The following is a 72,089-nucleotide window of genomic DNA, read 5'->3' on the forward strand; positions in this document are numbered from 1 at the left end:
TCCAATCTTCCAAGGAGCTCTGCTGTGCATCTTCAGCTGACAAAACATCAGACAGATAGAGGGCTTGTCTTGTAACTGATCATGTTAAAGGTCTAATGCAGCCATTTTTATCTCAATATCAAATCATTTTTTGGGTAACAATTAAGTACCTTACTGGGATTGCTCTCAATTAAATGGTCAAAAATAAACAAAAATTGCTTCTTGGCAAAGGGTAATTTCTCAAGCAAGAGTTTTGCTAGGACTGTCTGGGAGTGGTCTGAATAGGGAGGGGAAAACTGAAAAATAGCTGTTATTGGCAGAGAGGTTTGGAACCCTTTTTTTATTGGTCTATAAAGTAATTTACCACATGGTGATGTCACCATGGAAGGCCAAATCTCCACCCACCAAAACAGGCTGAAATGTATTTTCAAACAGCTCTTACACTAAAAGGGCATTATCATAATTTGTATAATTTCATAGTATTATTCCAACCTCATAGTGTGGAAATACATATAACACACAGGAAATCCGTTTTTGACTGCACTGGGCCTTTAACTGGATCAATAGACTTTTTGACGGCAGAATGGGAGAGTCCCGAATCCAGAGAGGGCATCAATTTATTTTGCACAGTCCAATAGTACAATAGAGTATATTACATTTTTAACAGTGATTTAGGTAAATTACAGTAATCTTACAATTGCATGCAAACTGAACTAATTGTGAATAATCTAGCCAGAGGATATAGTTGATGATATAACTGTAACTTTACATTTTGTACCAGATCTTTTTTTCAGTTTTGAAAATAATGAATTGCTTCAAGCAAATGTAGAAAGATTTTTTTTACAGGGTAGTTAGTAACATTATGTTGTCATGCATGGCCCTCTTCCCTCTTCATTAGAGTGTAAATAAGGTTAATCTAGAGTTGTATATAAATGATCTCAATAGGGCTGAGTACAGTGCTGGCCCAGTCACCAGGGACAAACAGGGTTATGTGGAAAACAAGCACTGCACTGCATTAACATCACCTCAATACCAGTGAGTGCCTCTTCCTGTCCATTTGGAAAATATAAGGACATTTTCAAGAGGCCGCACACTCACAAGCAGAGTGCATTTGGCAGGCTTTGAAGTTCTCGGAAATAATGCTCCTTAAAAGCATCCTCTGCATTACAGAGAACACGAACGTGTATTTCAATCAAAGGCTCGGGCACTTGTAGGCAGCTATGTAAACCGTAAACACACAATGGAAGATGCACTGATACATGTTTCATCTTTTTCCTCGACAGTGTGTTGCATATAAAGTACAACTGTATACTGTATGACAGGATTATTCAGTATGAAAAATGTAATTGTGCTCATATAAAACGGTTTAAATTGGGATTATATCCAGTGTTAAGATTCACTGAATTTAGACAGAGATAATGTGAATTGTGTGTGTGAGAATTAACACCTGTGGATACTGTAACTTGAAAAATACAGCTTTTTGCAAATCAATACTTTAAGTGAAATACAACCCTAAAGAGAAACAGAAGGAGGAATAGCATGCTAAAACACTTTTTTTATTTTATCTTCTCTGCATAGTTTAGTGAATCAATTACAGCCTATGGGCAGTAAAAGCTGTCATCTAATATAGTGTCCTCATGCAGTCTTAAATAGCACGCACGCCCCACCAGCTTGAAAAATAGGTCTTTCTTTCGAGAAAAACGGATATGGTGTAATTTAATAAAATGCATGATTGCATGAGGCACTCTCACTAAAAGTCTGAGTGATGTGTGTGGAGGAGAGATAGGAGGGGGAGAGAGACAACTATATAAACATGGGGACATGGCAGTAGGATTGTGGGTAGCCCTGTCAATCAACAAAACATCAGAAAACATTCTCAATGAAGTTGGGAAAAGTCTGTGGTTGCCTCTGAATAACAGAGAGAAGATTATACATTTTGTGCCTGAGTAACTTCCGGCAACAACTGTCATAAACAAGTTCTTTGAATAACAATAACGGTATTATGGAAAAATCCCACTGAAGGAGAGAATTGATATGTTCTGAAGTAGATCAAATCAATGATCAGTGTGACAGAAAATATAAACGTATTCTTCTTACACCTGTGAAACCAGTTATATCAGTTAAACCTGCTTTATATCCACAGTTAACTGGCTTTATTGTTACATTTGTGACACTGAATGGGCCTGAGGGTAATAAAACAGGCACATGTGTTATGTGTGGATCAAGCTTTTAAGTTGTGGACAGTGGAGTAAGACTTGAACCTGTAAGGGTTGACTGTGATAGAAGGGGACAGCCAGTGTGGAGTCTGACATGTCTCTATCCAGCAACACATACATGACACAGTAGTAGATGGGCTCTGCATGCAATGTGTTCAACATAGCACTGCAGAGCAGAGCACAGAAAATAGCACCTCTAACACCTAGACAACAGTGAGGCAAATTCGTGCCTAGGAGGCTGGAATTAGCTCTGAATTAAGCATTACTTTGATGGGAAACTGATTGAGCGAAGCTTGGCAAAACATGAAAGAATGACCTTGAGTATCCCTCTCTCTCCCTCTCTCTCTTTCTTTCTCCCTCTCTCTCTCAGCCAGAGTTGAGAGAGCCACTTCAAAGTAAGGCAGATGCAGGGACAGCACCCTCTGAATACATTTTCTGGCCCCTAGTCGATCTGCCCTCAGGCTAAGATTGTGGTGGTTCGCATCTCTCATGACCCCTCATCAGCTCCCAGTTAAAACGAATCCCTATCAATAAGGGAGACATGGAGAAAATTATAGAATGATATGATATGAGTGGATATTTAGAAGAGATAGAGATCCTGTAATCAACTGTAGATGTGCTATAATGGGTAAAACAGACTGCAATTGTCTTCAAGAAAAATACGTATTGACGAAACACTACTGTATTAGTAATTAATTTGCTGTATACTCCCTTGAGTTTTCACTTCATCATATAAGTGCCATGTTGCAGTGTGCTGCTGTTGGTTCTTAGGTGTACAACAGCAGTAGTACTCCATAGCTCAGTGTCATTGATGCATGCATGAGAAGTGTTAGAGTGTTGGAGATTTTTGGTTCAGGAAGAGCTAAGACCTAAAATATATGTAATTGTAATACATTTTCTAAGGTTGTCATCTAGTATTTGATTGAGTAAATTATTTTTAAGTGTGTGGTGTGTGAATGAAGTTAATTATGTATATTGGGACACGCACAAACACACACCACTGGAAGGACTAATATGTAATGTGATGCAAGGTGCCCTTCAATGATTAGAAATCGAAATCCTTTAAAATAATTGTTTGAAACAAAGAACATTTGAATTCGTCCTGTAAGTATCCCCATGATAATGGACTTGTGTAAGGTAATTAACACCTGAAAAGTTGTGTAAACACCAACAATCGTGGGAATAACTATTGCGGCTATGGTTAGGTTATCCATTTGTAAATACAATAGTGCAAGAGTTTTCTACGCATCATGAGGAAACGGTTTTGTATTATGTGCTGGGTATGCAGCAGTAGGGGAAGACACTGAGATGTAAGCATAGGGGCAAAAATGCACCTGTGTGAGGAACTCTAAGCTGGGTCTATTGTTCATGATCCACATACATGCACTTCATAGTGATATGGTATGCACTTGCAAAACACATACACAATCTCACACACTATATCTCTTGCTCGATCACAGACACATGCGCATGGACACACACACACACACACACACACACACACACACACACACACACACACACACACACACACACACACACACACACACACACACACACACACACACACACACACACACACACACACACACACACACACACACACATACATACAGGGTAGTGGGACTCTAATGAGGCCCTTGGAGACCCTGCTGGATTGTCAATCAAACCTCTGCTAGCCGACACATGGTCGACAACTTAAATAAGATTTTTCTCAAACAGAGAAGCCTGTCAGATTGCATCAGAAGAGAAGGGAATCGGAAGTTTCAGTGAGAAAGATGAAGAGGGAAGTTTGAGAGGACATGAGGAAAGAAGAGTAAAAGCAAAAGGAAAGAGGGGTAGAGTAAAAAATATATAGTATTTTCTGTTGTGCCACTCCTCCAGAATAATATTGTCGATCTGTTTACTATGAATCATTCATTATGTGCATCAGATCAGGGCAAATTACTTCTGACTTCAACTAAATGATCATGACAGTTGTTGTAATCGTTGTAACATTTATACCAATCCTCACTGACACTTCACAATTTATGTTTTCAGTACAGATCAATAGATAGATAGATTCCATGCAGGGAAAAAATGGCTTGAATATATAAAGTTTTCCTTGGTAAGATTCAGTTTCACAGTTGTACATTTGTTGTTATTGATATAACATAATTGATCAGCTGTGCATTTTCATGCAGTAGGCCACACCAATATGTCATGCTCAGCCTCGAAAGATGCACAATTTCCAGGGCTGTATTTTTTGTCCCAGAAAAATGTGGGTTAGGTAAAGATTGCCTGTGGCAGGTAGATGCTATAACATTCATGCACAGTGACAGGTATCCCCCTAATAGCAATCATTTGACTATTTTTCTTCTTTGCCACATTCTCTGGACTGATCTGATGTACAAGTGACAGTGACAGCTATTCCTGATTCATAATAGATGATGATCGAAGGGGGGTGCGTTTTTATCTTGAATTACAATTAAAAAACATTATATTTATCTTGGATCTTTGGGAATATAGCACAACTCGTTGGAAATATATAAGATTAGTAGAATAATTTTGGTAAAAATGTATTGGTTTCCCGAGTGGCGCAGCGGTCTAAGACATCTCAGTGCAAGAGGCATCACTGCAGTCCCTGGTTCAAATTCAGGCTGCATCACATCCGACTGTGATTGGGAGTCCCATAGGAAGGTGCACAATTGGCCCAGCGCTGGCCGGGGTACGCCGTAATTGTAAATAATAATTTGTTTTTGACTGACTTGCCTAGTTAAATAAAAATAAAAATATATATATTGCTACTACTTAAATTAGCTGCAGCGGGCAAAATCCCTCTATTTATTTATTTTTATTTAACCAGGCAAGTCAGTTAAGAACAAATTCTTATTTACAATGACGGCCTACCAAAAGGCCTCCTGCGAGGACGGGCGCTGGGATTAAAAGTGTAAAATATAAATATAGGACAAAACACACATCACGACAAGAGAGACAACACAACACCACATAAAGAGAGACCTAAGACAACAACCTAACAAGGCAGCAACACATGACAACACAGCATGGTAGCAACACAACATGGTAGCAACACAACATGGTACAAACATTATTGGGCACAGACAACAGCACAAAGGGCAAGAAGGTAGAGACAACATTACATCACGCAAAGCAGACACAACTGTCAGTAAGAGTGTCCATGATTGAGTCTTTGAATGAAGAGATTGAGATAAAACTGTCCAGTTTGAGTGTTTGTTACAGCTCATTCCAGTCGTTAGCTGCGTCTTCATTAGTCAACATCACAAAACACATGTAGATTCCTCTCAATGGTACATCCAAAAGCTCTAACTCAATGCAGAGGGCATCAAGCAGGCAATGTTAGTGATATGGCCAGGACAGTCCTGTCTGGGTGGGAGGGCTGGGGATCCAACCTCATATAGTGAGAGGATTTTATTACCAAGCCAAACCTAAAGCCCTGCAAACAGACCCTGCTTATCCCCGTGATGCTGGGCCTTGCCTTTCCAAGTGCATTGTTCCAAGAACACACACCAACACACATTTAGCATGGCAGCGTGTAATTAAGACTATTTTACTGAGCCTGTCATTATCACATGGCTGTAGGCAGCATGGCTGCTGCTGGGTTCACAGCTTGGACGGGAGATAGAGCTGCATGGGAACACACAAGGATGAAAGACAGTGTTGCTGCTTCTGGACACAGCAGCACAAAGAAAATAAATGTACTGTTGTTGGAGGATTAAGTATTTCTAAAGATTACTGTATAGGCTATTATAATAGGAGTTATTATACCCTCCTAGAGAAATTCCATAATATTTGGTTTTCTTGATAGAAAGTCCAACTTCACTCTCTCTGCCAAATTCTATCAGTAAGTGCACCCTAGAACAAACGTTTATGAATATTACTTTATTTATTTCATAGAATAATTAGCCTAATAAATAAGATACAACTAAATGGATTGTAGGCATGTAGCTAGGCCTACTAAACTGTCATTTTAAAAGTCTAAATTAAAGTGAAATACCTATAACATTAGATCTTGGAAGATGGTTATGGGAAGATGGTTAGTTACATAACCATCGATATCTTACTGATGTTGAAACAACAGGATACTATTTCAATATGAATGGTAACTTTGTAATGTATAATGTGGTCAAACTGTTCCTTTAAGCATACCCCGTTTACATGGTAAATGAAGTGTCGTTTTTCTCTGCTAACTCCTCCTCTGCATTCTGAACAGGCTGCGCTTTTACTTCCACTTGAACAACCAAGTAGTTTTTGAGCGCATTCCCCGTCGGCTAATGTGGAGGGAAAGACCTCGGTCGACCTACCCGAAAATATCGATTTTGCACCGGATATAATTTCAGTTCATGTTTTGAACATACGAAGGTTAGTTATAAAAAGGTAAACTTCCTCGAACTAAATATAGTTTTGGTCGAAACTATATTTACTAACGAGAGAGTGCACTGAGAAAGAAAGCAATAGATGTGGTTCGATTTCCATGCTTATAATAAGACATATTTTGTCTGTCGAATTGTAAATCACGTATGGATGGATTTTAGAAGGTGAAATTGGACGTCAGTCTTCAATTTCAATTAGTTCGTACCCAGTTTGTTTGCCTGTGTGCGTCTCAGGAACAATATCGAAGTTGCATTCTTCAGCACCCATACAGAGGGAGAGTGGGCTACAGGTAACCGACTGGGAAGAGTGAAGAAGATACTTTGCGAAATTGCTTTATCCGGATATTGACGCCGAAATTAAAACAGTTGTATTTGGTGGATTATTGGAGCTCATCATCATGGAAAAGTGGGAGATTCATATCAAAATGGAGATGTGAAAACGTGGCATTTGTTTTCACACTGTCAGTGTTTATACTACTGCGCTAACTGGACTTTTTTTCTTTGCAAATAGACTATTTATTTCGGATTGTTGGAGCGATTGCGCCTTCTTGCCAACTTTATCAGGGATAAACTTTTTTATCAACAAAATGCCACAACTTAACGGAGGCGGCGGCGATGATTTAGGGGCGAATGATGAAATGATATCATTCAAAGATGAAGGGGAGCAAGAGGAAAAAATATCCGAAAATGTATCAGCCGAGAGGGATTTGGATGATCTGAAGTCTTCTTTAGTAAACGAATCGGAAAACAACAGTAGCTCATCAGACTCCGAGGTAAGGACGTTGCACTGAAGGGTGATCTACTGAAAAGCTTGTCCTAAATAGGCCCTATACATCCCATTTCAAACACTATTTTTCTGGTATGAACCTATTGCTGAAATAGACTAGCCTACAATAACATGTTTTCCCTTCTTGTTCTGTGTGTGCCTCTGTCCTTGTCAGCAAGCAGAGAGGCGCCCTCAACCAAGACCAGACTTAGACAGTTACGAGAAAACCAGGGATTACTTTAGTGAAGGTAAAAACTACCTCTGTTGCTTAATATATTTTTAATGCATTTCATATTACAGTGATGTCCCTTTTCTATACTGACTTCCATGCTCTGTCCCTACAGCATTCAGAAGACAGCAAGATGGTGGCTTTTTCAAGAGTCCCCATTATCCTGGGTACCCGTTTTTCATGATCCCAGATCTTACCAACCCCTACATATCCAATGGGGCCCTGTCCCCTAGCGCAAGAACGGTGAGTGGCCATAACAAAGTTCAGCAAAAGTTACTCTTCAGTGTTGCCACTAATCTGCATCTGCTGTCCACTGAAGGCATGCGTAAAAGTTCATTCTGCATAACCAGATCGCCATATTCCCTTAGTGTGGCCTCTCAAGGAGTAACTAGTTCTTTTGCTCTTTGGGGATTTCCCCCGTCTGTAGGATATTAACTGCCAATTTAGACTCAATCTCCAATTCTCATGAAGTCCATGATTAATCAAGACGTTGATCTATTTATTTTGAGGCAGAAGTGTATATGGTCTGATAAATATGAGCAGTATCATCATTTTGTAAATGTGATTCTTCAACTGAAGCTGTGGCACTGGCCTGGTTAGCAACAACTTGTTACATTTTAGTCATTAAGCAGATGTTCTTATCCAGAGTGACTTACAGTTTGTGCGTTTATCTGAAGATAGGTGGGACAACCACATATCGCAGGCATAGAAATTACGCTTTTCCTCAATAAGGTAGTCATAAGCAAAAACTCATCCGACTCCAGTACTAAGTACATACTACATTGAGATCCATACGTTTTAAGCCCATTCAATGTTCCCTAGAGCCCATATTCAACAATTTGCATAAAGCAAACCTTGGCAATAGTTTCTGGGTGCATGATACCTGCACTCTTAGACACTTGATGCACATGGCATCAGATGTTGCAGTTTAAAGACCTGCTCAAAACAAGATGCAGTAGGTCTCAGTAGTGTCCCATAACCTGTCTTGCTGAATGTCCTTGTTTTCTTGAATTAACTGTCATGTCAGCATTGGTTTTAGACCAGTTATTTACCCAAAGTCATATGCCCATGATTTAGAAAGTGTCACCCCCCCAAAAAAAAATTATCCCTACTGTAATGACATAATTTCCTACAAAATCTATTTTCCATATACCACAATGTATAGCAGGTTGTGTGGCATATTATGGAGGAACAGTGTGCACTAATCTAATACACTATTACGAGGCCTGCTTGTAGAGAAGAAATATGTACACACTTCAGATTTCTGTATGCATTTCATGAGGATATTGTTATCCGTTGTATATAATTAACAGTTAAAGAAAATATCATTTCTGTGCATCAAATCAACTAAAAACAATGTGTCTAGCATAAACTTCTTTGAGAAACCACCTAATGAAATACTGTTGTTGTTAAGAGCATTTCCATCCCACAATCCTTCTCTCAGCCCCAAAAGTGAGTGATTTGGATGGGACCAGTGAAGCATTTCACTGAAAAGCAATAACCCCCTTCCTTTATCTGCTTTTTTTCTGTCTCCTTTTCACTGTTTCAAACCAGCTCTCCCTGCCTCTCTGTACCTTCCATTCAATTAGTGAGGCGTTAGTTGACCATTGTTATTCTGAGCAGGCGCTTGATGGCTTCATTGGAGGTCTCCATTGGGGCTCATTAACTAAATGCCTACTCTCTGCACACAAGGTTCATACCACTGTGGAGATGTTTGTTTGCTCCTCAAGTCATGACATTTTTTTTGTAGGAATAGTCAAAAGAAAATACTAGTTTAAGTAGAAGGCCTGTGTTTTCTGTTTATACTTTTCACTCTCATATGGCCCTTTGACATTTTTCTGGATACATTCAGATGTTTGCCTTAATTTCGGTTCCTTCGATCTAAGATTAGAATTTTTACTATTTTTGTGGATTCATATCCGGAATTTGGCAATCAGATGAAAAATTGTTTAAATTAAGACCATTTCGTGTAGAACATTTTGTATGATCCATCTTTTTGCAAGCAATCCATGCACTTCACTCACATCACAATAATATTAATTGTATGGACAAATATACAATATTTCCCCTCTTGTTGCTTCCTTCTGGATATTTTTCCTTCCTCCCTTTGTCTTTTGTGTGAAAGTTTACCAAAATGTTAAACATATCCAAGGTCAGTGAAATAGTTTTTTTCTGGGTGTTTTTTGCAAAATGTGCCAGACCCCATATACTAATAATAATATACTAATGTTATTTACAATGAAAACCAATTCCAGATACAGAAAATTGACTTAGCAGATATATCCTATTTATTATGTTGAGTGAGGGAAATGATAACATTTTGGTAAACCCTGTCTTGACCTCATGTTGTTCCTCCATGACCCCTCACAAAGCATGCTGGGACCCAGAGCTCTACCTCCCACCATGGTTTTGATTTTGTTCAGAAAAAGAAAAAACTCCTAAACAAAAAGTGAGTCTGGAGGGCTGTCGGTTTTCTTTCTCAATTTCAGTTGCTTTAGGGAGGGATCCACATTCCCTCTAAGTGTACCAATGCTGGAGCTACAGGGAGCTCCAAAACGATTTGGACAGTCACACTTGTTGTTGTTTTGGCTCTGTACACCAGTACGTTGGATTTGAAATGAAGCTATGACTATGAGGTGCACTTTTTGCACATAGTCTACCCAATTTAGGGGACCAAAAATATTGGGGAAAAATTCACTAATGTCTATTAAAGTAGTCAAAAGTTTAGTATGTGGTCCCATATTTCTAGCTTGCAATGATTACATCAAGCTTGTGACTCTACAAACTTGTTGGATGCATTTGCTGCTAGTTTTGGTTGTGTTTCAGATTATTTGGTGCCCAGTAGAAATGAATGCTAAATAATGTATTGTGTCGTTTTGGAGTCAATTTTATTGTAAATAAGAATAGACTATGTTTCTGAACACTTCTACATAAATGTGGATGCTACTGTGATTATGGATAGTCTTGAATTAATCATAAATAATGATGAGTGAGAAAGATACAGACAAATATTATATGCTCAAGACATGCTAACCTCTCACCGTTACAATAACGGGTGAGGTTAGCATTTTGATATGTGTACATCTGTAGCATCCACATTAATGTAGAAGTGTTTAAAAACCTATTCAATTCTAATTTACAATGAAAGTGGCTCCAAAAAGACACAGTATAATATTTACCATTCATTTCCATTGGGCACAAAATAATATGAAACCAAAACAAACAGCAAATGTATCCGACAAGTTTTTTAGTCACAAACCTGATGTAATCATTGCTTGGTAGGAGTATGGGACCAGATACTAAACTTTTGAATATTTTAATACACATACTGTATAAGTAAATGAGGTCCCAATACTTTTGATCCCCTAAAATGGGGGGACTATGTACAACAAGTGCTGTAATTTCTCAACGGTTCACACAATTTGGATGAAAATACTTTCAAATTAAAGCTGACAGGCTGCACTGTATCATTTCAAAATCCAAAGTGTTGGAGTACAGGGCCAAAACAACAACAAATGTGTCACATACCAATACTTCTGGAGCTCCCCCAAACTAAAGAATCAGGTTAATGGGCCATGTTGAGCCCGCTCTGTCAAAGAGCACCACCTTGGTAGAGCAGCCACAGTGATACAATGGCTGGCTGGAATACTCTGGATATTTACTGAACAAGTAGTCCTAAACTGTGACTGATTTACTGGTATTTCCATATGGAGCTGAATAAAACTCACTGCCTGGGACTTAGTAGAAAATGCTCTGACTGAATAATCTGTTGTTGAATTTATAATCTTTTTAGCCTACAATGATAGTTTTTTAAATTGGTATGCTGAGTTGGATATAGCTGCATTTAATGAAGAATACTTGGTCATTGGTCTCTGCTCAAACATTGGGTACACAAGTTTGTTAAACTAATGAGTTCCACAGTAACATTTGCACTGTACATTTGCTCTGTGTACATACCTGCAAGGTTTCCTAATTGGTTCGTTAGTTGGAGACTGATTGAGATCTCTATACAGGCTCATACCAGAACTTTGTCTTGTTGACTTTGACATCATTGCTCCAGATTGGTTCTCTCCTATGTATATAAATGAAGGGCATAAAAGTTAAGCCTCTCAAACAGAATACCTAATAGCCCTCAAGCTGCAGATTTCAAGTTTTAATTCCAAAGGGGGAAAGTTGTTTCATACAGTAGACTGGGGTCGAAAATATGTTGTTCTCTAGCTCTGAACAGTTACCACATAAAAAATAAACAACAACAACAATGGATTTGGCCTGCAGTGTGTGTTTTTAAAGATGTACATATCAGGAATAAGAATAAAACAGAGTTCAGAATACCTGTGGATCAGAAAAAGGAATGTAAACACGAACATAGGCACAGTAGAGGTGCTTCAACAACTCTGCCTTGCCAATTTTGCATACGTCTCACTTTTAGGTGAGACTGTTAGGGAAGTCTTACTTTTTCTCCCCAGGGTACATTCTCTCTCTCTCGAACAATACTGTCAACAACTCCCCCTTCTGGCCTCCCAGTAACTGGATGAAATAATTGCAAGCTATGTGATAGAATTAATTTAGAAATAAATATGAGTAATTTATAGACTATGACAATAGATGGGTATTTTCAATCAATTGATATTCCATGTTTTTAGAAGTAACGTAATATCCAGACGAAGAGAACAGTAACAGCTGAATAAGCATTATTCTTAGGCTTTTCTCAAGAGACCAGCATGCTTTCTGTAGAATATGCCTTGTTTTTACACCCGAGTCCAGTGTTTCTGGTTTCATCTAGTATGGTATGTCTATTGTTTTGAGGCACAACTTAAGAATGTGCAAATGACAACCCTATCATGAGCAATGTAAGACACTTTGGCTCAGCACAACACAAATCTCTAGAGGGAGAAGCATAACTGATTTAGTGGCTGTTCTGAGCTGAAATTCCGCTGTAATCCGCTGAGAGTTCAGGAGGAACTTTGCTTTTGGAAAGACGTTTCACCAGACTGTTGTCATGGGTGAGGGCCAAGGAGGCTTTCCCCTGTGAGGTAGACTATCAGATAGTGTTGTTTTTTAGGCCTATTGTAAATGGATGTGATTAGGAACTCTCAGTGAAGAGTGCTGGAGGAATTGTTCAAAACGCTAAGGTTTATTGGCCCTATTATATTTCAGTCAAGATGTTGTTTTTTTTTTTTAAAGGGACTCCCTTTTTACAATGTTGTATCAGTAAACAGTGAATTATCTCTTGTGGGTGCAGTGTGTCAGGTAGGCTAAAGTCACCTGGATACAACTGAATCAAATGCATGTGTGCTAGTCAATTAGGGCGTGAATGTGCTGCTACAATGTCTGAACATGTCAGAGAGGCATGCAATTGTAGTACTGACGTCTTCCTTTTTCCAGTCTTTTTGGTGTTTAAAAATATGTTGACAAAGAAAAGTAAACCATGACATTGTCTTGTTGAAAAAAAGGGCCTCACATTGAATAAGCAAACAGTATTCTGGCGCATTTCCACTGAGGATTTACGTCAGTGTTTTACCCAAAAGGCTCAGACTTTTCTGTTTCCATCTACGGGGGCTGGCACCCGTGTCTCACTGGGCCATGGCTCCGGCGGACCAGTTTTTCACCTGGGGCCAAAGCCAGACAGGCCACTGGTACTTTTCAGCCACCATTTACATAACAATGTCTAACTGAACTTTAACAGCTTCTCACAAAGCAACTGATTTGATTATGCAGAGGATGTTGATTCTGCTCTTCACAAGTCTCACTGTCAGCCCTAGCTATGGAAACACAATTACTCTAGAGTTGACATTAACATAAAACACTGGCAACAAACTGGTGTGGGGGTAAGTCGGAAGTGCGGCATTTGTGTGGAGCTATCTTTTAATCAGGTAGACCACTGTCTTTTCCACTCACCTTGCAGTCCCACTGGTGGAGGTGCAGGGGTGTGGTGAGGAGCGCAGCAGGGGAGGTTCTGTCTGTGCTCTGCTACAGAGGGAACAGTGTCCAGAGCTCTCATTCTGACAAGCCTCGATGCTGTGTGCGACTGCTGAAAGTAATCTTGATGTAAGCTTGCAAATATTTTTTTAACCAAGGACGGTGTAAACGGAGCAACATTTTGGACTAGGTTTATGTTTTGGAAAGGATTTTTTTCTTCAAAGGCAAACAAATCTACATCAATTTAGTGGCAGCATTTCTATTAAAAAAAGATTGCATCAGGAACGTTAAGGCCTGCACACATCTCACCTCTAAAATGGTATACAGTATTTGTCATAAGTGGGCTTATTGCTTGCAATGGGTAAATGAAATGTCCTACAAGTTTATTTGGCTAAACTAAAGGAAAATAAGGTTCTGTATAACCGTGTTCTACTAACACTTTTTAATATCCAGCTGTAACCCAGATTAAAGTTCTGATACAGTGCCTTCAGAAAGTATTCATACCCCTTGACTTATTCCACATTTACAGTCTGATTCAAAATGGATTAAATATATTTATTTTTCACCCATCTACCCCATAATGACTAAGTCAAAACAAGTTTTTGATTTTTTTTCTCTCAAATGTATTGAAAATAAAATACAGAAATATCTCATTCACACCCCTGAGTCAATACTTTGAAACACCTTTGGCAGCGATTACAGCTGTGAGTTTTTCTGGGTAGGTCTCTAACATGCTGACCAGACCGGACACGTCGCGTGTGCGAGCGTTGCAAAATAAATGTAGAAATCCATGTTATTCAATTATTGCACCCACACTGCTCGCGCGCGCCAACGAGCGTCTGTGACGCCAAGGGCTAAAATAGAACTCATTCCTATTTCTGACGCAGATCGCGCTGCAAGCCCTGCCTCTCCCATCTCCTCATTGGTTTATAGAAGCAGGTATCCACGTGCCATCTCCTCATTGGTTTATAGAATCAGGTATCCACGTGCCATCTCCTCATTGGTTTATAGAAGCAGGTACCCACGTGCCATCTCCTCATTGGTTATACCCACGTGGGTGATAGAAAGATGAACTGTTTTGTCGGTAGTCGTGGTAATACAATGAGTTTAGATGCGATCACCATATAATTTAAACGATGAAAAAGCCTGGAAGGAGGAGAGATGACTAGAAATATTTGGTTGGCCATTTTATGTGTGGATTAATTGTCGGAGTAGAGATCCTTGTGCATTTCAGGTAAAACAACAACTCAATGTTTATATCCCAGGACAAATTAGCTAGTAACAGCTAGTAACTAGCTAAATAGGACAAATTAACGTTTGCTAGCAAGTGCAAGCTAACTAGCTAAATTACCATACATGTTTAATGCTTTTCGACCTGTCCCCAAATTAATGTCATTGGTTCAGAGTTTGTTTTGATATTTTAACCTGCGTGTCGTGATCGCGTTTAGTGTGGGGGGGCAAAATAAATGTATGCACGATAGCGCGCAGCCGGTTTGGGCAAGGTGTAAGGGCTTTTCACATCTGAATTGTGTGTAAAGCTCAATTAGGTTAGTATTGCGGAGTAACTTCAATGTTGTTGATCCACTCACAGTTTTCTCCTATCACAGCCATTCAACTCTAACTGTTTTAAAGTCATCGTCACCATTGGCGTCGTGGTGAAATCCCTGAGCGGTTTCCTATAATCAGTTATTTACAATGACAGCCTACCGGGGAACAGTGGATTAACCGTCTTGTTCAGGGACAGAATTACATATTTTTACCTTGTCAGCTCAGGGATTCGATCCAGCAACCTTTCGGTTACTGGCCCAGCACTCTAACCGCTAGGCTACCTGCCGCCCTCTCCTTCCTCTCCGGCAACAGAGTAAGGCCTGTAAGGCCTGACGCCTGTATCTTTGTAGTGACTGGGTGTATTGAAACACCCTCCAAAGTGTTATTAATAACTTCATCGTGCTCAAAGGGATATTGAATGTCTGTTATTTAATTTGTACCTATATACCAATATGTGCCCTTTGCGAGACATTGGATAACCTCCCTTGTCTTTGGTTGAATCTGTGCTTGAATTTCACTTACAGATAACTGTATGTGTGGGTTACAGAGATGAGGTAGTCATTAACAAATCATGTAAAACACTATTGCACACAGTGAGTCCATGCAACTTATTATGTGACTTGTTAAGCAAAGTTTTACGACTGAACTTATTTAGGCTTGCCATAATAAAAGGGTTGAGTACTTATTGACTGAAGACATTTCAGCCTTTCATTTGTAATTAATTAGTAAAAATGTCTAAAAACATAATTCTACTTTGACATGTAGGTCAGTGACACAATCTCAATGTAATCCATTTTAAAATCAGGCTGTAACACCACAAAATGTGTAAAAAGTCCAGGGATGCGAAGACTTTCTGAAGGCATGCATGTCCTAAAGTCTGTATGAAAACCTTTCTTTAGTAGACGTACCCACCCCTTCTATAGTAATTGAATGAAAATAATACAAACCACTTTTAACACTACAGGAACTTGGTTTTACACTTGAGAGATGAGGCATTTGTTTTGGCATTAACATTTCTACTGATTACTTCATGAAGTGGTGAAGATCCTACTTAGGTCATTGCTCTAGAATCTCAGCCTACCTCTTTTCCGGTGTCTCTGGGAGGAGGGATATTTTTCTGTATTTCATCTTTCAGACTCAGGGTTGTTCATGTACAGTTCATAACAGCACTTGTATTGAAGTGTGTGTGAAATGGTGCCAGTCCTGGTTTCTATTCCTCCCTCTTTGGTCTCTGTGGAAAAGCATGAGCTGGCTTCAATTCCACCCGCCACCCCTCTCCTGCTAGCTCACCACCTACCCACCAACCCTCCCGCCTGCCATTAGAAATTCTGTTTATAGCACTCGCTGGCTTCTCAAGAGCAGGGCCCATCAGGAGCATCTCAGCACCCTTTGAGGAAAGGATAACCACCCCCCCCCCCCCCTCAGCCACAGACTCCCTACGTTCTGTGACATCAATGAATCCCTTTGAAGTGCCAAGATGAATATGTGTGCAAATGTGTTTTTATCAATTTATTTATCCCAGATATGTGTTTTTCACATCCATTAGGTCTGGCCAGAACTACTTCAGAGTTTCAGATGTGGTACAGTACTTTTCTTCATGAAGAAATCGGGACTACTTTTTGTTGAACTTGATAGATCATCTGCCAGCCAAAGCATGAATACCTTTCAAATCCACATTGATAGCATCTGTTTTACTTTACAGTATGTAGAAATAACACGTTTATAAAAATGATATATATAACACAAAAAAATCGCTGTGCCTACTTTTACAGGTGTAAGTAAGGAGCTGGTTGACAGGCACCTTAGATCGTAGTGCATCACGTGCATGTCGTTTTTCATCACAAAATAGGCGGTCTCTTGTAGTACGTAGGCCTGCATACGGCGCTTGTTACGCAGATTTTCTCCACTCAAATTTTGAAAAGCATCGCATTATTCCTTCCTTTGGGTAGGGGCAGTGTTGCGAAGATAATGAGGCTGAACCAACTCGCTTGGTTTATTGATCTGATCTATATGCATCAAATTGGCAGTCTATTTTGCATTGATAACCAAATTATAATCTCAGCGACTGTTTTAAACAATAAACCAAGCAACATTATAGCCTTAATAGAATCCCCCCCAAATGCATTTTGTTTAGAAGCAATAACTACATGATTGTAGGCTATTTTGAAAGGGTTAAAACAGCTGTAACCATGTGCTGTATCTTTATCTGATGCATTCAAGCAGCATATCAGGGCCTGCAGGTAGCCTAGTGGTTAGAACGTTGGGCCAGTAATCGAAGGCTGCTAGATTGAATCCCCGAGCTGACAAGGTAAAAATCTGTCGTTATGCCACTGAACAAGGCAGTTAACCCACTGTTCCCAGGTAGGCTGTCATTGTAAATAAGAATTTGTTCTTAACTGACTTGCCTAGTTAAATAAAGGTTAAATAAAAAATATCGAACTGGGATAATGTATGTTATTGTCGTAGGTTACACTGGCAAGTGTAATAATATTTTCCAGGGCATATTATTTATAAATCTGATTATTTCACATGGGGGAGATGTGCTAAGATTAAAGGCTAGCTTGCTTACTGTTTTTAGCTAGCAAGCTGCTAGCGGAGTAGCAAGGTAATGTTTTTAGCTAATGTTTTATCTATTATTTAAATATGCAGTAGGTTTTATTTCAAATAAGTGTACAATGCTGGTAATCTTTCCAACGTGAGAAGACAACAACAAGAATCTCTGCTATCATCCCTTTGTGAATTTTGCTATTTGGGAGTCTAGAAATGCATGTACCGTTGAGGTATCGGGTTAACCAAAAGATGTGCATTTCTCCAAAAAAACAGACCACCCAAGCGCACACATGGTAAATGACGGTGTGGTCTGTGGATCGACTGAATAAGTCTAGCGAGTAAGTGTTTATCACATTTAAATGGTGAGATGAGTCAATGGCTTGAGTCAATGTAATGGTGCGGATCATTAAAGGGATAGTTCGGGATTTTGGCTCTGAATCCCTTTATCTACTGCCCCGGAGTCAGCTGAACTCCTCTGTCCAGTATGAACCAAGTTTGAGGTAGTTTTGCGCTAACGCAAGTTGGGAACTTTCTTCACACTGAATGCAGAGACAAATGGTATCCACAAGTTTATCTGCGTCTGGGGAAGTAGATCAAGTAGATAAAAATCCCGAACTATCAACTTAAACCCCAGCAGCAGGTTTCAGGACACCAGAGTGTAGATCATGTATACCTGTATGCCACTCATTCCACATAATATAACTTCAACACTGTGAAGGCAGTTTCCTGACCTCCCCCATGCCTAAAGGGAAAAGAGCTCTCAGCATACCACAGGCTGTGTGGTGTACATGGACAGCCCTCTGTTAGCAGAGGCTCTTATTTTTCTAGCGTATTCGGGATGGGCCGTCATGGGGCTCAGAGAGCCAGATGAGCTAAGGTAGAAGCAATGCAATTTGAGTCTGAGACAAACTCGTCAACTTCGGCATTGAGGTAAGGGCTAAGCCATGACACCACCATCGTGATATGTGGAATCCTCCCCTAAACAATGGAGCTCCTAGCAAGGCCATACAGCTGTTAATTGTATTGAAAATAAAACGGTTGTCATGACATGAGCAGGAGGTTGTGGAGGCTGGATCATATATCATGTTAATGCCAGCATGTCTCATGCTCACTAATGTCTATGTTCTCCGGTATTAGGAGTAAGCCTCCGTTTAGGAGGGAGTTTGGCTCCCTGGTTTTATCAAGGGGTCTGGGTAATCAATCTGCCTCCCAGGTGATTGGGCCCTGGCTGATGGATGGGACACAGTGACGGCTCCACTACTCAGGGCTTTGGGATTCCTTCTGTATGTGGTCCTCATGTCGTGGAGCCCCGTTTTATAGCACATTAAGTAACGTTAGCTCTCTTAAAGTGTACACTAAAGTCCTCACTCCACGCTATAAAACCTGATTGTACAGCAGGAAGAAAAAAATCTAAATAGGTTTTCATCAGTCTGGTATTCCAAACAGCTGGTTTTAATTTAAGCTCTGCAGGCAGCAGGAGACGGAGGGAGCTGGGAAGAGGAGAGATTGTTGATGAGATGTGGTGGTGGTGGGAGCATAAACTGGGGTAGATATGGGCCTTGCTATTCTTTTGGTTGTTATCCCGAGGTCGGCCAGCTTCCAGACCTTGAGGCTCTCTTATCTGAGGGATTCTCTCCCCCACAGAGCGCTACTCTGCTGTGGACCAGAATGCATTGCCCTTCCCTAGCAGGCCAATCAGACAGCTGCATGATACTATCAGATCATACAGTTCTAGATTCCTTGGTACTCAGATATTAATCTGGTTTCACCTAAGTTCATATGAAGGCCATGGAAATGCTTTCTCTAGGTCTACTCTGCAATCTTTACTTCCAAGAACGCAGGGTACAGTAAGTAAAGTAACTACAGGTAGGTTACCGTAGGTAAAAAATAAATAATAATTCTTAAGTATATACTAGTATGGCCAGAGTAGACTCTCCAACCTGTACTATATTAAAGATATAATGCCCGAAGGGGTGTGGTATATGACCAATATACCACAGCTATGGGCTGCTCTTAGGCACAACCCAATGCGTGCCTTATTGCTATTATAAACTGATTACCAACATAATGAGAGCAGTAAAAATATATGTTTTGCCATACCTGTGGCATATGGTCTGATATCCCACGACTTTCAGCCAATCAGCAGTCAGGACTTGAACCACCCAGTTTTTAAAGACATGAATGGGTATCTTTCCAGGATGACTTTAGTGAGCGGAGCAGCTGCTCTTCTTGTTGAAGTTGTAAATCAGTTCGTCTCCTTCCAGAAAAGCAAATCCCCATAACGGTGCTTTGGCTTTGCACTGCTCGCCCTGGCTCAAGTCTCCTGGTAAGGGATGTCGAGACAGCACATTGCACCTGCATTCATTCTACAGAAAGGTCCTAGATGCCACATTAACACAGGTGGATGAAAATGTGTTTTCTTGGGCATACATAAGTGTTCCTCAGTTATAAGTTGTACATACCCAGGTGATTACATGACACTTCAAAACATTTGTCAGAAATATGAGTGTTCATGGTGTCAATACAATGTGTAACAAGTTCACTAAAGTGTGAACTGGCGTGCTACTCCCATTTCAACTCCTATTACAATTTCATACATATTTCCAGTGTAATAATGCTAGTGTTTATAGTACATGCACTGTAAGCTTGAATACATTTACAAGCAGCAGATTAATGTATCTTGGAAGAGTGTATAAGCTTTATTTACCCAATTTACAAACTTTCACTCAAATTATTAATTTGTTGAGAGGAAGATGTCTGGGGAAGATGCAACACTTTCAAACAAGGTTCTTAGGATAAGGCGAGAGGGGAAAGGTGATAAGGGGTAGGTAACCCTGTTCCTGGAGTGTCGCAGGTACTGCAGGATTTTGGTCCAACTAGGCACCACACCTGACCAACTGTGCTAATTGATCAGTTCAGTGATTGCCTAAATTCAACACACATGGTCTTCCACATGGTCTTCCAACCTTGGTCTTCAAAAACCAAGGTTGCTCTGGGATAAGGCATATAGGTGGAACAGCAGTTTTGGACCGCCAGCTCTGCACATTGTGACAGTCAGTCCTAGGAGCGCAGCTGATGGACGCTGACAGAGCTTTCAGTGTAATGCCATAACTGAAATGGTTATTTAGTTATCATTCAGCTTGTTGATGTGGATGATGTCCAAACATATGCAATTCTCTATTGCCCCTGGGTGCCCTTAGCGACCTCCACATAACCCCTGTAAACCAATTGTACTTGTTAAGGAGTCACAATGTTCTACAGAGCGTCAAATTTGATTAAAGCCAAAGCGAAGACTCGAGTAATCTGAAATGTGTAGCTTCGTTGTCTCCACTTAGACTTGTGGATGCAGTTAGTCAGATGAGATGTGTATATTTTATGTATGTATATATATATTTTTTCTCAACTTTTCATAGTTTGATTTGTAGTTTTATGGCCTGTCATGGCATATTTAAAACCATGATGCAATGTTCAACACACTGACGAATTCCAGCTGAGATCCTAAAGCATCGGTTTCAAGTGATATTGGGATTCTTCCTTCTGCCTTGGACTGTCCTTGTGATTCCCTCATGTGACACTTTTCCATATTTGTCTTCAAATATATGTTTTCAGAATTTTGAAATGGTTGTCCACTAGCATGATTGATCAATGGTATACTAAAGAATAAAAAATGTCCACACAAAATATAGTGTGGGGTCTCTATGTGCAGTTGCAATATGGCGACTCTTTGGGATGCACACTCCTCTACACCTTCCACTGGCAAAACCCCTCATCCATTTACATGGTTTGATACAAAATCCTTACAAATGTGAATGATTTATTTGCTGCATAGTCAGACCAGCTAGCTACATTAAAAAAAGCTCTAATCAAGCCTATATGACATGGAATAGTCCAAGGAGTCCTTTTGTTTGATTTGTACATGGGCTGGAAAGGCCTGCTATTGGAAATCCCTGAAGCAGGCTTTGGGGGCAAGTCTGATTCTCGTGTGAAATGGAAAGGCTCTATAGCTGTGGGCTGAGTTGACTGGGGCTGTATGGGTGTTGGCAGGGGGAGCGCTGTTCATGAATAGGGTCTTTGACTACCTCAGACCTGCCCTGAAAGGCAGGACAAAGACCCTAGGGCAACGGCTTAGAGCCTCACAGCTGAGCTACAGAATGCTGCCTTCACCCAGTCTTCCTCCCTCCTTGCCTGATTTAAATACTACAGTGGCTTTAAGCATTCTGGAGACCAAGGCTCACATTACTTCTATACGCCACATTTTCCATCAACTTTCTCCAGTGTTTTTGTTTACAACATGCTAATGCTAGAAGGCTATTTACATGAGCTATTGTGTTGAAACGTTTTGGAAGAGTGGTGAATAATCTTCAGTGAGCTCCTTATAAACACACTGGGAATTGTTTGTTTCATCTTTATTGTATTTTTCAGTAATGTGTTTTGCCATGTTATTCTGTTCTCCCTCCTCCTCCTCTGCTATAATTCATATTAGTCTGAGCTTAGCAAAGCCCCTCGTTAAACATGTATTAACACTAGCTCCATGGAACCCCCCTCCTGCTTGTTGTTGGTAATCACAGTTAAGCTTGGCGTCAGGCGGGTGAAGTCGTTCATTAGGGAACAGTTTTTGTTTGTTTTCGTATAATATGGAGGCGTTGGCAAATAAATGAGATGAAGACTTTAACCTCAAATTAGTTGCTTGCTTCGTTATTTTGATTGAGCTGTGTGCTACCCCATGGTTTAAGACACGAAACAACAAAAAAGGCACTAAATCTTATCAGCAGAGTTAATGGGTCAGTTCAGCCCTGTCCAGACACTCTCTCCCCATAGGGTCTCCTGTTTCAGATGTCACTCAGAGCTTTGTTTGCCCCCCAGGGTGAAGGGTGAGAGGTCAAGGTTCAGGGCCAGTTGGCTGAGTGGTCACCAAAGCCCCGGGTTCACTGAGCACATCCGTTCCCTTTTTCACACCAGCCCTAAGATACGAAAAGAGAGGGAAAAAGCCACTCTATTCTTGTTTTTTTCCCCTCATCACAATCTAAAATTCATTTTCGGTCTAATTCATTGATTTGATTATAGTGGCTAAATTCTTTCACATGGGTGTAATGACATTGGCTTAGAACTTGTGCCTGAGACATGGATACAGCGTCTTATTGCAAGCTAGGCTAGTGCCATTGTATAAATATGATTTGTTCAAAGACAAGATTAGTATTTTTGCTGGAGGCCTGCTTTGGTGCTCTCCTTCAATTACCTTTCACCGCAATACAAAATGGCATTTTGATTTACTGAGCTTTTTATAAACGTCTGACTTATTATTTGCATGTGAAAAGTCATATTGTGAGGTTTACCCAAGAACACTTTGTCTCGAGCATCTGTCAAGATCAACAATCCTATTTTGCACCTCAGCAAAACTTCCCACCCAACATATAAGACTCCCAGCATTTTTGTCCAAAACACCTCCAGAGTTTGCGAGCCAAAGACCTCACCCTCGTTAGCCCCCACCCACAACTCCAGTCTCTCTCCGCCCCACCACCACCCAACAAATGACCTCCAGTCAGGTTTATTATGCAGTTTCACACAGACCAAAATTGCAGCTGCATGGAGAGCAATCTGGATCACATTAGCTCAGGCGCTGTGATTTATAAATTGTTTCTCAGGCCATAAATCCCTGCTGTAATTGTGCACAAGCTCCCCTCTCCCTTCTCTCCCCCTTCGTTCCTCCATCAGCTCCTTCTCCCCCTCTCTATCTGACACACACAGCTTACAGTGCTCAGGTCATCTCTAATTGTTTGCAGGAGTGAGCACTTTGGATTTGGAAGGAGTTTGTTGCATTGTGAAGTGGGAGAGAATTGTTTTTTAGGAAAGAATATATAAAGATATATTTCTCCAATCTCAACAAAACTACTATGCGTGCTGAACAGTATACGCAGTATTTCTAGTGGTGATTTGTGGAGAGTGGTTGGTGTTCAGGTAGGTCTGTGGCAGCATGATCTTGGCTCTACTTTCCTGAACACTCAGTGTAATTGGTAGGGGCCTCCCCTTAGCTCTACCCCTGCCTGGGAATCTGATATTTGCTGCAGCCCCTGGTCATAATCACCTTTCCCCTCTCATAAGAATGTATTCAGATTGAATGATAGTAATATGCAAAGACTGGAATATTATTTTTTGAAATTGGCAAGGTTAGCCATGGGTTGGTGTAGTTACATCTTATGGATTTCTATCAGGGTTGGGGTCAATTTCATTTAACTTCAGTCAATTCCGGAAGTATACTAAAATTCTAATTCTCTTCAATGCTTTTTAATTTAAAAAAATGTAAATTTCAGTTGGAGTTTGGTTCACTTTCTGAATTGACTGGAATGTAAATGTAATTGACCCCAACCCTGATTCAATATCATTCCATTGACATTTAGTGGGCCACATTCTCCCTGATATCATGAAAATCTCCATGATATCATTGGCATTCATCAGGACTCTTGGCTAGTATTGTGCCTTTGGTACTTCCTATAATCCCTTTCAGATACAGATCATTTGATTTAATTTGACATGGCATTTATTATCCGTAAAGATTTTTTCTTTCTTTAAGCTCACTGAATTTCATCCTTCTCCCTTTTCCTCCAATCACTCCGGAAAGTATTTGTTCCAGAGGTTTTTCCTGAGTGTTGACAGGGACTGAGCGGTTCTTGTGTGCTCAGGAAGGGGAAGGTTCCTTGCATATGCTTACTACTCCGTTGTTTTGCTCTGACGACTTGGTGAACCTTGAAGAGGTAGAGGACCTTATGACCCAGGCTCGTTTTGCTCCGTGTCCCTCCTAAAGATAGATGTTTCTGGAATTAGGGGACTGGCGGGCAGGGGACTGGCAGGCAGAGGGATGGGCTGATCACTTGCTCTGGCTTTCCATTGGCCTAAAATCTTCAGAAACTTTCTTTGGAAAGTGTCATTTTATATATGTTTGTACTAGTGAACATTTTTAATATTTGTACTTTTTTTATTGTTTCCTTTGTTTGGTGCATTTTACATTTTTTTTCTCTAAAAATGTGAATCAGCAATAACTTTGTTTGATTACAAATTATGTAAATACATTTTTTAAAGTCCAAAATGCTGCCATATTAAACTTGAACAACTTAACTCTGATGTATGGGCTGCAAGTTCAGGCATGCATACCCACAGTGTGTGTGTCAGAGAGAGACTAGGTTAGCAGTGGGGTGAGAGGGGTGTCAGGCAGTAAAACTGAGATGAGGCAGGGCTGAGACTTCAGGCCCTGAGATTTGTGCCTACTCTCAGTGCAAACACAGGAGGCATCTGCAGGCAGCTGTGTGTGGGGGGAGGGGCTGGTGCTCGGGGCAGGGGGGGGTGGAGTTGGAGTGGGGGGGCTGCAGAGTGAACACAATCAGCCCTCTGTTTTCATAAGACTTGTGGTATGTGAGAGCAGAAACAAATGTGTTTAATTTAGCCCCTTTTTCTCTCTCCTTCTCCCCTATGTATCCCACCTAACCACTCCTCTTTCATACTGACTTTCTCAAAGATGCTTCACGGCCTCCTGCCTGTGTCAGCTGGTCTGAGGAGTTATACAAAATTTGGCAGACTTACCCTTGTTTTAAGATCAAATTTACGCAGAGGTGTAAATATTTATCTACATTTTCTGGAAAAAGTTTATTTTTTGTTTCTACCTCAGTTTAGAAGTGATTATTGTGTAGAGGTATTTACCCTGTTGTGTGGGGGTGTATGGTGGATTTATTATCGCATGTTAACCTGGTTGGCTGGCACCACACGCTCCATTATCTTGGTAACCCATGCTGTCTCTGTCAGTACATTTGTGTTTGGGTATAACTGAAAAATGCAGGTTTCATTGATGTCATTTGTGTAGATATTGCACTTTTAGCACACACACACACACACACACACACACACACACACACACACACACACACACACACACACACACACACACACACACACACACACACACACACACACACACACACACACACACACACACACACACACACACACACACACACACACACACACACACACACACACACACACACACACACACAGAGAGATAGTTAATTTGATTTCTCTCTTGAGCTTTACATTAAACATCCAGCCAACCACTGTTAGTCACAACTAGTTCTGGAGTTAATTACAGAGGTTTACGGCTGTGCATTTCAATGAAAGTAGGCTGCTCCCCAAACAATAAAATGTTGTGTTACTGGACAAACAGTGCCAGGGGAAATTACGTGAAAGACGGACAATGTCTCCTCCGTTATAAGTGTGGCATGGCTTGACATTGGACCGCATTAATACTGAGTTTACCAGGGTAGTCTATCACAATTGAAACCAGATACCACATAATTTACTTCAAATAATTGAGTGTAACAGCGTGACTGCCTACTCTCTTTGAATGAGAAAGTGAGCCTCCTGCCAGACACATTATTCTTTTCTTGTGGCTCTAATTATACATTGTTTTATTTGACCAGCCTGCCGTTGTTTTCTGTAATACAATTGCTAACTTATTCCAAACTTTCACCCCAACAAATGCTTCTTTTCCAAACCACATCTGATTTGAAATCGCCTTAAAGTAAAACGATACTGTACTTCGTTTAAAGAGACATTCACTGTTCTGCTGTAGCAACACGCTTTAAACTCTGGCAATAATTCTTGATCATGTCAACCCCCCCCCCCAAATAAAAATTAACCCTGATACAAATAACTGCTTGAGCTACAAAAAATGCTGTCTCATTAAAGCCACAGTCTTTTTCTCTCTAGTAAAACCCTCAAGGCACTATTCAGAAAGGCCAAAATAGAGGTATATCTTGGACTTGCACTGTTTGTTCATGTAAAAAGAGATTCTGTATACATTTGTTTTTGCAGCTAGCCTAGTGGAATGAGACGGAAGTCAAAATTCATTAGTGGGGACTTTACAAATAGAATCTGATTTTTAGCAGCCTAAATAACAGCCTAAATAAATCAGGGCTTGCAGACCAGTATGGCATTTTTCTGAATATACATCACCTAGTCATATGACACTAAAGCTCACTGAGTTCAATACAACTTAATCAATTTCATGTTTGTGTAATTTAGAATTCCTTATAAATGAATCTAATGCATGTGTAAAAGAACGCAAGCTGCCTTTTTTCTGTTGAGCATCAAACCAATTAGGCTCCCGAGTGGCGCAGTGGTCTAAGACACTGCTTCGCAGTGCTAGAGGCGTCAGTACAGACCCTGGTTTGATTCTAGGCTGTATCACAACCGACCGTGATGGGGAGTCCCATAGGGCAGCGCGCAATTGGCCCAGCGTCGTCCGGGTTAGGGTTTGACTGGGGTAAGCCGTCATTGTAAATAAGAATTTGTTCTTCACTGACTTGCCTAGTTAAATAAAGGTTGAAAAAAAAAAAAAAAGTGTTGATGATTCTGCAAGTTTTTCTTTGTTTTTCTGTGTCTTAAACGTCAACTTTGTAGTTTGTAGACAAGCATGGACCAGTGATGTCACCTCTTTATTTGACCAAGAATGATGGTTGTAAGAAAGCATGGATGGTTGTTATGTTGGATTTATCTGGGACTGTTTGGCACAGTGTGTAACTGATTTAGAATCTTGGCAAAGCCCCTCCACTGTGTTTAAGACCTCCCTCACGCTGCCTCCCCTCTTCACTCTCCTCTCTCCCTCTTTGCGCTAATAGTTCTTTTGTATACAAGAGCATGTTAAGAGGCCAATGAGCCTGGCCTTAATAGGCCATGTTGCCATAGAAACCAGTGCACTCTGGATGGCTGACCTTTGACCCAGTTTTTCCCTGGCTGTGAATAAGAGAGCAGGGCGACCAACCTGGTCACAATAGAGGCCCAGAGAGCTGAGGGAGTGCCCCTGTCACAGTCACTTAACTTCACTCCTCCATGTACTAATGGACACTTTGAATGTGCTAGCCATTAGAAGGATGCTAGTGACACTGCTTGAGACAGCAGCCTTCTCAGGGTTAACCCCATGCATAACCTGGGTGTCTGCTCTGGGCTGGGGCGTTGAGAAATATCACCCCGCTATTCACATATCCTACCAAACACATCTATCACTTTTATGTTCTCAGATTCAAAATGGCATAGTTTGCAATGTATCCATTTGAAGGCTTGTTCATTTGGCACACAGTTTATCCTTAAAGGACTGTTTTTGGGGCTTTGAAAGTGAATTGATAAAGTGTTTCTAGTTGTTATTGCATTGGATTAGCTCATCAACTTTAATTAGACACAAAGATCAATGTAAACACTGATTCAAGGTTATATTTTTCTTTAATGTGAAAACATTTTTGTTAATTGCTGACAACTCCATAAAGGTGGGCAGTGTATATCTATGTTTACATAAGAAATGATAAATACAGGGTGTGGATATATTCACGGTAACAAATTGTTATTTCCATCAATTATGTAGGCACCATAATATTTTCTCTGTGTAAATTCCTTCGTTTTCCTGAGGATTGTTTTCATGGACAACTTCCTCTTAAGGTAATCCACTTTACTGGATAATGGGCTGTTTTTCCACTAACAGCTATTTCTGTGGCCAGTAGCAGCCAAGCTGACCAGCATAACTGCCCATCGTTTCCCGTTAGTTAACCACTAATTAGCACAATGAGGGCTGGAGTTTGCTTATTAATTGTCTATGTAATTGCCTGTAATGTCCGCAAACAATGGATCTTAATTCAAATTGAGACCTTTTTTTTCATTTATGTCATGCATAGATCAAGTAGAGGTGGCAATGGCTCGCATAAGCAGATGATCTGAGCGGAAATAAGCAGGGAGGGACTATGGCGTAAGGATTGGCAAGGCCATTGTGTGGTGCTGCTGTTCATATGGGTAGAGGATCATTAACAGCTCACTCTTAACAGCAAGCTGTGTGGCCCATTTATTTTCTGTTGGGGGGCAAAAGAAAACAATGGGGAGGGGCTCTCCACAAAGTAGGTGATTGACATATATGCTGGAGCAATCCCTGGAAGCAGACCTCTTTCCCTGCTGTTTGGAGAAGAGAGTGTTGAGAGTGGGGTTGATGGCCCCAGCCCAGAGCAGACACCCTGCCCGCCAGGCACGTTTTCTGCCCTGGAGTGTCCCTGTCAATTCATCTGCTGGTATTGGAAGGGCAACTCCACCACTTTTCAACCTCATTTTTATTATCTCCAGCACAATACCAGTGTCAACATACTGTACGTGAAAAATGCGCATTTCAAAAAAAGATGTCATCAGCTACAACTTAACTTTATATACATCATCAAAAGTTAGAACATTTAACAGTGATTTCCAAACACTGAGATTCATGGTGATGTGGGGAGCAAGAAATAGGATTTTTAGCCAAGGTTGCTTGGCACGGACACACCGGTAGCGTTTGCTGGCCGAGAGTACTTCTGAACCGAGTGCCAGCCATAATTTAGAAACCTAGTGCAAACCGATTCTACATGTAGAATCGTGCGAAAATGACTTCCACCAGCGGGTGAACCCTAAAACACACCGGGCCGAATGAACGGCAGATCAACATTCGGTGCAGTGTGTGTGGTCCGTAAAATAGACATTGTAGACATTTTCAAAGACACATTTTTGTAGTTGATTGACTATAGAACAAAATACCCTGAGGATGTGTCAATCGCAGATTGATTAAATTCTTTTCAAGGAGTTGTAACGGCAGATAGTTAGTGGAAAAGTTTGGGCTGTTTTTTCTGTCTCTGGCAGAGTGTCTGACTTACTTTGACAACAAATGTCCGGACATCTGCCTCTCCTCTCCTCCATGCTCTGGTGTTGTTGCCTGGCCAGCAGTATGACAGCACACACTTCAGAGATGACAAAGACACTTGGCCATGTTTCCCCCTGCTCTGTGAGAGAAATGTAACAATTACAACCCAACTCTGGCAGTCCGCATGCCCCAGAGCATATGTTGTATTCTCTCTGTTCGAAAAACCAAAGGGCTTCATCTTGGCTTTTGGGAAATTTTCTGTGGTGACTTTGCCACCTTTGTTGCATCTGGGTCCCTGATAAGTAGCACAGTATTCTACTGATGTCTATTCTGAGTTCTGGAGGCAGAGGGAGGCTGGAAGACAATTAGAGGCATGGAAATGGATCAGATAGATGCAGAAGTTGACTTTATTTGCACAGCTCTCACAGCTTCTGAAACTCTTCACCAGAGCAGTCTCTACAGTGAAACCAGTGTCTCTATGGAGGCCAACCTAGGCCTGCTCAAATGGTGTTTTGTTTCTAATGAAATTAAGGGCATCTACAAAGCATTACACGACTCCCTGAAGTTTACTGTAAAGTGTAATTGCTGATTTTAGTTTCAATCTTTTACAGATTATTCAACAAGACTTCAGCCATGGGATCCCCCTTTTTAATAGTATCTTCCTATTTACCATGCGTTCCTTTCTGGGTTTTATGTACGTGCATTTATTTTGGGGGGATTTATTCAAATCTGTTGACCAGGTTTTTGTGTTTTTAGTCAAACACAATTTTTTTTTATTGATTTTGATTGAATAAGGGTCCCTTGATTCTTAGCCTAAATGTTCTGTTATTTTGAAGAGAGAACATGACATTCCCACTTTAATTTGAGGCTCCCGCCCGTACTTGGAGTGAAGGAAAGATCTATATAAAAACTACTCTCAGCTTTTCCTGCATGAGGAACACACCTGTGTGTGTGTGTGGAAAGATTTCTAGAAAGCAGTTTAATAACTCTGAGGCCCCCACTGAGTTGATCCCCTACCACCTCTCCCTCTCGTAGTGTGCGGCTGGTGTGTAGTTGACTACAGTGACGTAGGAACTGCTGATACTGGGTGTGTGAGGTAGACATTTTACAGGGATGGTTGGGGAAGATGGTCGTTTTGAAGGGGTCTTTCTCTAACCAGCCGCTCCATCGAGTACAGTGGCAATTCTATGAAGGAGACTGGCTCATTTTACATTTAAAAGTACCTCAGGGTATGTTCCACAGTCCCCTTAGAAGCTGTCCAATAAGGGAAGAAGGGGCGGGGGAGCTGGGTGCTGGCATGGCCAGGGTAGACCAAACGCTCACAATAGTGCTTGTTTCATTTGTGGAGGGACTTGTGATTGACATAGATTAGACAGTGAAAAATGTATTGTTTTGGTTTTCCCTCCAGAAAGCAGCATTCATTAAGCAGTATGCACAGAACAAAATAAAGTTTCAATAGAGAGCTAGCAGCATCTAAAAGCAAGGGCCTCCTGACAGTTGTATGGACTTGGGCCCATTAGTTGGGACCTGCAATTCAGCCTTGAGCAGTGTGGTGAAAATGAAGAGGACTGATGTCAACTCCAAGAATCCCCCCCCCCCCCCTTTTGGATGGGAATAAGGGTCCCCTTCCCCCCTCCCTCAGTACTCTATTGGACCCCAGCTGTCAGGAAACAATACCCTCTGCCTGCTCCGACAAACTCATTCCTGAAAATGTTTTTCTCCCTCTCTCCCTTTCCCCCTCCTGTTATGTCTTTTCCATTTTTAACCCGCAGTCATCCAAGCTTCCTTCCTCCCTATGAACTCGGAGTGATGAATGAAGCTTTAAAAATCTAATCCTGCACAGATGATTGTCAACTCCTTTTAAGCCTTGAAAAGGTTTTTGTCATCTTTCACATGCATGCAGCGAGTTCTCCCCCTTATAGACTTTGTGCAACAGTATAATGTATTAAGTGCACAGCCTTGGTTTATGTAAGATGAGGAAACGTGCCATGTCTTATTGTACAATATGGCTTTTTTCCATGCAAAATAGATATTTTATTTATTTTAATCTGGGATATGGATTTTGAGAGAGAGAGATGAGTAAAATAGCTGGAACAACTAAACTGTTAAAATGGTCTTAACCCTTCAAATCAGTACAGCAAAACAGTTAAAGGTTGCCTGATAAGACCCAAGCCCCAGTGGCAGAGGTTGATTATGGGGACTCTGAGATGCACGTCATTCATCCTTCTCTCTATATAGCCTGCTGCTGACCAAGCCATTTTGAGGAGTGTCATAGTGAACATAAATTAAACTATGGAGTAATGTGCAAAACGACTCGCAATTACTAAACAGCAATGCTGTTCCATCACTACTGACACATGCTGAGGCTTTGGAATCGTGTTGGTATTCTATGCCCAAAAGGCAATGTAGAATATCTATGATACCACAAATGCAGCGGAAACTGAAATTAAAACCCTTTTAATTAATTTGAAATCGTTGGATACCATGGACAAAATGCACATGTATGACAGTCTGCTGTATTCGGTATTTAAACTGATTCACAAACCAGATGGCTGAGCTTTGCATCGGTCTGAACACCAGCTCCACACACCGCACCAAGACTGATCTAGAAAATCTATTTTAAACGTTTTGCTTTCAGCAGGAGATAAAACAACTCCTCTATACACGACCCTGTCCCATGGGGACTTACACATGGGCTGGGCGGCCATAAATGAACAATTGTGTTAAACTCTGTGCCAAAAAAATGGAAAGAAAACAGTAATGTTTAAGCCAATGATAACAACTATGATAGCAAGTTGAAAAATGCTAACAATGAAAGTGGATTAGTTTGGTTTGGGTCAAAAGGCCAAAACAATTCACCAGGATGCCATAGGCTCAGTGCGGAGACCCAACCCCTGCCTTTCCCCTCCTGATGGAGCTTCCTTCCAGCTGTCCCTTCCCACCCGCTAGTCGATGGGCGCCCACAGCTGGAATCTTGTTTTTTCCCTGACAAACTGCGATTTCACAGTCCCCCTCCAGTCCGCTGTGTTCACATCCCTCTCCCCCTGCTGCCAAAAGCCGGTGTCTGACTCCAACAGCATATGAGTCTCATACAGGTGTCTGTCAGAGTTATGGCTCTCTGCTGTCTCCCACACCATTTATTACATTGTGGTCTGTTCTGGAATCGCTAAACCATATTTCATGCTATTCATTCTCAACAAGCATTAGCGAGTTAGTCTCGACACATTATAGCAGGTTAGATAATAGCATATGGTGTAAAATTGTGTGATTGTGAACTGTGAGTGTATATGAACCAGGTTAGGTATTATTGTATAGAAATATATTCCTTTTCTCTGTGATCGCTTTCATTTGAATCTATCTAAATAATCCTGATTTCATGTTACTCCTTCTTCACCCCACAGTACCTGCAGATGAAATGGCCTCTACTGGATGTCCCTGGAGCTGCTGGACTCAAAGACTCCCGCTCCCCCACCCCAGGACACCTAGTGAGTACACCATACCATCTATCCATCCACTGGGTCTAGTAACAGCTCACAGCACCCTTCACTACACTACATCATTACACAACAGTCATCTAGTCATTCCATACCAGTCCAATACATAATTTATCATTCATTATCATATCATTTAAGTTCACGTCCGGCCAGTTCATATGCCTTTCCGTAGATAAGTCGTCCGTGATTATGTTTTGGCACAGCCTCTTTTGTGCACCTCTGGACGTGCTGGACCTGCTGGGCCTGTTACACCTCATATGGAACCGTGTTTCAGTGATAACACTAGATAAACGCCACTAGGGATCAACGTACCATGAAGTGTGGAGAGAAAGTAGAACAGCATATCTTGCTGATCTGGGGTTAGGGAAGTGATCTGTAGATGTGCTCAGAGAGAACCAGCCTCAGTCACCACGCTGTGGGAAAATAACCACAGTGACTCAGCCTGTGACCTCAGTAATCCCGGCTAGACGGGTCTGTTTAGTTTGGTGTGTTTGTTGGATCTCATAAACGCAATGATGCACTTGACAAAGTCCTCATTGAGTGGTGTCAATGGGAAGCTGTTGTCAGTGGGAGCAGTGCAGGCCTATCCCTGGGGAATCCAGAGCTGCTCTGTGGCTGACTTCACTCTCAATTGGAAGCCAATTTAAATATATTTTATTACAATAATTGCTGACCTGTCGGTGACTCTGTGAGCATGGCTCGTTTGTCCGCTGTGCCCTGTTTTGTTCCTGCCAATGGATTTTATTTTATTTACTTAATATATAACATTATGAAATGCATGGTCTTGCATTATGGGACAGCAGAAAATCAGAATAAGGAGCAGAGTAATGGGAAGTGAATCAGGAGGAATTGAAAGGGGCTATTGAAGACTTGACGTGAACACTGAGGACTTTGGCTTGGTTCCATGCTGCCCTGCCTTGGCTGAACTCTGGATTTCTCTGTTGCGGCGAGCCTTCTATATCTGTGCGACGTCTATTGAACCAGGAAGGTCAATAGAGAGAGACTTGTGTACTTTGCCATTAAGACGTGAGGGATTTACTGTAGCTAATTTTGAGGGAGAATATTTGACTTATTTGAATTGCCTAACTTTAGATTTGGTAGTGGACAGTGCTGGTTCCCATCTCAAGTCACTGTCTTCTTTCACTTTTTATATTTTCTTCCCCTTAAATCTTTTCTGGCAATAGAGTATTGGGTCATGTGAACTAGAAGAGGAAGTAGCCATTCTAGATCAGGTGATCTGAGACAAAGGGTCATCAGATGTGTGAGCAGAAGCATCCCCTGATACAGAGGGAGTGTAGCAAAGGAAGGCTGGGCCACTGGGGGTTCAGATTGAAACACCCCACTGTGCCCTCACACACACACACACACACACACACACACACACACACACACACACACACACACACACACACACACACACACACACACACACACACACACACACACACACACACACACACACACACACACACACACACACACACACACACACACACACACACACACACACACACACACACACACACACACACACACCACGGCCATAAACCCACATGCCCTTCTGGTGAGCTGCTGCCAGGGAGCCAGGCTGATTATGTGCTCATTACCCAGGCAGCAGAGAGGGGGAGCAGGAGGCAGGCTCCCCAGGCCTGCAGGGCCCCAGCACTGCACTAATGAGAGCAATGGGAGCGGATGGGAACATGCAGAGGTACACGGGGGTCCAGGGATTACTGCCCAGGGGCCAGGGCCAACACCAGCCAGAGGGACCTGAGGAGAGGGAGCCAGGGGACAGCAGCAGGGCTTCCATCAACCACAATATTGATGTATTCCTGCTCTTTTCTGCAAGCACTCATTACATGTCATAATTGTATATTCATGATGGCTGGCGTGGAGACAGCGTTTTTCTCTGATATTGATTGTGAGACTCCTGGGGGTGACCCTCAAGTATACACATGCATGTACCTTCAGAATCTTCAATTGTTCATACACATATGGACATTTTACTGATGACTTATCTGCCCTAGAATGTGTTTGTAGAAAGGCATTCTCCCCCTTAGTGTATTTGCTGATGAATTAGTCATTTAGCAGTAGTTGATGCCATCGCTGATGATCAGATTCCTGGTGACTCGGATCATCAAGTGTCCCTCACGGTGCCTGGCCTGCAGCAGACAACAATGTGAATTGTAATGAATGATGGAGCTGGTCTCACTAGGACTCCTATCGTTGCCTTAGTGGACCAGGAGCGAGAGGAAGCTTTGAAAAAGAAATGAAACCCTTGTTTGGATATGAGAAGCCTGTGGAATGGGGAAGTCTGTCCTGTAGCTGCTGTGCAGATTGGGTCCATAAGGCCCGTATGCTAATCAGAGCCTGCTCCGGCCGAGATCCTCAATTATTTACGAGACAGGTTTGTTTAGCATTCAGTTGGTATTGCTTTTGGTGGTATGGGTGGGCAGACTAGGGAGAAGGGAACAATAGAAGGGAACAAGCTTGTCTGTGAATACCCACCCCCGCCCCATATCATACTCAGAGGGCTACCTCTTCATTCATTATACATCAATGGCGATGCAGGGCCAGTTGATGTATTGTGGGAGTCAGCCCTTGCCTTGTCTCTCCACCAGTAGTGTCCGGCCTTGCTGAAGCAGACTGGACAGGGAGAGAGCTGTCTGCCATCTGGCACCACAGATCATGTGCGTTTGCACAGCAGCAATAACGTACTCCTCAAACTAGAGTAATGCAGCCCGATCATAACCATGGAGGCCATGCTGCCAATACCATTCCTTCAGGTCATTCTACCATTCCTACTGATTGGTCCATGTTAGCTGTTCCACATGTCATTAGTTAGAAGTGACTCAACATTAAAGTGGCACTCCAGTCTTCTTCTCACCTCATTTAACACCTGATTTAGTTAAGAAAAGGCACATCTCAAGAGGTGGTCCAGGTAGTTCATGACATCACAAGTAGGGGGGTGGGTCTTTCCTCTTTTATTCTCTATTGCTCCTCAACGGAGGGGGAGGCCGATGACATCACAACTTCCCATTAGACCAACTCATTGATTGCCCTTGTCTAAAAAAAACACTACTTTCCTAAAAACATATATTTTTACCTTTTTATTGTGTATACCAGGGTAGAAAAATCGATTTTTAAATCAATTTGGCGCTGGCCAATTGTCGCGGGAAATAAGAAAATCCCATTGCGAAGTAATGCTTTTTAGCCTATTCATTGATGGAAATACCAGTCTATGGAAATTAATTTGACTGGTCATGCTTATCGGTCTATAGGTTAATTTGCATAATTTAGTGGAATTAAATAGGCGAGTGTGTAGTCTGCAGTATATTCATTATGTACCTTTTTTATCACACACGGACAGCATACAAAGCCTTTGAGCGGAAAATCTGTCAGACAGCGCGAGAGCTGCTGCTGCTGCATCTCAAATGGCGAGGAAGACGGGCTTCATCAGCGTGTCACACACCACTGTGCAATGAGCTGGAGGCAGTAGGCTAGGCATTTTGAAAACAACATACTTCATTGTTTGAAACCTGAATGGTTGATTACATTATGAGGCATGTATTTCCTTGCTACTAAATCTCTTAGTGGATATTTTCATCTGTCACATGAAACCTCTCACATGAAGTGCCCTTTTGACAATGGTGTTTTCCTGCTAATTGCATTATGGAGCGAACATTCACGTGTAGCCTACTGCCTTGTGTGGATTGCTGCGCTTATAATGTGAAGAACATTTTAAGCTAAACGTTCTGATCTGTTTCATCAGATGCATTGAGAAAAAAAAAATGTTTGATGTAGCCAAGGCCTACTGGTTGTATGAATTTGGGATCAATCTTCCCACAACTGTCCCAGAGTCTGTTTGGAATAGACTATTTCCTTCTCGACAAGCTGACCAAATAGAACAGGTCAACTTTCCTACTATGGGGGATAGTAGATTGACAAAGGCTAGTGATTTTGCTGTGCGTTTCTCGTCTTGTAGGCTGAGGAAAAGTAAATGTGGACAGTTAGTCTAAACATCTTCAAAGTGCGCATCAGAATTTGGTAAGAAGGACCACACATCGTTGCATCCTCGACTTGCATGTTCTGTTAATATGAATGACCATAATCTAAATGGGATTTCTGTCATTCTGAGCACCGTGAATGGACGCCCTAATCAGGTTATGCACCCTACGCATATGAGTCCGGTACATTTCTCAAATGTCCTGTAAATGAAAATGTTACCGGTCAAATGTCAAGCGGCACTTTTTCCTAATGGAAACCCTGTGTACTTCACTGTATTTATACACTACAGAAGTATGTGGATACCTGCTCGTCGAACATCTCATTCTAAAATTGTGGGCATTAATATGGAGTTGGTCCCCCCTTTGCTGCTACAACAGCCTCCACTCTTCTGGGAAGGCTTTCTACTAGATACTGGAACATTGCTGCAGGGACTTGCTTCCATTCAGCCACGAGCATTAGTGAGGTCGGGCACTAATGTGGGGGCTTTAGGCCTGGCTTGCAGTCGGCGTTCCAATTCATCCCAAAGGTGTTCAATGGGGTTGAGGTCAGTGCTCTGTGCAGGCCAGTCAGGTTCTTCTACACTGATCTCGACAAACCATTTCTGTATGGACTTCGCTTTGTGCACGGGGGCTTTGTCATGTTGAAACAGGAAAGGTCCTTCTCCAAACTTTTGCCACAAAGTTGGAAGCACAGAATTGTCTAGAATGTCATTGTATGCTGTAGCGTTATGATTTCCCTTCACTGGAACTAAGGGGTTGAGTCTGAAGCATGAAAACAGCCCCAGACCATTATTCCTCCTCCACCAAACTTTACAGCTGGCACTATGCACTGGGGCAGGTAGCGTCCTCCTGGAATCCGCCAAACGCAGATTTGTCTGTCGGACTGCCAGATGGTGAAGCGTGATTCATCACTTGAGGGAACGCGTTTCCGCTGCTCCAGAGTCCAATGGCGGCAAGCTTTACACCACTCCAGCTGACACTTGGCATTGCGCATTGTGACCTTTAGGTTTCTGTGCGGCTGCTTGGTGATGGAAACCCATGAAGTTCCCAATGAACAGTTCTTGTGCATACAGAGGCAGTTTAGAACTTGGTAGTGAGTGTTGCAACCAAGGACTCGATTTTTACACGATACGTGCTTCAGCACTCGGTGGTTCCGTTCTGTGAGCTTGTGTGGCCTACCACTTCACGGCTGAGCCCTTGTTGCTCCTTGACGTTTCCACTTCACAATAACAGCACTTACAGTTGACGGGCAGCTCTAGCAGGGCAGAAATTTGACCAACTGACTTGTTGGATAGGTGGCATCCTATGACTGCAACGTTGAAAGTCACTGAGCTCTTCAGTAAGGCCATTCTACTGCCAATGTTTGTCTATGGAGTTTGCATGGCTGTGTGGTCCATTTTATGGACTGAAATGGCCGAATCCACTAATTTGAAGGGGTGTCCACATAATTTTCACTAGCAAAAGTTAAAACATCAATGGAGGTTGTTTACAAAGAATGTGACTTCCTAATGAGATCTGACAGCCCTAACTTCAGTGTTTGTCTGCCCAGTCCAGTCATCAGATCATCAGTACTCACAGCTCAAAATGGCCTCCTGCTCTGAATTTGACAAAGACAGAGGAATTCTTCTATCTTGTGTTTCAGTACCCCATTACAGAACAATCATGTTGACAACAGGAGCATTGGTCTTGGTCACTGTGTCAGCAGCTTGTCATAACTCACTTAGAGCAGGATGGAGGTCACCAGATTGCTTGTTAAGTGAATCAAAGTGGTAAGAGCTCAGCATTGACATGGGTGTGCATCCAAAAATGGCTTGTCCATGGAGTTTCCGTTGATATTTTCGGCACATTAGACTGAATAGCAGTTTTTGTAAAGACATCGAATGAGAATAGTACAGGTTGGTTTTGGCAAAGCTACTTTCTGCTAGCTTGCAGTCAAAATTTGTTTTACTGGGTGTGCTCTGAGATTTGCCATGTTTCATTACGCATTAAACAACCAGAGTCCATCATAAAATCAAAGGTTTTGGAAAGCCTTAACTGAATACTGATGGGAAGGCTGCAGTCCTCCCATGGCTCTGCAGAAACCTTGCTTTTATAGACACACACTGGACTCAGTACCTCAGTGAAAGTCAAAATATAGGAACCAGTTCCCAACATCCAAGTACATAGCCATCTGAAAACCAAAACTTTCATAATCGGCTATTTTATTAATCAGTGTTGAATAATTATTCTCTACATCCTTTTTTAGTAATTTCACCATGTTTGTAGGTTTCCAGTAGTTACCAAGCCACAAATTCATGAAAACAAAATGTAGCTTTTTGTTTATATTTTAAGGGTATGGTTAGCAGTATGGTTAAGGTTAGGTTTGAAATCCCATCTAAAGAAGATAAGTTGAACAAATAGGACGGAATCTATGACTTTGTGGCTGTGGTAACTAGTGCTGACTATGTTTGTGTCAATGCTTGCCTTTTCGCTTGCCCTCTCAGTTCCTCGTGACCTAGGTGAAACACTAAATTATTTATTGGTGTCTAGCAACTGCAATGTGACACGGCCATTTTGTTAACTTTAAATGTAATTGCCATTGACCCTTTCAGTGGAGATGACTGGTCAGACGTAAAGCGACGCAGCTTGTCTGTGCCATAGTTTTTGGTGGGCTTGTTCTAAAAGCATACGACAGTCAGTCCACTCTTATGTCCTTTTCCTGTTGGCATTGAAAAACAATTATTGGATTTCTCAGCATGCCATGCATTCTTTTCACTCTTTCTTTCCTGGAGTTTTGAAAAGCCTCTGAGCCTCCCACCCAGAAGGGGTCACGTAGCAGAAAGGCACACACAAAGCTCTGGGGTTATTCAGTTTCTTCTGAGCGCTCTTCCCCATCGGCTGTTTGCCTAGTAATTCAATTCAGATGTGCAGGATCCAAAAACATGTTTATTTGAATGAAATCTACCCCTCCACCCACATTGACCAAGGACTAAGCTTTTCTTAGCAGTGTTCCAAGTTTAACGGCCCAGTGAGGTACTGCCACCTTGGCCTCTTTCGCCTCAAACTGCTTAACAGACAGCCACCTTGTCTCTGCACTGGCTCAGCAACGTTTTGCTATTTTTCATCTTCCTGTTACCGTGTCAACTCGAATCCAATATCATTCAACAGTGTTGCCACACGTCAGCTGTGAAGGCATTGTGCTTTGTTACAGTGGACTGGGTAGTTTAACGAGCAGGCAGGTCTATGTAGAGAGCACGATGTCTGTGTCAATGCAGGTCCCGCCTGCCTCCAGATTGCTCCGTCTATGTCCCGGTCGTCACGTAGATGTTGTTTTTATTTAAAACACAGCTCATGATCCATGTGGTTTCCATATTACACCTTGACCGTGGATCATGAACCCAAGCATGTGAGGCTGTGATGGGTAAAGGGATAATTAGAGGCTGAATGGAGGTATTGATGGGCTGGGGAGTTCCTCCTTTTATTTCGAACCATGATTTAAGTTGGCGTTCTTCACTTTTACATGTTAAGACGACTTGTTTTTGTGCGATTTATTCTTTTCATGTTGGCTAACTGGTAACTACTGTTGAACTGCTATCCAACTGAAAGTTCAATGTGACAGAATGAAGAAGTGTAATACCAATGCTTTTATTTAATTGTAACTACTTGCAATATTCTGATCTAGAGGGAGGGACTTGCTTATTGCTTTTCTGTCAGCACCTAATAACCCAGTAGAAGTTTATGAGGTAACCATTTATGTACTTAAAGGTAGACCACAATGGGACCTCTCCTCTGAAGATGGTTTAAGCAGGTAGGCCGCTGGCCTAAATGCTTTTGCATGTGGACAGCCCACGTCTACATATTTCTGTTCCATTTTTTTGCTTGCTTTACTCGTATGCATACTGGTCTTCATGTTGAAACTGGCGCTGTTAAACTTTAAACTCTCTTCTGAGCAAACACATGATTGGTGTATTCCAAAGTATGAATTATTAATGGCGATCGTTTCCAATTCTCACTGAAGTGCTTCCCAAAAATGTGTTGGCTCTCAGGTCTAGAGGTCTCAAACAGCATCCACAATATAGGGAAAATTCACTCACATTGTACATGAAGTGGAACAACAAAGAATGCCTGAAGTATACATGACATTTGGGCTTTGGGTTTTCTACATTATGCATAAATGCTTTATGCAACCATCCAGTCTTTTCTCTAGTTTTTTTTAGCAGCGGTGGCAACAGTCGCAGAAAGGAGGGGATACCCATTTGACTTCGTCATTGCGCTAATGCTAGTTAGCAACCTCCTTCTAACTGCAAGCAGAGACATAAAAATGGTATCCATGAGTTCATCTGACTCTGAGAAAGTAGATAAAGGGCCTCATTTCCAAAATCCCCAAGTATCCCTTTAAGTTTACACTGTTGGCATTTTTCCATCCCGGAAAAGGGGTTTTCTTTATTTGTACTATTTTCTACATTGTAGAATAATATTGGGGACATCAACACTATGACAGAACACACATGGAATCAAGTAGTAATGAAAAAAGTGTAAAACAAATCAAAATATATTTTTGGTTCTTCAAAGTAGCCACCCTTTGCCTTGATGACAGCTTTGCACATTCTCTCAACAAGCTTCATCTGGAATGCTTTTCCAACAGTCTTGTAGGAGTTCTCACACATGCTGAGCACTTGTTAGCTGCTTTTCCTTCACTCTGCGGTCCGACTCATCCCAAACCATCTCAATTTGGTTGAGGCCTAGAGGATTGTGGAGGCCAGGTCAACTGATGCAGCACTCATCACTCTCCTTCTTGGTAAAATAGCCCATACACAGCTTGGAGTTGTGTTGGGTCATTGTCCTGTTGAAAAACAAATTATAGTCCCACTAAGCCTTAACCAGATGGGATGGCGTATCACTGCAGAATGCTGTGGTAGCCATGCTGGTTAATTGTGCCTTGAATTCTAAATAAATCACAGACCGTGTCACCAGCAAAGCACCCCCACACCAGCACACCACGGTGGGAACCACACATGTGGAGATCATCCATTCACCTACACTGCGGTTGGAACCAAAAATCTCAACTCCTCAGACCAAAGGACAGATTTCCACCGGTCTAATGTTCATTGCTCGTGTTTCTTGGCCCAAGTAAGTCTCTTCTTCTTATTGGTGTCCATAAGTAGTCGTTTCTTTGCAGCAATTTGACCACGAAGGCCTGATTCACACAGTCTCCTCTGAACAGTTGATGTTGTGTGTGTTACTTGAATTCTGTGAAGGATTTATTTGGGCTGCAAACTGAGGCGCAGTTAACGCTAATGAACTTATCCTCTGCAACAGAGGAAACTCTGGGTCTTCCTTTCCTGTGGTGTTCTTCATGAGAGAGAGTTCCATCATAGTGTTTAATGGTTTTTGCGACTGCACTTGAAGAAACTTTCAAAGTTCTTAAAATTTTCCGAATTGACTGACCATGTCGTAAAGTAATGATGGACTGTCGTTTTCTATTTGCTTATTTGAGCTGTTCTTGCCATTGTATGGACTGAGTCCTATTTGGTCAAATACCATCTTCTGTATACCCACCCATACCTTGTCAAAACATAACTGATTGGCTCAAATGCATTAAGAAGGGAAAAAAATCCACAAATGAACTTTTAAGAAGGCACACCTGTTTAATTAAAATGCATTCCAGGTGACTACCTCATGAAGCTGTTTGAGAGAATGCCAAGATTATGCAAAGCTGTCATCAAGGCAAAGGATGGCTACTTTGAACAATCTCAAATTTAAAATATTTTGATTTATTTAACACTTTTTTGCTTACAACATAGTGTTGATGTCTTCACCATTATTCTACAATGTAGAACATAGTACAAATAAAGAAAAACCCTGGTATGAGTAATTGTGTCCAAACTTTTGACTGGTTGTATGTATGTATGTACATTAGAGGTCGACCGATTATGATTTTTCAATGCCGATACCGATTATTGGAGGACCAAAAAAAGCCGATACCGATTAATCTGCCAATTTTTAAAAATAATTATATATATATATATATTTGTAATAATGACAATTACAATACTGAATGAACACTTTTTAATTTTTTTAAATTTAATATAATACATCAATAAAATCTATTTAGTCTCAAATAAATAATGAAACATGTTCAATTTGGTTTAAATAATGCAAAAACAAAGTGTTGGAGAGGAAAGTAAAAGTGCAATATTTGCCATGTAAAAAAGCTAATGTTTAAGTTCCTTGCTCAGACCATGAGAACATATGAAAGCTGGTGGTTCCTTTTAACATGAGTCTTCAATATTCCCAGGTAAGATGTTTTAGGTTGTAGTTATTATAGAACTATTTCTCTCTCTACCATTTGTTTTTCATATACCTTTTGACTATTGGATGTTCTTATAGGCAATATAGTATTGCCAGCCTAATCTCGGGTGTTGATAGGCTGAAAGTCATAAACAGTGTAATGCAGGAAAGTGCTGTTTGAATGAATGCTTACGAGCCTGCTGCTGCCTATCACCACTCAGACTGCGCTATCAAATCATAGACTTAATTATAATATAATAACACACAAATACGAGCCTTAGGTCATTAATATGGTCAAATCCGGACACTATCATTTAGAAAACAAAACGTTTATTCTTTCAGTGAAATACGGAACCGTTCTGTATTTTATCGAACGGGTTACATCCCTACGTCTAAATATTGCTGTTACATTGCACAACCTTCAATGTTATATCATAATTATGTACAATTCTGGCAAATGAATGACGGTCTTTGTTAGGCAGAAATGGTCTTCACACAGTTCGCAACGAGCCAGGCAGCCTAAAGTGCTGCATATACTCTGACTCTGCTTGCACAGAACGCAAGAGAAGTGACACAATTTCACTAGTTAAAATAAATTAATGTTAGCAGGCAATATTAACTAAATATGCAGGTTCAAAAATATATACTTGTGTATTGATTTTAAGAAAGGCATTGATGTTTATGGTTAGGTACACATTGGTGCAACGACAGTGCTTTTTTTCGCGAATGCACTTGTTAAATCACCCATTTGGCGAAGTAGGCTGTGATTCGAAGATAACGTCACGGGCACCACATCGAAAAGCTAGATAAACTAGTAATCTCATCACCCATGTGTAGTTAACTAGTGATTATGTTAAGAATGCTTGTTTTATAAGATAAGTTTAATGCTTGCTAGCAACTTACCTTGGCTCCTTGCTGCACTCGTGTAACAGGTAGTCAGCCTGCCACGCAGTCTCCTCGTGGAGTGCAATGTAATCGGCCATAATCGGTGTCCAAAAATGCAGATTACCGATTGTTATGAAAACTTGAAATCATCCCCAATTAATCGGCCATTCCGATTTAATCGGTCGACCTCTAATGTACATTGAAGTCGGCAGTTTACATAAACCTTAGCCAAATACATTTAAACTCAGTTTTTCACAATTTCTGACATTTAATCCTAGTAAAAATTCCCTGTCTTAGGTCAGTTAGGATCACCACTTTATTTTAAGAATGTGAAATGTTAGAATAAAAGTAGAGAGAATGATTTATTTCAGCTTTAATTTCTTACATCACATTCCCAGGGGGGTCAGAAGTTTACATACACTCAATTAGTATTTGTTAGCATTGCCTTTAAATTGTTTAACTTGGGTCAAACGTCTCCGTTAGCCTTCCACAATCTTCCCACAATAAGTTGGGTGAATTTTGTCCCATTCCTCCGTACAGAGCTGGTGTAACTGAGTCAGGTTTGTAGGCCTCCTTGCTCGCACACGCTTTTTCAGTTCTACCCACACATTTTCTATAGGATTGAGGTCAGGGCTTTGTGAAGGCCACTCCAATACCTTGACGTTGTTGTTCTTAAGCCATTTTGCCACAACTTTGGAAGTATGCTTGGGGTCATTGTCCATTTGGAAGACCCATTTGCGACCAAGCTTTAACTTCCTGACTGATGTCTTGAGATGTTGCTTCAATATATCCACATAATTTTCCTTGCTCATGATGCCATCTATTTTGTGAAGTGCACCAGTCCCTACTGCAGCAAAGAACCCCCCACAATATGATGCTGCCACCCCCGTGCTTCATTTTTTTGGCTTGCAAGCCTCCCCCCGTTTCCTCCAAACACAACGATGGTCATTATGGCCAAACAGTTCTATTTTTGTTTCATCAGACCAGAGGACTGAAAAAGTACGATCTTTGTCCCCATGTGCAGTTGCAAACCGTAGTCTGGCTTTTTTATGGCGGATTTGGAGCAGTGGCTTCTACCTTGCTGAGCTGCCTTTCAGGTTATGTTGATATAGGACTCGTTTTACTGTGGATATAGATACTTGTGTACCTGTTTCCTCCAGCATCTTCACACGGTCCTTTGCTGTTCTGGGATTGATTTGCACTTTTCGCACCAAAGTACGTTCATCTCTAGGAGACAGAACGCGTCTCCTTCCTGAGTGGTATGACGGCTGCGTGGTCCCATGGTGTTTATACTTGCGAAATATTGTTTGTACAGATGAACGTGGTACCTTCAGGCATTTGGAAATTGCTCCCAAGGATGAACCAGACTTGTGGAGGTATACAATTTTTTTTCTGAGGTCTTGGCTGATTTCTTTTGATTTTTCCATGATGTCAAACAAAGTGTACGTAAACTTCTGACTCACTGGAATTGTGATACAGTGAAATAATCTGTCTGTAAACAATTGTTGGAAACATTACTTGTGTCATGCACAAAGAGATGTCCTAACCGACTTGCCAAAACTGTAGTTTGTTAACAAGAAATTTGTGGAGTGGTTGAAAAACTAGTTTTAATGACTCCAACCAGGTGTGTGTGGTATGTATGTATGTATTATCATCATACGTACGCAATCCTATAATATGAAAGCTTTATCCATGTATCATGGGCTTATTGTTTATTTACACCTAATATGTACTTTACCTTTTACAAGGCTTTGCATCTGCAATTTCCTCATCACAACTGACATTAGTGAAATTAAAGCAGGCTTTGGAAGCAGGAGAAACACGTTTGCTAAGACTTAAAAAGGGAGAGAGGTTGGAACTGCTTTAAAAAAAGGGCAGAAAAAGCATGCCTGATATTTGGAACAATTCTAAGCATCATGAAGTAAGAGAGAGAGCGTACAGTCGTTTCAATGCAAACCTTGTTCCATCCTGGACCTCGTTGGTTAGACGAGAGGTTGAGAAGGGGGTTGGGAGGGATACTGAAGAAAGGTTAGGTTGGAGGAACAAGACTCCTTTCTCCCCCCCCACCCCTGGCCCTCCCATGTGACGAGTTGGGCCAACAAGCGTTTCATTGAGCAGGGCAGCCAGAGGAAATAACTGTGAGGCCGAACGCTGCCTAATGAAAGTAGAGACGCTGGTTATTATTATTATTATTATCATCGTCCTCCTGGCTGTCCTGGCCAGGTCCGCTAGCTAGCTGCACTAGAGTCAGACGATATGGAGTTTCTCTGCCACCACACAGCTCTGTAAAAATAGCTGAAATAACAATGAGTCTGCTCCAACAAAATCAAAGTTCTTTAACTCCTTGAAGTGTATGTATACCCCACCTCCCATTGTGATTGATGCTGTATTGTGAGTGCTTTGAGTGTATAGGATTTGATTCCCTTAGACTAGATTGATAGATCTAGTACCAGTGTACTCAAACCATATCAATTAGGAACTAAAAGCACTGTTCAGGGTTAATGTCATCCTACATGGATCAATGAAGAACTGAATAGTGTGCGGGTGAGTTTGCGGCTTGAGATTTAGGGATTAGCCATGTGTATGGGAACTGAGCTACCAACAGTACTGGGGGCTTGTGTTTGTGTAACTTTTGGATCTTGGGCCCTGTTGTTTTGCCTGTTGGGCTGAACAAACAGTTCTCTCCTCTACTTAATGGCCGTAATGGTGTTGGTATGCATCTGCAGGCTTTCACTGTGTCTTGGTGGGGATCCAGATTGCATCATAGGGCCTGTCACACACACAGCCACAGTCTGCATTGTTTACCAGGGAGGGTGGCAGGCAGACAGACAGACAGGCAGCATTCTCAGGCATAGGGACTCACCTTTACCCACATGACTACCAACAACATACGTCATGACCTTCATGCCAACTGAGTCCATGGTGGATTTGGAACAGTTTGCATTAGGATGCAGAGGGCTATGCATGTTGGTCATACATGTCAAGCATCGGGCACAACAAATGTCAGACTTATGAATGAGCCTGTTTCTGTTTGAGTCTTTTGAGACCCAGGGAGACTATTAAACCCTTGGTCTATCTTGTCCTCTCTCTCTCTGGTGTCTAAAGCCCCTCTGTGTGTTCCTCTCGTCTTTCCTACAGTCCAACAAGGTCCCAGTGGTGCAGCATGCTCACCACGTCCACCCGCTGACCCCCCTCATCACCTACAGCAATGAACATTTCTCCCCCGGAACCCCTCCCTCACACCTCTCCCCGGAGATCCTTGACCCAAAGACCGGTACACACACACACACACACACACACACACACACACACACACACACACACACACACACACACACACACACACACACACCTCAATGCATGCATTACATGGCTTGCATTAAACTTAAACTGCAGTCTATATAGCTATTCATTTCTTAGAGAAAATGACCTTGACTGTGACTTTAAATGATCTATTGCTTCAACTGTCCCCTCTGTGTTCCCTTCAGGCATTCCTCGGACTCCCCATCCATCAGAGCTCTCTCCGTACTACCCCCTGTCTCCAGGTGCAGTGGGACAGATCCCTCACCCTCTGGGATGGCTGGTGCCACAGTGAGTAACACACAGCATTAAATAGAACAGTATTATATACATATTTATGCACTGGCATACCATACACCCTTGCAGCCCCCACATGGGGGGGGGGGGGGGGGCTACGGGTTCTGGGGGTCCCAACCACAAAAAAAACCTTCTCCCCAGATAGCATACGAACATGTCATAAGCCATGGCAAGAAATGTTTAAAATGACAGGGGAAAAAATATATAATAATCTCAGCCTCATGGCAAAATGTGTAGAATAGTAGGAAATGAGCTATTAAAATGCTAAATGCTCTCAGCCTCATTGCAAAATATGTAGAATAACATGAGATTTGCTATAAAACTGCACATTTTCCTCTCTGCCCCATGGCAATATGCCATGTATCTGTGGAGTAACCCACATCCTCCTAACTCATAGACATGGAGAATAGTTTTGTTGAAGTGCATTTATCTCAAAGTACAGTCCTAACCTGGTATAGTATAGGAGAAACCTTGAATACTGTATAATATGTACAGTATTTGTCAAACTTTGCGGTATAGACACGTTCTGATGCAATTTTGATAATAAAACAATGACATATTTTAGATATTTAGGATACATTCTTCACATTCTATGGGTTTTGCTATGGGTCTTGTAACCAATTTGAACGGTGCTTTTCCGCAAGCAGGGGATTGCAGTTGAGTGCTGGATTAGTGCTGGTGCGTTATCTGACAGCTGTGTCTGATCCTCTTCTCACTGGTGCCTTCCTCTACTCCTCGGATTCTCAGGCAGGGCCAGCACATGTACTCTATCCCCCCGGGGGGGTTCCGGCACCCCTATCCCACCCTCGCAATGAATGCATCCATGTCCAGGTGAGTGGATCGCTTTGCTCTTTGTCACCCAGTCTCACCAACCCCTAACCATCCCCAAAAAGAGACCAATATCAACCAATAATACAACCAATATATAATATGTGGTTGTATTACATTCTGTAGTCATGTTTATGATGTTCTCATTGCTGAGTTTATAAGTCTTAGGACAGGGGTATCCAACCGTGGGTAGGGACTACAAAGGAATAGGAGTGCTAAGACTTCTAAAAACTAGCTCAGCCTTCCTTCCAAAGGGAAAGTGAACACATTATTGGCATTCAGAACCCTATGCTGTAGACAGCACTGTCTTTTCTCTGTGAGCTATACTACCCTGGCCAGGCCAATGTTCTCAGTTGATCTGCTACACATACACACACAAAGATGAAAGGGCTGAGAATCGATTAAGACAAATCAAAGCTCATCTGAACCGACAACTCCCATCTGATTGAACTTTCTGCCCGACTGTCAAAATGTGAAAGATTTGTAGCGAGCCTTCCGGTGTTAGTATGGGTTGAAATATTCATCAGGGTCTCTGTATGATCAATAGTACTCTCAGCTCCTGCCACAGTGTTACAAAGTTTGTCTTGCCGTCTGCCCCACCTGAACAAGGCTTGTTCATGTAATATTTGACAGTTTTGTCATAAATATATGATAATACTGTATGTACAGTGCCTTGCAAAAGTATTCATCCCCCTTGGCGTTTTTCCAATTTTGTTGCATTACAACCTGTAATTTAAATGGATTTTTATTTGGATTTCATGTAATGGACATACACAAAATAGTCAAAATTGGTCAAGTGATATGAAAAAAATAACATGTTTAATAAAAAATAAAAAACGGGAGAGTGGTGCGTGCATATGTATTCACCCCCTTTGCCATGAAGCCCCTAAATAAGATCTGGTACAACCAATTATCTTCAGAAGTCACATAATTAGTTAGATTGCACACAGGTGGACTTTATTTAAGTGTCACATGATCTGTCACATGATCTCAGTGTATATATACACCTGTTCTGAAAGGTCTGCAACACCACTAAGGAAGGGGCACCGCCAAGCAAGCAGCACCAGGAAGACCAAGGAGCTCTCCAAATAGGTCAGGGACAAAGTTGTGGAGAAGTACAGATCAGGGTTGGGTTATGAAAAATATCTGAAACTTTGAACATCCCACGGAGCACCATTAAATCCATAATTAAAAAATGGAAAGAATATGGCACCACAACAAACCTGCCAAGAGAGGGCCGCCCATCAAAACGCACAGACCAGGCAAGGAGGGCATTAATCAGAGAGGCAACAAAGAGACCAAAGATAACCCTGAAGGAGCTGCAAAGCTCCACAGCGAAGATTGGAGTATCTGTCCATAGGACCACTTTAAGCCGTACACTCCACAGAGCTGAGCTTTATGGAAGAGTGGCCAGAAAAAAAGAAGCAAACATGTTTGGTGTTTGCCAAAAGGCATGTGGGAGACTCCCCAAACATATGGAAGAAGGTACTCTGGTCAGATGAGACTAAAATTGAGCTTTTTGGCCATCAAGGAAAATGCTATGTCTGGCGCAAACCAAACACCTCTCATCACCACGAGAATACCATCCCCACAGTGAAGCATGGTGGTGGCAGCATCATGCTGTGGGGATGTTTTTCATCGGCAGGGACTGGGAAACTGGTCAGAATTGAAGGAATGAGGGGAAACCTGTTTCAGTCTTCCAGAGATTTGAGACTGGGATGGAGGTTCACCTTCCAGCAGGACAATGACCCTAAGCATACTGCTAAAGCAACACTTGAATGGTTTAAGGGGAAACATTTAAATGTCTTGGAATGGCCTAGTCAAAGCCCAGACCTCAATCTAATTGAGAATCTGTGGTATGTCTTAAAGATTGCTGTACACCAGCGGAACCCATCCAACTTGAAGGAGCTGGTGCAGTTTTGCCTTGAAGAATGGGCGAAAATCCCAGTGGCTAGATGTGCCAAGCTTATAGACATACCCCAAGAGACTTGCAGCTGTAATTGCTGAAAAAGGTGGCTCTACAAAGTATTGACTTTGTGGGGGTGAATAGTTACAAATACTTTGCATCTTCAAAGTGGTAGGCATGTTGTGTAAATCAAATGATACAACCCCTCCAAAATCAATTTTAATTCCAGGTTGTAAGGCAAAAAATAGGAAAAATGCCACGTGGGGTTGAATACTTTTGCAAGCCACTGTATTTGATGTTCTACTGTTTTATATTTTCCTTTTCCTCAGCTAGATTTTTAGGGGATGCTGGGATGGTAATGGTGGAAGAGCCCCCTCTTTTATGTATGATATGATAGTTTAAGTAGAAAGATATTGGAGAGATTAAAGTGTACACCCAATTACGAACGGGGTGTCCTCAATTTGACATGCTACTGTTAAGTAACCTTTTTTATAGCAAGAAAAGCATCTGGACACACTCACATGAAGTACAAGGTTATAGTGTATTTTGGACTTTCATAGACCATATCTGTCTGTTAAATTTTGAGATTTTTATGAAGCATTAAAGGATTTTCTTTTCATGTATTTAACAAGAATGTGTGGCAGAGGAGCATGGAACTTAATTTCCCCCTTTGTCCATGTACAATGTACCATTGTGTTAGCTGTTGGAAAATGAGAGTGGTGCTATCTGAAGGTGTTCTGTTCTGGTAGCTGTGGAAGAAAGACCCTGCATGGTTTTGAACACGGGAAGCAGTGGTTTCCGGTGTCAGGTCCCCTCTGTCACCATGGTTACCATACACTTCACTTTTCTCCAGGCATGGTTGGATAAAGGGGCTTTTGAAAAAGCCTTTATTTGAACAAAAAAAAAGATATGTAGCTCATTGTGGACATTACTTTAGTCTAGACTCCAGACAAACAGTCGACTTGACAGGTCAGACCGACAGAGTGTGTAAGAAGTTTGTTGAAAGTTTGTTAACCGTTAGGGTTGTGTTGTCTTTGTTGTTTCCAGCTTGGTGTCCAGCCGTTTCTCCCCCCACATGATGCCCCACCACCCCCACGGCATGCACCAGACTGGCATCCCTCATCCTGCTATCGTATCACCATCCATCAAGCAGGAGCCAAACACTCATGACCACATGAGCCCCTCTATGCATTCGTAAGGACCAATAACTGAGATTCTTCACATTTTACTTTTATCCAAACATATAAACACTTTATTTACTCTTACTAAAATTGGCTGTTGACTGAGTGTACCGTCTCTATTCATAATTCTATTTAGAGGGCCAGGATTCTAGAGCATCCTGTTTCTTTGTAAGAGGTCAGCCAGGTCTTCTGGAAGGGAATCGGACCTCATACACAAGGAGGACTATTTTAAGTGACATTTGCAATGTGTATTTTGTGTCTCAGCAGAAAGTCTCCTGGCCCGGCGAAGAAGGAGGAGGACAAGAAGCCCCACATCAAGAAGCCTCTGAATGCCTTCATGCTGTACATGAAGGAGATGAGGGCCAAGGTGGTGGCTGAGTGCACCCTGAAGGAGAGCGCTGCCATCAACCAGATACTGGGCCGAAGGGTGAGCACAGCACACTGCCTGACCACACACACACACACCACAGTTTGTAGGTGTGTTTGTGTAAATTCTGTACATGCTTTGGCCAGTTCTGACTTTTGTCATGTTTGTGTTCACAGTGGCACTCACTATCGAGAGAAGAGCAAGCCAAATACTATGAGCTGGCAAGGAAAGAGAGGCAACTCCACTCCCAACTCTACCCAGGCTGGTCAGCACGAGATAACTATGTGAGTAGAACTTTTTCCCATGGATCTTTCATTAAGGGAGGGAAATGTGGGTTACGTAAGTAAGCGCCTCATTTCCAGTTGGTTAAAAAATAATTCCATATATAGTGTATTTGTAATGATCTACAAGACTGTTGTTCTCAGACACTGAAGTTGTTTGATGTAGTGTTGAAGCATGTTCCTTTTCATTTTGATAGTAACCTGTTTTTTTTCTGACTACCGGTACATTGTTTTGTTTATCTGTGCAGGGAAAGCGGAAAAAGAGGAAGAGAGATAATAAGCCAGACTCAACACCGGAGGGTAAGGGGTCCTTTTCTCTCTCTGTTTTTCTTGGACCTATCCTCTCTATTTAGGGCAGAAAGAACTCCATCTATAGGCCTGTGTGAAATAGTGCTGCTAGCTACACTTGGCTTGCCACTAACTCCTTCTAACTAACTCCTCTCTTCCCTCTATACTTTCACAAGCAGCATATGAAGTTCAGTGCTAATTGTGACGTTGAGGCAGGTATGTCTGCTGTTATGAACCAGTAAGACTGAACTGCAGGACACTGCTCTCCACTCCACCCGCAGTGGTCTGGTCTGTTGCAGCACAGCAGTAAAACCTCATTTACATGCAGGCATTTAATGTGTTATCGACAGAGACATACACTTTTTTTTCACCCTATCTTTTTAGTTTCTAAAAACCTATGCCATTTAGTTGTGCATTTCACCACTTGCGGTAGTGTTCTTTTTCTAAGTCCTTTTTTTTTATACATTAATTCAAAGTAAAAAAATTGTCCCAGACCTTTTGGTTTTCCATGTTCTGTACATTGTTTGTGAATGTTTTGTATTTTTGGCCAACTATCATGTATGCAAGGGAGCTGGCACTGTTGAAGGACTTGTAACAGATTATAGGCTTATTTAACAGCAATATTGACAAAGCCCCCTCCTTTTGTTTCTCCAGACTTCTCAATCAGTAACAAGAAGCAGTGTGTACAATACCTGCCCTCAGAGAAAATGTGTGACAGCCCTGCCTCGTCTCACGGCAGCATGCTGGATTCTCCAGCCACACCCTCTGCAGCTCTGGCCTCCCCGGCCGCTCCTGCCGCCACACACTCAGAGCAGGCCCAGCCCTTGTCCCTCACCACCAAACCAGAAGGACGCCTGCACCACCATTTCCTAACTGGCAAACCCTCTGGATCTGCTTCATCTTCGTCATCTTCATCCTCTTCCTCCTCCTCTTCCCACCCAAGCATCTCCATCCCTATTGGTACTTCAGGCAACCACTCCACACCCATTCTCTCTCGGCCAATCCCCTTCAGCTCCCTGCACCACTCAATGCTCTCACCGCCCTCTCCTTTCCATCAAGCAGCCCTACATTCCCATCATGCCCTCTTCCAGTCACAGCCCCTCTCCTTGGTAACCAAATCGTCTGACTAAATCTACAAAAGCAATTCTTTGTTTCTCTCTTTTATTGTGCTGTATATTGCTTTTACTTTTCAAAAAATAGATATTAGAACTTTTTTTAAATGATGAAAAGGAATAAATATTATTGGTCAATATTTGATCCCATCCTTTTCTATTCCTCTCCAATGAAACAAAATGTATTTTTTGTAAAGTTTACTGCAGAACAAGTTTCTTTTTTTGATGCATTTATCCAATAAACTACTTGTATAAAAGGAACAAAAAACACCCTCTCCTTTTAGCCAAAACATTATTAATGTTAGTATTGAGTTTGATTTATAGTTCTGGACAATAATTTCAGTCCTTGCAAATACCCCTTTTAAATTCCCAAGAGTGTGACTTTCTTTTGACATGTTAAATAAACCTTTGTTTTTTATAAATGCCTGGTTCTCTTTTCTTTCATCACTGCCTGATCACGCACATTCATTTGAATATATATGAATCAATAACATAATTTTGACGACATATACATTTTGAAGCAATTAACATATTTCCTACAGGTTCAAACCTGTAAATACAGGTACAGATGCTAACTTGGAAGGAGACTATTTGCTGGGAGTTTAAGTACTCCCATCAGCTGATGATAAGTTCTGACATTCTTCAAGATAAATATTGGTAGTGGTCATTCATCTTGTATTTCTGTCAATTTAGTTGTTTATAATGGATATCATGATGATAGTGGGGGAAGAATCACTAGTTAATCTTTAATTGGGTGAATTTAGGCTAACCACACCGGAAAATGAAAAGCCGTGCCAAGGTAACAAAATTTGAAGCCAACAAAAATAAAAAAAATTAATAGGCATCTGTTCCTTCCTGGAATGTAGAGTCCCATAACAACGACAAAAAAGCAGGTCAGACTCGTCCCCAGCACACCAAACTTGTTTCGCTCTCTCCCTGTTTTACTGCATTTTTTCACCATTTGGCACAGTGCTGAGGTTTTAATTAACTCTGAGGTATTGGGATGTAGCCCCTGGGACCTCATTAGGCAATTCAATTAGTGAAAAATACACAAGGTAGGTTACAGTTTTTGGTGGCTTTGGACATGGGGAGCAGTGCCAGGGATGGACCAATTAGCCTCTAGCTGGGGGACTGGCACATTGAAGTTCCTTCACCCTGTGACTATGTTTTAGACCTTACCTTACCCACACTTCTTATAAAGAAGGGCGAGAGCAGAGCTACTGTGACTGTAGGTTGTCATTGAAATGCCCATCCATGTAATTGGCAGTTCGGTAATTCAAAAAAACAAATAGAAGTAAGCAATTAGTTGATGCATTGTATTCCTGCAACATCCAGATGGTAGGAGACTGACCTGCCTTCCAAACCCACCGCTCTGTGGGTTCCCCAGGGCCCAGTGTAGCCCCTTCTGAGTCTGACAGTAACAATGGTTAACCACATGCATACTCTCTCATCTGCTTACCATGCTCAGTATCCTTATCAGCTCTTATAGAGAGGCTGTGAACATACACATTAGCCTAATTAGGATGGAGCAGAGTCAAAATGAGTTTTATTCAAATGTTTTATGTATGCAGCCAATACCAATAGCTGTCATTCATTAGTATTTTCCATAAGCCATAACTTGAACCATTTCCTCAACACGCTGTACAATGCCCTCAGACAAGGGCGTCTCTCTCTCAGACTGGGTTCTTTATGGTCTGAACCACAAGCAACAGACTGTGCCTTTTTTGCCCTGCGGTGAGATACTGAGCTGTCAGTCTCCCAGCAATGTTTTAACCAATCATTAGCTATAATAAGTCTCTGCTTGTTTGCCTCTCCTTCTTACCTCATCCCAGGTAGAGGCCGTGGTCTCTGGTGCCATGTCTGCCTGCCCTCAAGCTGCTTCCCCTATCCGTCACTGAAATTACAGGTAATGAGTTGTAAAACACAGCCAGTGAAACTGGCTCCTCAAGGCTACAGATCTATTGTAATGTTGCATTCTCCTTAGACAGTAACAAATTATGAAACTGAGAGACTCCAGGTGAATAACTTAAAATGTAGCACACTGGCTATTCCAGGCTGGCTTCAAGCCATCTAATAACTGTCAATGAATTTCAGTCTGTATCGACCATTGCATAATTGTTTCAAAATTATCACAGGAATACAACTGCACAATTTGTGATGAGGCAATAGTGTTAGTTGTTTTGGTGTTTCATATGTAGCTGCAACGTGTACAATTCATATTTGAACAAATCCTCTCCTATTTGTTTGCTCATACTGCACATATAGGATACAACATGTCATTTTCTTGATATTTGTATTTTAAGTTTTATTTGCACAACATTGTGGAGTCTGAATTGTTTATCCAATAATAAGTGTAGTATTTGGTTGCGTTACTAGACATTTTCCATGTAAGCACAATGTCAGATTTAATACATGTTAATTTTGCTCATTAAATTCTTGCAGTCTCTTGCCAAGGTTATTTTTTGGGCCCTCCTTTGATCGCAAATGAATTCCAGGTTAACCCTTTGATATTTCAAATGCATGATGTGGAGACATTGCATAGACACATCTCCACCGTAGAGACACAAATAAGTCCCCAATTAGACAGAGGAGTTAATATGATTCCTCTCAGGTTAGAATATCAGTGGTTCATTCTTAGAGATAAATCATACTATGGGATTATAGAGAAAAATCTATTTGGTTTGGCATGCAGGAGACAATGTAACATCCTGTTGTTATATGCCGGTAGCATGCTGTCAAAAGGACATCAAATCCTAGGAGTGGCCTATAGGCTACAAGGAGTTAGGTCTAGCTAGCATGTATGAGCCATAATAACAGAAGTCAGGTTGAGTAAGTAATCAGTGCCATTCTACATGGACAGTCTGGGAGTCTGAGACAGAGCTGCAAACACACAATTAGTGTAGTCTCAATTTCAATTGTGTTATTGTCCACAGCCAGAACAAACAGAGGCTACCATATTGTCAACTAAAGTAATACATTATACAAAGGGTTTACATATACAGTAAAACTTACTTTAGAACAGTCTGTATTGTAAACTTTCTGTATTTATCCCCCATCCACATCGACAGGGCTGCAGTGGAGCGGGTCGACAGCTTTAAGTTTCTCAGTGTCCAAATCACTAAGGACTTAAAATGGTCCACACACATGCTCACAGTTGTGAAGAAGACGCGACAGCATCTCTTTGCCCTTAGAGGTTGAAAAGGTTTGGCACTGGCCTTCAAATCCTCAAAAAGTTCTACAGCTGCACCATTGAGAGCATCTTGACTGGCTGTGTCACTGCTTGGTATGGCAACAGCACCGCCCTCAATCGTATGGCACTACAGAGGGTGATGCGGACAGCCCAGTAGATCACTGGGGCCGGGCTCCCTGCCACCCAGGACTCTATATAAGGCGGTGTGAAAAGAAGACCCGGAAATCGTTAGACTCCAGCCACCCAAGCAATATACTGTTCTCTCTGCTTCCGCACGGCAAGAGGTACCGGTGCATCAAGTCTGACACCAACAGGCTACTGAACAGCTTCTATCCCCAAGCAATAAGACTGCTAAATAGCTAACAAAATGGCTACATGGACTGAGTTGACCATTGTATTTTATTTTTGCACTGTCTCTCTGCACTCTCTCACGCACGCACGCACGCACGCACGCACACTGTGTATCATATATTCTAATCCCTGCAAATACTTTATTTTATTTATTGTGCATTTTTGTTCTACCTTATATTATTTTTAGTAGTACATTTATATTGATTAATGCATTGTTGGGTTTAGAGCTTGCAAGAAAAGCATTTCACCTAACTTGAAATTAAAAGTTGAACCTTATCCAATCACGCCTCCTTTTTCCTTTGTCATCATTATCTTGGTGCTCCTATCGATAGATACAGGATGTTGGAAGTGTCTGGAAGGTTCCAGTGTATGTGCTTTTACCCTGCTTTCCCAACGTGATATTAATTGATTGTATCCCCAACGTTCAATGAGTTTGACAAGACTCAGCTGGCACTTCTATGAAGACAGGCATCGCTGGCTGTGAGCTGAAGAACCCCCTGCTTAATGTATTATTCATACCCATTTGACCTTAAAGAAGGCAATGCAAATAGAACTCAAGAATGAGAGTGATCATCTGAATTTCTAAATGTCAAACACCGTAATTAAGACACATTCATTACAAGAATCCACAGGTCTCTCATTTCCAGCTGAGATGTCAAATACCTCTCATTAACATTTGGATGATTATCATGTCTCCCAAAATCACAGGTTATGTGCTCCAACAAATTGCAATTTATTTGATTTTGCACTTATGGAAATACATTTATTTGGTTGTACCTGGGAGGATCTAGAGCTTTCTATCACACAAATTGACAAAACACATTGCAAACAGCTCCATGGTAGTAGTCAGACTCCAGTGAATCCATCAGCATTTCCATAGGAATGTGTTCACAGTAAGATCGTTCACAACACTGTAGCCAGGCATGGATACCAATGTCATTCAATATAAGAAAAAAGGCCTTTACTTATTAAAAACAATGGATTTCTTAAACCAAACCACCTTGAAGGATAACAAAATGTTCCTTATGGGATTTGAACCAACAAAAGTTTGGTCTGTAAACAGCTTTCGTTAGATATTAGCTCCAAACTGGCCTTTCTTGTATACAGATTGTGACAGGTTCTTGCAACTAACAGGCCTATTCTGATGGGAAATGTATCACAAAGGTAATATAAATCCAGTTGATGTTGAATTAAAAGGGCTACAGTGATACAGTGTGTTTTTCACAGCTGTGGAGAATGACTCAAATGAAGCATTCTGTTAATCCAATTGTATTAATGTTCCTATTTTTAAATATTAAATGCCCCCTCAAAATGTAGGCGTCTGTGGAAATATGAACCTATAATTCATCGGATTTGGTATGCAAATCTATTCCCGGCATTTAGTAGCCTATGATATATAACGTTACATTAGGCTACATTATGAATGGAATCGCGGTCATACAATATCAAATGAAATATAGAACGTATAGTTTCCTACGTTTTACCCTGTCGTACAAAAGCATACAAATTGGATGAGTTACTTTGCATACCTCTTGGAAGACATATAGTATATACGTCTTTCTCTGAGACCAGGTTGTTTGTTGCTTCATAAAAAGCTAAGAGAATTCCAGGGAAAATTTACATTGGTGGTTAGGAGCACTAACAACCTGGTCTCAGAGCATTTTGTTTTATTCTGTATAATCCATTTAGTATGATATGTTACGTGTATGGTATGTATTAATTTGGATATGATATATTATGAATTACAATTTGTATTATATGTTATAAATTTGAAAAACGTACAATATGTTATGATTTTGCAGAATGTATGATATGTTACGAATTCTAGCTAGGTGGCTAACTTTAACTAGCTGGCTAACATTAGCTAGGCTAGGGGTTAGGGTTAAGTTTAGGAGTTAGGTTAAAGGGTTAAGGTTAGGGGAAGGGTTAAGGTTAGCTAAAAAGGTTAAGATTAGCACTAGGGGAAGGGTTTGCTAACATGTAATATAGCAAAAAATTAGTAAGTAGTTGAAAAGCTGCTAATTGGCTAAAATGCTGAGGATTTCTGTGAAGAGATTCGAACTCACACCTTTTGGTTGCTAGATGTTCCCGTTATATGTCTACCCACCCACCCTACTTTCGTTTTGCCTTAAGTAATCACCTGTATTATGTAACTATACCAAACGTAACGTATCATACTATTTTGAGTGTCCCGGATTGATGTTTACTATGTTACGTCTGGTCTATGAGACCAGGCTAGAACTAACGACAATAGTTAGGACATAAAAGGTTAGGAGAACTAAAACGACAAACGTTAGAAGAATGTGCGTAGCAGGTTAGGTGGGTTGAGGTTAGAATTAGGTTAGAGGAATGGTTAGCTAAGACACTATAGTTGTCCCCATTTCGACTCAAACACACAATCTTTGGATTGCTAGAATGTCACGGTATACTACTTTTGTTTCTGTCAAATGTATACTGAACAAAAATATAAAAACAACATGCAACTATTTTCACTATTTTACAGCTACAGTTCATATGAGGAAATCAGTCAAATGAGATAAATTCATTAGGCCCCAATTTATGGATTTCACATGAAAGGGCATGGGCGCAGCCATGGGTGGGCCTGGGAGGGCATAAGCCCACCCACTTGAGAGCCAGCCACACCCACGGGGGAGCCAGGCCATTCAGAATGAGTTTTTCCCCACAAAAGGCTTTATTACAGACATAATTACTCCTCAGTTTCATCAGCTGTCCTGTTTGCTGGTCTCAGACGATCCCACAGGTGAAGAAGCCGGATCTGGAGGTCCTGGGCTGGCATGGTTACACGTGGTCTGTGGTTGTGAGGCTGGTTGGACATACTGCCAAATTCACTGAAACGATGTTGGTAGAGAATTTAACATTCAATTATCTGGCAACAGCTCTGGTGGACATTCCTGCAGTCAGCACGCCAATTATACGCTCCCTCAAAACTTGAGGAATCTGTGGCATAGTGTTTTGTGACAAAACTGCACATTTTAGAGTAGCCTTTTATTGTCCCCAGCACAAGGTGCAACTTTTTATTTACATTTAACCTTTATTTAACTAGACAAGTCAGTTAAGAACAAATTCTTATTTACAATGACGGCCTACACCGGCAAAACCCAGACGACTCTGGGCCAATTGTGGGACTCCCAATCACAGCCGGTTGTGATACAGCCTGGAATCGAACCAGGGTGTCTGTAGTGACGCCGCTAGCACTAAGATGCAGTGCCTTAGACCGCTGTGTCACTTGGGAGCTGATTATGCTGATTAATCAGCTGTTTAATCAGCATCTTGATGCGCCACACCTGTCAGGTGGATGGATTACCTTGGCAAAGGAGAAATACCGACTAACAGGTATGTAAACTAATTTGTTCGCAACATTTGGGAGAAATAAGCTTTTTGTGCATATGGAACATTTCTTCGGATAGTTTATTTCAGCTCATGAAACATAGGACCAACACTTTATATGCGTTTATATTTCTGTTCAGTATAACTAGACCTTTAGTACATCATACTTTTTCCCAATCTGGCCCTCAAACCATCATGGTCACCTAATAATCCCCAGTTTACAATTGGCTCATTCATCCCCCTCCTCTCCCCTGTAACTATTCCCCAGGTCGTTGCTGCAAATGAGAACGTGTTCTCAGTCAACTTACCTGGTAAAATAACGGTAAAATAAATAAATAAATAAATACTTCTTGTAAGTGCTCAGAAATACGTATAGTATGTTTCGTATGGCTCTGAGGCCAGGCTGGATGATCAACATCAAGGTTCATTACACCATCAGAAAGCCTGTACTGACCTCTGCTGGATTCCTTCAAATATTGTAATTGGCGAAGAAAAGATTGAGTGATTCTATTTATTTAACCAGGTAAGTTGACTGAGAATTCTCATTTACAGAAACGACCTGGGGAATAGTTACAGGGGATGAATGAGCCAATTGTAAACTGGGGATGATTTAGGTGACAGTATGAGGGCCAGGTTAGGAATTCAGCCAGGACACCAGGGTTAACACCCCTACTCTTACAATATGTGCTATGGGATCTTAAGTGACCACAGAGTCAGGACATCCATTTAACATCCCATCCAAAAGACAGCACCCTACACAGGGCAATGTCCCCAATTACTGCCCTGGGGAATTGGGATTTTATTTTAGACCAGAGGAATGGGTGCCTCCTACTGGCCTGGTTCCTAGAGTAAACGTTTCCGTTGCTAAATGTTTTGCAACAGACCAAACATTTTTCAACGGAATCCTACTAATGAAGAAACCCCTGGTTTTGTCATCTATGAACAGTGAAGGAAGTAGTGATAGGCATTCCGTCTCTTTTCAGTGAGCTGGCTTGTTTTGGCTCTTTTGGCTCCCAAACAGCTCTTTAAATAAAATATGTTTCGTATTTTTTCTAGTCAAACAGTATGCTATAGTTTGACTATGATTGCTGTTAAAACAATTCTAATGAAATTATTAAATGAAATCATACTCTACCTTAACCACAATGTATTTGAAAAATGGGTTGGTTTGATATGAAAAAGAATGCTATTAATAAACGTTTGCATTTAAAGTATACCTTTTTAATGTATATAAACAAAGTGCATATAAATCAAACCATTCAAAAAGATTTTGCACCATATCAAAGAAAAATACATTTGCAAAACTGCAGCATCCCACAAATTGAAATACATGTGAAAAGAAGGATGCTATTAAACGTTTGCATTTAAAGTATAACTTTTCTAATGTATATAAACAAAGTGCACATACAGTTGAAGTCGGAAGTTTACATACACCTTAGCCAAATACATTTAAACTGGTTTTTCACAATTCCTGACATTTAATCCTAGTAAAAAATCCCTGTTTTAGGTCAGTTAGGATCACCACTTTATTTTAAAGAATGTGAATAATAGAGAATGATTTATTTCAGCTTTGATTTCTTTCATCACATCCCCAGTGGGCCATAAGGTTAAATACATTCAATTAGTATTTGGTAGCATTGCCTTTGAATTGTTTAACTTGGGTCAAACATTTCGGGTAGCCTTCCACAAACTCCCCACAATAAGTTGGGTGAATTTTGGCCCATTCCTCCGTACAGAGCTGGTGTAACTGAGTCAGGTTTGTAGGCCTCCTTGCTCGCACACGCTTTTTCAGTTCTACCCACACATTTTCTATAGGATTGAGGTCAGGGCTTTGTGAAGGCCACTCCAATACCTTGACGTTGTTGTTCTTAAGCCATTTTGCCACAACTTTGGAAGTATGCTTGGGGTCATTGTCCATTTGGAAGACCCATTTGCGACCAAGCTTTAACTTCCTGACTGATGTCTTGAGAGGTTGCTTCAATATATCCACATAATTTTCCTTGCTCATGATGCCATCTATTTTGTGAAGTGCACCAGTCCCTACTGCAGCAAAGAACCCCCCACAATATGATGCTGCCACCCCCGTGCTTCATTTTTTTGGCTTGCAAGCCTCCCCCCGTTTCCTCCAAACACAACGATGGTCATTATGGCCAAACAGTTCTATTTTTGTTTCATCAGACCAGAGGACATTTCTCCAAAAAGTACGATCTTTGTCCCCATGTGCAGTTACAAACCGTAGTCTGGCTTTTTTATGGCGGATTTGGAGCAGTGGCTTCTACCTTGCTGAGCTGCCTTTCAGGTTATGTTGATATAGGACTCGTTTTACTATGGATATAGATACTTGTGTACCTGTTTCCTCCAGCATCTTCACACGGTCCTTTGCTGTTCTGGGATTGATTTGCACTTTTCGCACCAAAGTACGTTCATCTCTAGGAGACAGAACGCGTCTCCTTCCTGAGTGGTATGACGGCTGCGTGGTCCCATGGTGTTTATACTTGCGTACTATTGTTTGTACAGATGAACGTGGTACCTTCAGGCGTTTGGAAATGGCTCCCAAGGATGAACCAGAATTGTGGAGGTCTACAATTATTTTTCTGAGGTCTTGGCTGATTTCTTTTGATTTCCCCATGATGTCAAGCAAAGAGGCACTGAGTTTGAAGGTAGACCTTGAAATACATCCACAGGTACACCTCCAATTGACTCAAATTATGTCAATTAGCCTATCAGAAGCTTCTAAAGCCATGACATAATTTTGTGGGATTTTCCAAGCTGTTTAAAGGCAGTCAACTTAGTGTATGTAAACGTCTGACTCACTGGAATTGTGATACAGTGAATTATAAGTGAAATAATCTGTCTGTAAACAATTGTTGGAAAACTTACTTATGTCATACATAAAGTAGATGTCCTAACCTACTTGCCAAAACTATAGTTTGTTCACAAGAAATGTGTGGAGTGGTTGAAAAACAAGTTTTAATGACTCCAACCTAAGTGTATGTAATCTTCCAACTTCAACTGTAAATGTAACATTTCAAAAATAATACAATCTGAACAACATAATAATAGAATATTGCACCATATCAAAGAGAAATAAATAACAATGTGCAAAATTGCTGCATCCCACTTAAAACATGAAACTGGTCCCTCTTTATTGCCATGTTATAACCAGCAGCACACAGCAATTCTGACCATATTTAGCTTTTTATGAGAGATTTGCAATCAGAAATGCAAGCTGCCTCACTTGAGCGGCTGATGCTCTTTCTTCTCTCAGTAATTATTTGTCCTGTTTTCGAGAAGACCCTCTCAGAGGGAACGGATGTGGCCACTATGCAGAGTCTCCCTGTCATGACTTTAGTAAGCCGTGGGTAGACAGAGGCCTTGTTCTTCCATCAGCTCAGAGGATCTGCAGATCTTTGGAGGGGCTCCTCCAAATAAGATCGGACCTCCCTTATGGCATCTGCTGAGGGATTCCTTCATGCTGCATCCCCAGTTGCTCTCTCGTCAAACAGCATCCAAACAGCAGACGTTTGTGACACTACTGCTGGTGCTTCTGCTCCATCTGATCCCTCTTCTTCCTGTTGCCCTGGTGCTGAGCCAGCTGACTGCTGGAGCTGTCCCTCCCTGCTGATGAGGTTATTCTTTGAAGAGCCTTATCAATCGCTCTGGCATCACTGAAGGCTAACTTCTTAAGCCTGGGGTCAAGTGCAGCGGTTTCTGATAGCACGTGATTATATTCTATTCTGTGGAACTTTGACGAACATAGTGTGTCCATCAACTCTGTCACATGTCCTGTGGTTACATTTGCTTCTCTGGCGGCTGGCTGTGATTCGCTGCAGACCCTTACACAGGAGTACCATTTTTGAGGCTGTCACATAGCTGAAAAGAGAGAACAGTAGCTTATTAGTTCAGCTTCATGTTTTGTCTGATACTACATTCTCATCTACTGCTCATATACATGTATATTTTACTGGGTTGAATAATGATGTAGTAACAACTGCTTACTGTACATCTCTCCACTGTTCTCCACAGTGACCTGCTCAAAGGGTTCCAGGACTCTGCATACCTCCTCCACCACCTCCCATTCCTCTTGGGTCAGAGCATCAACAGGTGCATTGACAATGGCCAGGGTAGAGATGATGGCATCCTTTGACTCAAGAAACAGCTTCAACATATAACATGTTGAATTCCACCTTGTAGTGCAGTCTTGTTTAGGCCTCAGCTCAGGCATCCCCATCTGGCTTTGTGTAGACTTGAGTTTTTTCAGCACCTACTGTGCTGTGGAAGTATTCCACAGCTGCTTTTACTTTATCCAGTGGGCTTCATCACCTTCAGAGCATCTCTTACAATCAGGTTGATTGCATTGGCAAGACATTAATGGGTCCATTTAAAAATTTTCATGGCTTTTCCATCTACTTGCCATTCTCTGGCCACTCTCAACAGTTCCTCTGCCAAGTTCTCTGAGGTGTGTCTGTCGCTGAACTCAAAGCAATCCAGAAGACAGCAAGACATCAGAAAATCTTCAATGAAGTGACATGTAACCGACATGTAAGAATTGGTTACCCTTGATGTCCAGCACTCAGTGGTAAGGCAAACTGCAGTAGCTTTTTGGACTCTTTTCCGCAATGAAGCCTGTATGCTCTCGTACAGTTGTGGAATAAGTGAAAGGGTTTTCCTGCTTGGAATTGTGTACATTGGATTTAGACTATTGCTATAATTTCTAAAAACTCTGTCCTCCACGATCGAAAATGGTTGGAAAATCGGTGATAATAATTTTAGCCAATGCAATATCAATTTGACCATGTTTTGCTATACACAGACTTTGGCATAAACTGGTCCATAGAAGACAGTGTTGCTGTGGGTCACGGAGTAGACCTACTTGACTGAGTGGATACATCTCCACGTGTGGAGGTGCTGGCTCCACCACTATCCACAGCAGGCCCGCTAGTTTCTCAAAGCTCCGCTACAGCTAGCTTCACAGTTGGGTGCACAGTTTGCATAAGCTGGTGTAGGTTGTTGTAACGGTTTTCCTCCTCCTCTTCATTCGAAGAGGAGGAGCAGGGATTAAACCAAAATGCAGCGTCTTGAGTTGACATAATTTATTTAAAGAAAAGACGAAAACACGAACTTCACTATAAACTACCAAAAAAACAAACGGAGTAGACAGACCTGGATGACGAACTTACATAAACACGAAGAACGCATGAACAGGAAAATGCCTACATAAAACGAACGGACATACAAACAAACCGAACAGTCCTGTATGGTGCGACAAACACTGACACAGGAGACAACCACCCACAACAAACAGTGTGAAAACACCTACCTTAATATGACTCTCAATCAGAGGAAATGAAAAACACCTGCCTCTAATTGAGAGCCATATTAGGTACCCATTAACCAACATAGAAACAGAAAACATAGACAGCCCACCCAAACTCACGTCCTGACCAACTAACACATACACAAACTAACAGAAAACAGGTCAGGAACGTGACATAACCCCCCCCCCCTTAAGGTGCGAACTCCGGGCGCACCAGCACAAAGTTTAGGGGAGGGTCTGGGTGGGCATCTGACCACGGTGGTGGCTCAGGCTCTGGGCGAGGTCCCCACCCCACCATAGTCAATCCCAGCTTACATCTCCCCCTTAGAATAACCACCCTCTTTCTCCACCCACCTAATATAAGGGGCAACACCAAGACAAGGTAGCTCAGGACAGCGAGGTAGGTCGAGATAGAGAGGTAGCTCAGGATAGAGAGGTAGCTCAGGATAGAGAGGTAGCTCAGGATAGAGGGGCAACTCCGGACTGAAAGGCAGCTCCGGACAGAGAGACAGCTCTGGACTGAGGGGCAGTTCTGGATTACTGGCAACTCCGGGCTGGCTGACGGCTCTGGACACTCATGGCTGGCTGACGGCTCTGGACGCTCATGGCTGGCTGACGGCTCTGGACGCTCATGGCTGGCTGACGGCTCTGGACGCTCATGGCTCGCTGGCGGCTCTGGACGCTCATGGCTCGCTGGCGGCTCTGGACGCTCATGGCTCACTGGCGGCTCTGGCAGATCCTGTCCGGTTGGCGGTTCTGGCAGATCCTGTCTGGTTGGCGGCTCTGGCAGATCCTGTCTGGTTGGCGGCCCTGGCAGATCCTGTCTGGTTGGCGGCTCTGGCAGATCCTGTCTGGTTGGCGGCTCTGGCAGATCCTGACTGACGAATGGCTCTAGCGGCTCCTGACTGACTAACGGCTCTGACGGCTCGGGACAGACGGGCAGCTCTAATGGCTCGGGACAGACGGATGGCTCAGACGGCGCTGGGGAGACGGATGGCTCAGACGGCGCTGGGGAGACGGATGGCTCAGATGGCGCTGAGGAGACGGATGGCTCAGATGGCGCTGGGGAGACGGATGACTCTGATGGCGCTGGGGAGACGGATGGCTCAGATGGCGCTGCGGAGACGGATGGCTCAGATGGCGCTGCGGAGACGGATGGCTCAGACTGATCCTGTCTGGCGGAAGGCTCTAGCGGCTCCTGTCTGGCGGAAGGCTCTGTAGGCTCATGGCAGACGGGCGGCTTTGCAGGCTCATGGCAGACGGGCGGCTTTGAAGGCTCAATACAGACGGGCAGTTCATGCGGCTCTTGGCAGACGGACAGTTCAGGCGCCGTTGGGCAGACGGCAGACTCTGGCCGGCTGAGACGCACTGTAGGCCTGGTGCGTGGTGCCGGAACTGGAGGCACCGGACTGGAGACACGCACTTCAAGCCTAGTGCGGGGAGCAGGGACAGGGCACACTGGACTCTCAAAGCGTACTATTTGCCTGGTGCGTGGTGCCGGCACTGGTGGCACCGGTCTGAGGGCACGCACATCAGGACGAGTACGGGGAGAAGGAACAGTGTGTACAGGGCTCTGGAGACGCACAGGTGGCTTAGTGTGTGGTGCCGGAACTGGAGGCACTGGGCTGGAGACACGCACCATAGGAAGAGTGCGTGGAGGAGGAACAGGGCTCTGAAAACGCACTGGAAGCCTGGTGCGTGGTGTAGGCACTGGTGGTACTGGGCTGGGGCGGGGAGGTAGCGCTGGAAATACCGGACCGTGCAAGCGTACTGGCTCCCTTGAGCATTGCGCTGCCCAACCTTACCTGGTTGAATGCTCCCCGTCACCCGACCAGTGCGGGGAGGTGGAATAACCCGCACCGGGCTATGTAGGCGAACCGGGGATACCATGCGTAAGGCTGGTGCCATGTAAGCCGGCCCAAAGAGACGTACTGGTGGCCAGATATGTAGAGCCGGCTTCATGACATCCGGCTCAACGCTCAATCTAGCCCTACCAGTGCGGGGAGGTGGAATAACCCGCACTGGGCTATGCACCCGTACAGGAGACACCGTACTCTCTACTGCGTAACATGGTGTCTGCCCGTACTCCCGCTCTCCACGGTTAGCCTGAGAAGTGGGCGCAGGTCTCCTACCTGCCCTTGGCCCACTACCTCTTAGCCCCCTCCAAGAAATGTTTTGGGTTTCTTCACGGCTTCCGTGCTAGCTGCGTACCTTCAGAAATCCGGTTTTGAGCTTCATTCTCCGGTTTCCAGCCACATCTCTTTGCTGCCTCCTCATACCACCGCTCCTGGCTCGCGCTGCTTCCATCTCCTCACGAGCGCAGCGATATTCCCCAATGTGCGCCCAGTGTCCTTTTCCCTCCAATAATTCCTCCCAAGTCCATGAGTCCTGATCTCTTGGCCGCTGCTCGAACTTGTGCTGCGTGGTTCTGGAGAGGTGGGTGGTTCTGTAACGGTTTTCCTCCTCCTCTTCATCCGAAGAGGAGGAGCAGGGATTAAACCAAAATGCAGCGTCTTGAGTTGACATAATTTATTTAAAGAAAAGACGAAAACACAAACTTCACTATAAACTAACAAAACAACAAACGGAGTAGACAGACCTGGATGACGAACTTACATAAACACGAAGAACGCATGAACAGGAAAATGCCTACATAAAACGAACGGACATACAAACAAACCGAACAGTCCCGTATGGTGCGACAAACACTGACACAGGAGACAACCACCCACAACAAACAGTGTGAAAACACCTACCTTAATATGACTCTCAATCAGAGGAAATGAAAAACACCTGCCTCTAATTGAGAGCCATATTAGGTACCCATTAACCAACATAGAAACAGAAAACATAGACTGCCCACCCAAACTCACGTCCTGACCAACTAACACATACAAAAACTAACAGAAAACAGGTCAGGAACGTGACAGTTGTGTATAGAACCGGCTTTATATGAGATTTTGTTTTGGCAAATTCTGCACTGTGCTCTAAAATGGTTTACATTATTAAAATGCATCCAAATTATACTGTGCTTCCGACTCATTTTCCAGTTGTTTTCATAGCTGTCATTCCTCTCTCTCCTCGGCTGCTAAGTGTGTGACTGAGTGAGTTGGCTCGGCCCTCCCTCATGCATCTTTGGTTCATTGGTTGACACTGCATGTGTGATTGACAGGAACAACAGGTGTGGCTGTTAGTCTGAGCAGACAGTCAGAACGAATGTGTGCGCTTGAGCATTTAGGCCTATATTAGGCCTATATTATTTAATATTCAGCTCTTCTGATATGCGAGTTGGCTCTTATAGCCGACTTGTTCGCGAACGACCCATCACTAGAAGGAAGGAAGGTGATTTATCATAACCTATGAGTCAAGCATTTAAGGGAAAGCTTTCTGCGTGTAGTTGTCATTTCTTATAGCTAGATAAGTTTGTTATCTCAAAGTCAAAATGCGGACAATATTCCTTTTTGTTGTGCTGGTTTATTTGTCTGGTGGTGTCAGAGGTGAGTTTGTTTTTGTCAAATAGCGCTAATTTAGGTCTATCAATCTGCTAATCTGAATTAGCCTAGCCTGGGTGCATGCCTATCCAGGCTGTATCACAACCGGCCGTAATTGGGAGTCCTATAGGGCGGCGCACAATTGGCCCAGCGTCATCCGGGTATGGCCGTCATTGTAAATAAGAATTTGTTCTTAAACTGACTTGCCTAGTTAAATAAAAGGTTAAAAAACTGCTGCTGATAAATGTTACTTTTTACACTTATTTTACACTCAGTAACATTACAATAACTTTGACCACATAGTATTTGCTTTAACGTGTGCTGGGTACAGAGACTGGTTATCTAACGTTAGATAAATCGATCTGATCAGAGGGACGCTTCAACATCTGCATTGTTTGCTGTTTGGGGGCTTTATAAATACATTTGATAGATCGATCGATGGCACAGCTAACGATAGCTACCCCAAATGAGGTGGACCAATGAGTTTGTTTTGCTGGTAGCCTAATGTTATAACTAACTAGCTAATCTCATCAAATCATTGTTGGATGGAGGGAACTAGCTAAATCAGGCACAAGACTGACAGTGCCACATAGCTCGTTTTTAATCCATGTTTTGGTTTAAAAACTGTAAGTACTTTGCTGCAGTTCTCTTTCTCATGTATTCGAAGTGTGGTTGCGTTCCAGGTAGTGATGTGCAGTTTGCAAACGATTCGTTCTTTTTGAACAACTCTTTACTGACTCGTGAGTCATGATTTGTTTTTTTTGAGTGACTTGTTCGTTTGACCTACTAGTGCTGTGTGTGTGTGTGCATTTATTTATTAGGGATGAAACAGTCCTCAAAACTCACAGGTTCGGTACGGTACAGTGTTGTCATGGTTCGGTACGGTTTCGATACATCGACAAAATAAATGCCTGAGAAATATGTAATTTGTATTTAGATTTTCCATTTTTTATAATAGTAAACATGGGTAGCTGGAATTCCCAGGAGCATATGGAAACAAAGGGACAACAAAAAACAGCGGTGGCTGCCTTAACATGAAATAAAATTGTATTTTAAAACAGAACTTCAACAAGAGTGCATAGTCCAGCAGCATATCAACAAAATGGGACCACTTGAGACTGGTTACTTGAATAAAAAAAAAAAAAAAAAAAATCTGATTTTGAAGTTTTTCTTTAAGAAGATTAGTTTATTCACATTATCTGCAGTGAGCACAGATCGGCTTGCTGCGACAATGTCAGCCGCTGTGGAGAGAACTCTCTCACTAGGGACAGAGGTCCCAGTCACAGCCAGGTAGCGCCTTGCTAACATGGGAACATGAGGGTATACTAACTCTTTAGTCTTCCACCAGGTAAGTGGATCAGCATCCAGGGGAATACAGTCCACTTCCCTGTATGAGGTCACCTCCTCCTCTATGACCTTGACCTTTGACTTGGTATCCTGCTCCTGGGTCGTGAACAACTCCCCAAAATGCTCAGCCAAGGCAGACTTCTTTTCTGGAGGACAACCCCTGTCGTCTGCTGTTTCTGGAGAGGGGTTGGCTCCTGTGGCATCTGTGGCTTGATCCTGCAGAATTTAATTACTATCTCTGAAGTGGCTTTAAAAATATGATTTGTTGTTAGAAATATCAGACACTATTATGACAATTACAATTATTACTTTATAATTGTTAAATCACTAATTAATAAGATAATATATATGTCACATTAACAAAATAAATACAATACCTGTTGTATATTGGTTAAAATCTCTGCTGTGAGTTCATTGTAGACTCTCAGATGAGCAGCAGCAACCATTTGCAGCAAAAGTCCAAAGCGGTGCTCTTGTGTAAGAAGTCTTGGACACCAGGGTCAGCATATCTAAGCTCCAGGTTAACTCTAATAGCAGTCTTGACATCCCTTACTGTGGGTTCTGTCACGCCCTGACCGTAGATTGCTTTGTATGTTTCTATTTTTAGTTTGGTCAGGGTGTGATGTGGGTGGGTATTCTATGTCTGGCTATTCTATGTTGTAGGTCTAGGTTTTCTGTTTCTGTGTGGTTGGCCTGGTGTGGTTCCCAATCAGAGGCAGCTGTCTATCGTTGTCTCTGATTGGGAGCCATATTTAGGTAGCCTGTTTTCCCACTTTTGTTTGTGGGTGGTTGTTCCCTGTTTAGTGTTTTGTTTCACCTTCCAGGACTGTTCGTTTGTCGTTTTTTTGTCAAGTGTTTTTGTATTTTATTAAAAAATATGACCACTTACCACGCTGCACCTTGGTCCTCCTCTCCTTCTCCAGAAGACAATTGTTACAGGTTCATCTTCATCAGATGCCACCATTGATTTCAGGATCACTGTTTTCATAAGCAGGACCATGGAAACTGATGGAATGCTCTCAGTGCATATCAGTGTTGTGACTGTTTTGAGAGGTTTGCACACTTTGATAACTTTCTCTGCTAGTCATTTTCTGACAAAGTCACTATCTTTGACATTCTTCCTCACAGCTTGATCAGTCAGTGTAGAATACACCACAACTTTCTGCTCAAGGTATCTCTCAAACATGTCATGGCTTGAATTCCATCTAGTAGGGACATCTTGGATTAGTTTGTGGTTTGGCAGCTCCAACATCTCCTGTTTTGTCTTAAACATGTGCAGTAGTTGTGGTTTTATGAAAGAAGGATACCACCTTCCTGATCTTTGCTTGGAGGCAAGAGACTGGATTCACTGACATTGCTTTTTGAGATGCTAGATTAATAAAGTGAGCAAAGCATCCTATCTGTGGCCCCAATCCAGCTAGTGCAGCTGCATTTACAATATTTCTAGTGTTGTCAGTGGTCACAGGAATCATTACATTATCCCTCTCCAACTTCCCTTAGCTCTTCCCAAGTTTACACTGGTGTGACTACTCTCTAGGGGACGTG

The 72,089-nt window shown here is 42.0% G+C and overlaps 1 protein-coding gene across 3 annotated transcripts; it reads left to right on the forward strand.

Annotated features, from left to right (window-relative positions):
• Window positions 1–6,421: 6,421 nt before the first annotated feature.
• On the forward strand, window positions 6,422–53,922 carry LOC129826327 (transcription factor 7-like 1-B). 3 transcript variants are annotated; one of them, XM_055886925.1, is made up of 13 exons: window positions 6,422–7,359; window positions 7,528–7,600; window positions 7,697–7,824; window positions 32,689–32,772; window positions 47,079–47,214; window positions 47,429–47,531; window positions 48,285–48,368; window positions 51,319–51,465; window positions 51,717–51,879; window positions 51,996–52,103; window positions 52,349–52,400; window positions 52,568–52,604; window positions 53,043–53,129. In XM_055886925.1, exons 1-12 carry the CDS (start codon window positions 7,174–7,176, stop codon window positions 52,585–52,587), a joined length of 1,284 nt encoding a protein of 427 aa, XP_055742900.1. In that variant the 5' UTR covers window positions 6,422–7,173; the 3' UTR covers window positions 52,588–52,604; window positions 53,043–53,129. The 3 variants fall into 3 exon arrangements, with proteins under 3 accessions (XP_055742900.1, XP_055742897.1, XP_055742898.1); XM_055886922.1 differs by lacking the exon at window positions 52,568–52,604 and having other exon boundaries at window positions 53,043–53,922; XM_055886923.1 differs by lacking the exon at window positions 52,568–52,604 and having other exon boundaries at window positions 51,720–51,879; window positions 53,043–53,922.
• Window positions 53,923–72,089: the final 18,167 nt, after the last annotated feature.

The sequence above is a fragment of the Salvelinus fontinalis genome, chromosome 28, assembly GCF_029448725.1.
Source record: "Salvelinus fontinalis isolate EN_2023a chromosome 28, ASM2944872v1, whole genome shotgun sequence".
NCBI classification, from domain to species: Eukaryota; Metazoa; Chordata; class Actinopteri; order Salmoniformes; family Salmonidae; genus Salvelinus; species Salvelinus fontinalis.

Coding starts and splice junctions, on each gene's coding strand:
- LOC129826327 (XM_055886922.1), top strand. CDS start 7,174: ATGCCACAACTTAACGGAGGCGGCGGCGATGATTTAGGGGCGAATGAT. Junction 7,825..32,688: donor TGTCCCCTAGCGCAAGAACG/GTGAGTGGCCAT, acceptor TTCACCCCACAG/TACCTGCAGATGAAATGGCC. Junction 52,401..53,042: donor GCCAGACTCAACACCGGAGG/GTAAGGGGTCCT, acceptor TTGTTTCTCCAG/ACTTCTCAATCAGTAACAAG.